Source organism: Antechinus flavipes, chromosome 1, assembly GCF_016432865.1.
Source record: "Antechinus flavipes isolate AdamAnt ecotype Samford, QLD, Australia chromosome 1, AdamAnt_v2, whole genome shotgun sequence".
In the NCBI taxonomy this organism is placed as follows: Eukaryota; Metazoa; Chordata; class Mammalia; order Dasyuromorphia; family Dasyuridae; genus Antechinus; species Antechinus flavipes.
This window is the reverse complement of record NC_067398.1, coordinates 633,087,902-633,159,990: the sequence shown is the minus strand read 5'-3', so window position 1 is coordinate 633,159,990 and position 72,089 is coordinate 633,087,902.

Genomic DNA, 72,089 nt, shown 5'->3' with positions numbered 1-72,089 from the left:
TTCCAAAGAGAGCAAAGGAAAGCATAAATCTCCCATACATCTCTCAAATATATAGTCAATCATCCACTACTGACTTTCTGGCTTCAGGAAAGTCAGTTTCTGAGCCAAGATAACAAGATTGTCCCAGTTTCCCTGCATTTGGGAATAAATTGTTTGAAATTCTGTGTCCCTTCCTTAAGTAATCCCTGGTAGACAAAACTGACTTTAGCTGAGTTCTTTCCCCTTCTCTTCCTACCCAGCACAGACATACATGCTGACACTCATCCTGATTCTTCCTCTACTTTCTTCATTTCTTTCATGTCCTTGAACAGATTCTTTCTTTGAGGATAAAAGGCGTGCAAGTAGCCCTCCTACAGCAGCATAGCTTCCCACCTTACGGCCAGGCTTTAATCAAAAGACAAGTTCTCAATCTGGAATCTTTTCCTTCACCTAATTGGGTTGAACCAGCATCTGCCTCCTTTTCCAGAGTGGTAAGGTGAGCAAGAATTTTCAAGCAGAGTTACAGCATAAGCATGGATGCCCATGCTAGGTTTGAAAGGTACACAGGCCTGTGAGATTCCTTGTACTTCTACTTCTGATCCATAGAGGCTGGGGAGGGAGTGAGAGTGAATGAGAGCTCTATGTATTAAAGTTCTTCAGTGTTAAATCATATATTTTACATTGTTGGGGATTCTATCTTCTTTTTCTGTGGCTTTGGTATGAATCCCTCAATATCTATCAAATAATCCTTTTTTTTTCCCAGGGGGATTGGAGGGCTTTAGAGAGTTGAGAGAAATTGAGAAATCAAACTTTTGTTCACCAAATGCATCTCCCATAAATCCTCCCTTCTCCAAAATAAACATCTCAGTTCCTGCAATTAATCTGTATATGATACAATTTCTTATCTTTTTGCTACCTTGATCCCTTTCTTAGAAAAACAATACATTTATTTCCATAGATACTTTCTAAAATAAGTCACAAGAATTAATACAAAACTTCACTTGTGCTCTGATCAGTAGCCAAAACTTGTGATTATATCCTTAGTGCTTTCTTTGTTTAGGATTAGCATCTTAAAGTGAATTACCACAGTTTGACAATTAGAGAAGTCAACAATAGTAGCTGATATTTTATATCACAATATAATTTTACAAAGAGTTACATTTCACTTGATCTTTAGAAAAACTGTGATTATTCATTATCTGATGCTTAGCATAGTGCCTAGCACATAATAAATGCTTTATAAATGATTTTGATTGATGGATTATCTCCATTTCACATAAGGAAAATGAAGGTCAAAAGGTTAAGTGATTTTTCTATTGTGACATAGGAGAAAGGAATATTGAAAACAGGATTTGAAATTAGGAATCTTATGATTTCAAGTCCATTAATAACCACAACATGATCATGGCCTCTTTTTTCCATTTATACATTTCTCTTGATCTTCAGTAAGCATTTCTGCTAGAGCTTGACCTGTGTTATTAAGATAATGAAATTCTACATTCAAATTTCTTCAACTCCCACCAGGTCCCTAAATCCTCTAGCTAAAAATTTCAAGATCTTTTATATAAGCTTAATGGAATTTTATCAATAGTCAGAACAACTCAATCAAAGGATAAAATTTCCTTGAGGGATAAAGACTATCTACATATCACCCATGGATTTGGATGAAATTTCCAAATCAATAGAAAAAAATAAAAATCCAGATTACTTCATCTTTCATGAAATCATTGATAAGGCCCTTAACAGAAAATCTTCTCATTTTCATCCTACATAACTTTTTTTTTCAGTAGCTGTCCTTTACTCTTAATATATTCTACCTTGCATTGTAGTTATTTGTAGACATTTCATTTTCATTCAGCAGAACATGAGATTTTTGCAGACAATGACTAGGTCATTTTTCATACCAATATTTCAAGAGTGTTTAATAAGACATTTGGTGCCTTAAAGATGAATTGTATTGGATTGGTTTATATATTATAAAATGGACTGGGTGATCTAAAGCCTAAACCATGAGTATTTTAAAAAAGGAGAAGGGAAAGAAAAAAAAAAGCATAAATAAGAAATGGGGAGAGAGAGAGCCAGAGACAGTAAGAGAAAAAGATGGAGACAGAGAGAGCATTTAGAAGTTAGGAAGCTCACCAGAAAGTAAAATAGAGAGATACATGACAAAACACTTAAAAGCATCTCCCTCCTTCCTCCTTCCAAAAATTCACACAGTACCACAAGGAATATCCATTAAGATAATTAAAATAAAAATAATGATAAAATAATACATAAAAAGAAAAATTAGAAGAATAAAAATAATTCCAAATGAAAACTTTACGATATTTCATAGACAAATATAACAAATCCCTGTTAGAAATAGACCTCAAAATATCCCATAGAAGCCAACCAATAAACTGTAATGGAACTGAATCATTATCATAGACTTTATTATTGCCCAAAACTCCCCAGACACAACATTGATCCATGGAAACTTAATATTATTAATAGATATCAGTATACAAAATATTCATAAACTTCAAGATATATGAAAACAAAAACTTCCAAGTTATTAAAATCTAACTGAGGAGATCACATAGGAAGAAAATGAGACATGTATTATCCTCTTAACCTGTCTACTATTGGGAATGTACTGAAGAGACTTACTATCTACCTACAGAGAATGATTTACATCTTAGTAGTCAAAAAGCAAATATTAAGCATGTATTATATGCCAGGTACAATGTCAAGCCCTAGCGATACAAAGAAAAATAAAATAATCATTGTTCTCAAGGAATTCACAATCTAATGAAAGAGACAATATGTAAACATTTATTTTAGAAGCAAGATATAGAAATGAAAGCTCAACAGTAATGTCAAAAGAAAGGTTGCAGCATGAAGGGGGATGAAAAAAGGTTTCTTGTAGAATACTAAATTTCAGCTAAGACTTGAAGGAAGTCAGGAAATCAAGGAGTCAGAGGCAAGGAGAGAGAACAGTCAGGACAATAGGAAGTTTCTGAAAAAGCTAAATTAGAAGATAGAATGTCACATTCAAAGAATGTGGACTATGTAAATAGATTATGGACTACATGGATGGAGAGTAAAGTTAAGACTTCCTGAAATCAGCAATAGGGAGTCAGTGGTCTTAATTACTTAAAGGATTGACATGATCAGAATTATGCCTTAGAAAGGTCACTTTAATAGCTAACTAGAAGATAGAACTGAGTAGGGAAAGACTTGAGTCAGGGAAACAAACCAGAGGGTTATTAAATAATCCAGGCATAATGTGATAAAAGACTAATACAATGTATTTCTGTTTCAATTTCTTTTATAATAAAGTGGGTATAACAATAGCACTTACCTCATACATTTGCCATAAGAATTGAGTAAAAAAATTGTAAAGTACTTAGTACAGTGCCTGACACAAAGTAGGAGCTTAATAAATGCTTGTTCCCTTCTCTAGTTCTTTAATTTAAACTATACAATGTTTCATTCAGTTGTAAAAGTCCAGAGAAAATTAACATAAAAGAGTAATAGTAGATCAAACTCTTTCAAGACCATTTCTATCTGTATTTCAACAAATAATAATAATAGTCTTCTATGTACAATATTAATAGCATTATTTATGGTTAGTATAATAATAGTCTTCTATCTAATAATTAATAATAATAGTATTCTAGTCTTCTATAGCTAACATTTATATAGTACTTGCTATATGCTTATTATTGCGCTAAGCACTTTACTCATTTATCTCATTTGATGCTCACAATAACCCAAAGATATGAATGCTATTATAATAATATATGAAAAGAATAAGATTACTTATGCTATTTGACCTAGAGAATCCACTATTAGGTAACTGCCCCAAGAATATAAAAGAAGAAAGCCCCCATGAAAGCCAAATATTTACAGAAACACTTTTTTTGGTGAAAACAACTGAAAATTGGGGTAAAAATTCATTGACATAATTGCTTACCAAGTTGTAATATATCAATGTAAGGAAATATTACTATATCATAAGAAAAGAAGAATAGAGAAATATATAGAAAGACCTACAGAAATAATGCTGAGTGAAGTTAGCAGAGATGAAAAATATATCCAGACTACAAAAATGTAAATGAAAAACATGTCATCTACAGAACAATAAAAAGTAAATGTTTTAATATTCTAATGAATAAACATGGTCCCAGAGAAAAGATAATAGGAAGATTCATTCATTTCACTCTTTTGCAAAAGTCCATGTGTGTGAAACATTGCATATATTTTAAGACTATATTAATGTGTTTATTTCTTTGTTAATTTTTTTCTTTAAAAAGGAGATGGCTCTCTTGGAAGTAGGAAGAGAGGAATACTGGGAAATTTTTTTTATTATGTAAATTCAAAAGATCTCAATAAAATTTATTTTAGAGAGGAAAGCTGTCAAAGGAGGTAACTAAAATTCTAGCTTCTCTGTAAAATTAGAAAATGGTGAGATCTAGTAAGATCTATAATTCTTGCTGCAAATGCTTAACAATAGCAGATGAAATCCTAGAAAAATACTATCTTCCTATCAGAAGCCAACCAGAACTGACCTTTCTTAGAAAGGCATTACAAATCTGTTAGGAAAAGGACACTCATTATCAATTATCATGAAGCTTTCATACCTTGATCATCAAAAAAACAAAACAAAACAAAATAAAAAACCCTCTACAAGAATACCGTGTATTTAAAAAGGAACAAAAAAATATTTTAAAAAGCTAAATAGCCAGGGAGATCTTACCTGGTAGCTAGAATTATATATCAGAAGGTTGCTGTCTTTCATAAAACTGACATACAACCAATCCTCATACTGAAACTCAGACCTCAAAATTTCCTGGAGAATCAACCACTTGGCATTTTACAGGCTGAAATATAGTCTTCATAATTATGCAAACATTAGTTTGACCCAATTCTGAGAATAATATTTTTAAAAGGTATCACCACATCAAACAGTCATAATATACAAACTACATGGAAGTTTTAAAGCTTTCAAAATATAAAAACTTAACAGAAGAAATCTAAATCACAAAGGAACAGAATGATGTACAGATCATCCTTGTGCTATTGTTATCTTGAAGATAATTCATTTAAGTTTATAGGATGTCATTTTTTTCAGTTCTATGCACCTGTTCAATAGTCATTAGAATATCAAAAATAATAATATAATAAGATGGTAATGATTTATTCCAAGAACATTTCTATCTAAACAAAAAGGAGAAAGAAATGAAATTATTATTTATAATTAAACAGTCATAAAATTTAAAGAATTTTTATTGAATACTTGCATACTAAATACTCAAAATATTCAAACTTTATGAAGTTTTCAAAATGTAGAAATCTGGCAAAATAAATTTTTGCTATGCCATACTCCTTATCCTATGCATTACTGAAATTTTCAGAAAGACTTTTACTGAATCTCTAGAAGATTCTCTAGAAGAATCTGTAGAATCTACAATCCAATACTTTTATTCAATTGCAAAAAAGAGAGTCATTTTATCTGCTTGTACAATGCTCCATAAAATATAAGAATAAATTTAAAATTACAAGATAGTGACTCACCTCAGGTTCATTTCTAGCTGAAATTGATACTAAAAATACAAAGAATGATATAACATCCCTTCAAATTTGTATAGTAGTTTAAAGTTTACAAAGTTCTATAACATATTCCTCTGAACAATTCTGAGGAGTAGGAAAGGTAAGTAGTATTATTGTTATTTATATCTTTATAAGTCTGAGCAAGTCACAAAATTATTTAATGTGAAGAATTGTAAATGACCTCATAAAGACATAGTTCAACTTTTCCCATGACAACAATCTCTTCTACTATGTATCCAAGAAGGGATCCTGCAGCTTTTGCTTAAAGACTTCCAAGGAGGAGAAACCCGCTATCACTCAGGGCTATCATTTGCTATTTTTGGAACAATTGTTAATAAGTGTTTCAAATTCAAGTCAAAACCTGCCTCTGTAAATCATACCATTACTCTTAGCTCTGCCCTCTGAAAATGAGTAGCATAAGTCTAATCTCTCATTCAAATACTTCAAAGCAACTGTCATACCTCTTCTCCATGCTAAATTTCTCCAGTTCTCTCAAACAAACCTCCTAAGTCATTATCTCAAGGTCTTTCACTATTCTAGTTGCTTTTCTCTGGACAATAACTATCTTATCAATAGATGATTCCTAGATCCTGTCAACAGATAGGATTCATAGAATTCATAGAATGTGAAACCCAAACTAGTTTTATAAGGGCAGAGCATAGCATCAATGGCTCCTAACTTGTCCCTCTTAATAAGATGCGATGCTTTCCTAATTTTTTATATCATATTGTTGATTCATTCCAAGTGTACAGCCTACTAAAGGTACCTGATCTCATTCAAGTGTTCTGTGATCTAGTAATACCTACTAATTTTGCACTATTCAAATTTTTTAAGCAAACATAAAACTTTACATACTTTCCTATTAAATTTCACCATATTAGATTTAGAATGGCATTCTAATGTGTTGGTTTGGAAGGATGGATCTCTGAACTAATTTCCAAATTTACAGATAAGGAAATTGACATTCAACAAGATGAAATTATTGGTCAAAGGCTAAGAAACCAAAAATTGGTAGAGCCAGTATTGAAATGCAAATTTTCTAAATCCATCTTTCAGACAGTAAGCATTTAGTACACAAAGCGAGACAGAAAGACAGAGAAGAGAAACAGAGGGAAGGGGGTGGGAGGGAGGGAGAGAGAGAGGGAGAAAGAGAAAAGGCAAAGAGAGAAAGATAGTCACAGACAGAGAGGGAGAGAGGAAGGGAGGGAGGAAGAAAGAGAGAGACAGAGAGAAATAAAGAGAAACAGAAAGAGAGAGAGAAAGAGACAGAGACAGAGAAGGAGAGAGAGTAAGAGAAAGAAAAAGAGACACAGAGAGAGGGAGTGAAGGAGGGAGAGAGAGAAATGGAGGGAGGAAGAGAAGAAGAGAGGTAATAATGTTTAAGGAACATGAAACAGACTTGTCCAGATCAAAGGCTTCATAGATGTATCTAAGTTTTTAAGTCCAGCCTGATCATCTATCTACCATACTGCTGCATTTTATTCATGCCATGGGTTCAAATTTCATTCTTGAAATTTAAAAGTTGCATGCAACCTTAGGCAACTTATTCAACTTCTCCAATTCTCAGCTTTTTATCTGAGAATGGGGATAACAATACCTGTAGGGCCCATCTCAAAGGGCTATTATGAAATTTACTTGAGAAAATATATAGCAAACACTTTGCAAACATTATTATATAAATACCAGTTTTATCTTCTTATTTTTCTTGTTAATTATTCTCTATTAGCTTTGGAAGTCCTTATGGCCTTTTATTATTCATGGAATCTATAGATCTCTGGGCAAGTCATTTAACAAGGTTGTCATTCCACTGTTAGCTGGAGTCCTCTTCCTCACTGTCCCCTTCTCGTAGAGTTTATTCAACTGGAGCTGTTCTTTTTGGTCCAGAGTGGGAAAGTATAACATTTACATTACTAGTCAAGTGAGATCTCACACCGTGTAACTTTTGAGACATAATGCAAAATTAGATGAGATCATGGGATCATGAGTCTAAACTAGTCATCTCTGGATCTAATTCTCTAGATCTCAAACTAGAAAAAATATCTAGTCCAATTGTACTGATTTTATAAAACTCTGAAGTTTTTTGTTAGTTCAGTCATTTTCAATCATATCCAACTCTTCATAAGATCATTTGGAGGATTCTTGGCAAAGATATTAGAAAGATTTCCATTGTCTTCTCATTTTTATAAATAAGAAAACTAAGGAAGCAGGGTTAAGTAACTTGGCCAGGATTATAACACAGCTAGTAAGTATCTGAGGCTGCATTTTAAACTCAGAAAGATGAATCTTTCTGACTTTAAGCCCAGAACTCTATCCATTCCACCATCTAGCTGCTTCACAAATCTTCAGAGGTTCACTTAGGATCAAAAAGTTTAAAGGACATACAGAAAGTTACACAAGTCATGTCAGACATGAGATCCAAATCAAGGGAATCTAACTCCAGTGTTCTCTTAATCTTACCCTTAATCCTGGCCCCCAAAACTATGGTCCAAAGAAGTAATTCTGGAAGAATGTAACCTGGCAACTTTCTCTGCTGGGACTAAAACCTTTATCTCTTCAGTAATGAAGCTTAAAAAGATACAGAAAAGAAAGTTCTCTCTACCAAAGACCTTGAAATCACCACATAGGTCGATATCAGAAAACAATACAATTTTTTTCATGAAAAAAATGATATTATAGAAGATATACTACTGTATGCTTTACAACTCTACATTAAAGACCATTATCTTGTTGTTGAAATCTGATAAGTATACAGATTTTCCTATAAAAATGAGAGTTCCAGGAGAATGGGAATTATTTTCTTTTTGTCTTCACATTTTCAGAATTTAACATATTACTTTTTACGTAAATAAATGTATCAATTCTTTTTCATTCACTCAACCATTTGTTCGTTCATTTGTTCATTCTCTCTTTCCATTAAACCACTCTCTTTTCTCTAAGATTCTGCCCTATTTTCAAATGGATAACCATTTCCATAGTATAATCAGTCTTCCTGTAAAATATTCCCTTTACTCATATTTCTTGTTATGGAAGAAGATGAGACAGGATGTGTGGCTCTCTTTTAGTATTACCTTCTTAATTGAAAGAGCTAAAAGGTAACAAGGTATCAATCTTCAAAGACAACATTGCTACATATTGATATATACACTGTAAGCCTCCTGACTGCTAGGTCTTGATGTATATAGCTGACATTTGTATTGATTCACTGATTCACTCAAAAAATAATTATTGAATACCGGCATGAATAATTCTCACCCATTTGTCATAGCCCTGCTTTCTAGAGCCAAGTAGAATAAGGATAATCCCTCTTCCGTATGATATTCTTTCAAATATTCAAAAATGATTTTATTACTGGCTGTTTTCCAGATCAAATATTCCCTAGTAACTTTGACTCGTTTTCTGATTATCAACTTATTCCTTATCAGTTTATCAGCTTATTCCTTAGTTTGACTGCCATTAACACACTTAGGAGATGATAATATTTTTGTTTGTTACTTCAGCATCCAAAATGGAACACAATATTCTAGATTTGCTCTGCCTAGGAGAAAGCCTAATGTCTGCCATACTTAATCCTGCATTTTAATTAAAAGTTCAAGACTACATGAAGGTTTGTTTAATTTTGTCTTGTGTTGCTATGTTATATAGTATTATCATTATACAATTAGTATCAACATTCTCATCATCAGGAGGAAGAAATGGGTTGGAAATGAAAAGGATAAGAAGAATAAGGATGAGAAGAACTGGAAAATATATTGATACGGTGCAGTTTTTACTTAGTATTTTGCTATCAATTGTGAAGTAGGCCAAATTATCTCCTTATTATAGATGAGTAAATTGAGGTTCAAAAACTGTATAATTTATCCAGTATCATAAAACTGTTTTCAAGAGAGGAGCCCATCTATTCTGACTCCAGGCCCAATGCCTCCCTTTCCAATCTTTACTGAGCTTCCATTCATTAAAATCTTCAGAGTTGGCTTTTCTTTTAATAAATGACCATATGGCTGTAATTTTCCTTCTCCTGGACTTGTAAAATCAATGTTTTAAAACGGAATGGGATTTTACATTTTCCTATCAAGCTTCATCTCATTTGATTCCTCTTGTTACTACAATTTGTCAAGATCTTTATGGATCTTGCCATCGAACATTTTGGCGCTCTCACAGATTCATGTTATCTACAAATCTAATGAGCAGAATATCTCTTTGTTCATCCCAGTCGGTAATAAAATTTCGAACATTACAGGGCCAAGGACAGACAACTGAGGCATTGATTAGCCATATCCTTGCAACTTGCTGTCAGAACATGCATCAGTCAATCTACAAGTATTAATTAAGCATATAAGTGCCAGGATTATGCTAATCACCAGGGATTCAAAGAAAGGCAAAAAACATGTCCCCTTTAATCAAGAAGAATAAATTCTAAGGGAAGATAGCATATAAATACAATATGCAAGTATATTTACTTAATCTTTTTAAAATACATATATATTTATAATATATAAAAAAATTCAAGGTATTTTTTAGAGGAAGGGCACTCACAATCAAGAAAACCATGAAAACTTTCAAGTGATATGTATAAGAAAAAAGTTCATGACCAAACAAGTAATGGAAAATAAAATGAAAATTTTGATAATATAAAATTAAAAAAAAATTCCACAAACAAATCTGATGAAGCAAAGATTAAAAGATAAAACAATTAATTAGGGGTGGGAAATATTCTTAGCATGTTTCTCTGATAAACATCTCATTTCTAAGATATGCAAGGAATTAATGCAAACTTACTAGAAAAAGCTACATTCCCTTATTGAAAAATGGCCTAAGGACATAAGTAGGGCTGTGTACAAAGGAAGAAACCCAGGCTGTCTAGAGATATTTTTTTTAAAAAATCCGTAATTGCTACTTAAAAATGCAAATTAAAGCAATTTTGGTATGCCATTTCATACCTATCAGTTTAACAAAGATGAAAGGGAAAAAAGGGAAAATTATAAATGTCAGAAATACTTATGATCCTTATACTGAGTGGACAATGTACTCTAACTTAAAGTGATTACAAAACATTATTACTGCCAAGTTTACTTCTTGTGAACTTGGTCTAGTCATCTGAACACAGTCTTCCTTTGCTTGAAATACACAGTGTCTTTGAGGCTAGGTTGATTAAAGGCTGAGCTATAACATATCAGTCACTCTTCACTACTATGTTGACTTCTACATCATCTCAGATTCTGCTATTGATTCCAATTGCTGGAATTCAGTTTCTTCAATCTTTTCAGACAAAAAGAATCTGGGCATCCTTGGCAGACTCAATACTGTACTTATAGTAAGGAAGATCTTTGAATTCAGATCCACCCTCAGAGACTGGCTGACTCTGGGACAAGTTACCAAATTCTACCTCAGTTTTTTTCAGCTGCAAAATGGAGATGTATTTCCCTTGCAGGCTTGCTAAGAGAACCTAACAAGAATATTTGTAAAGCTTTGAACACAGTGTCTGGCACATAGTAGGTGTTATATAAGTGCTTATTCCCTTCCTCTTTCAAACTCACAAGATTATAATCTATTTTGCTTCATTACTAAAACTCAGGGGGGAAAGCATCATGTGTTCATGCCTGTGTATCAGCCCTAGTAGGAGACAGAGAGAACCTGAGGTACCTCTGCTGCCTGCCTGCTCCCCCATCTCCCAATTCTTTCTCCTCCTAGATGGAAGGCTCTAGGATCACAGAATTTGAGTTCCTCCATGGGAGCATTTTGTATGTACACCTGGCTCCAGTTCACCGCTCAGTGAAAGGTTTTTCTCTACTATGCAGCAAAGGGAAATAAAATAGAAACAGAATATCTGCCTGAGCTCTGAAGTATAGATCAAGGGCTTCTATTTCACTTGTTCCTACACAGGCTGACCAGGCCTCAGGAGGATTGGCAACAGGCAAATGGACACACTTGATACACTGGGCCACATTGATCCTACCTGATCCTAACCTCCTGCTCTCTGTTGTCCATTTTCTGCTCCCTTTTCTAATGAAATTTCTTGAGAAAGTTATATCGACTTGTTGCCTCTGCATCTTTTTCTTCTGACTCTCTTCTAAACCTTTTGTAATCTGATTTCTGAGTCCATCATTCAACTGCAACTATTCTCTCCAAAGTTCCCAGTGATCACTCAATTGCCAAATCTAATGGCCTTTTCTCAGCCTTCATCCTTCTTGTCCTGTCTGAAACCTTTGACACTGTTGATTGCCTCTCCTTCTAGATACTCCCCGCTGTCTGATAAGTTTTCAAGACACCACTTTCTCCCAGTTCTTCTATCTGTTCAGCTATTCCTTCTCAGTCTTCTTTACTAATTCTTTATACAGACCAACTTACTGTAGGTGTCCCCAGGGCTCTGGACTGGAGCCCCTTTCTCATCTCCCCCATATCTTCTCATTGATTCAATTTTCATTTCCAAGCAGATGATTCCTAGATTTTATGCTACTATAGTCTCTCTGTTGAGTTCCAGCCATGGATTACCATCTGTCTCTTAGATAGCTAGCAGTGAGTATATTGTAGGCATCGCAAAATCAATTTATATAAAATATAGCTCATTGTTCACATTCACACCCAACAAATGAAAATTCCCTTTATTTCTGCTATTGTTAAAGACCTCACAATGTTCCTACTTACCCATCTTCAATTACTCATTCTCATTTACTGTACATAGTCAAGTCTTTGTGCAATCTTGTTATTTCTTTCATTTTATTATAGTTTTTATTTACAAAACATATGCATGGATAATCTTTTGACATTGATACTTGTAAAACCTTCTGTTCCAAATTTTCCTCTTCTTTTCCCTACCTCCTCCCCTAGATAGCAGGTAGTCCATTATATGTTAAATATGTTAAAATATATGTTAAATCCAATATATGTACACATATTTATACAGTTACCTTGCTACAAAAGAAAAATCGGATCTAGAAAAAAAAAAAACCTGAGAAGGAAAACAAAAATGCAAGCAAATAACAATAGAAAGAATGAAAATGCTATGTTGTGGTCCACACTCAGTTCCCATAGTTCTCTCTTTGAGTGTGCTCTTTTCATTACTGAACAATTGGAACTATCTGAATCATCTCATTATTGAAGAGAGCCATGCCTATCAGAATTGATCATCATATAGTCTTTTTGTTGCCTTGTATAATGATCTCCTGGTTCAGCTCATTTCACTCAGCATCAGTTCATGTAAGTCTCTCCAAGCCTCTCTGAAATCATCCTGCTGGTTATTTCGTACAGAATGATAATATTCCATAACATTCATATACCATACTTTATTCAGCCATTCTCCAATTGATGGCCATCCATTCAGTTTCCAGTTTCAAAAAGTGCTGCCACAAATACCTTGTTATTTCTTTCAAAATTTCCCTCATATCTCTCAAAATATTCAAAATCTCCTAAACATTTTAAAATTTCTCTCATATGTCTCCTTTTCTCAGGTCACAGGCTGCCTTCACCTCTCACTTGAGTATTCCAAAAACCTGATAATTTTTCTCTCTGCCTGAAATCTTTCTCAGCTTCAACCCAATCTCCACTCAGTTGCCAAGCATAGATCTGACTTTGACAGCATCCTGGACAATAAACTCTAGTGGCTCCCCAGTACCTTGAGGATTACTTATAAAATCAACTATTTGACATTTTAAACCCTTCATAACTTGCCCCCTTACTGCTTCTCTAGTTATCTTAAACCTACTCCTTTCCATGCACACTATGAGCTAAGTATATAGGCTTACTTACAGTTCCACAAGCAAAATGCATTATATGTTCTTTCCATGCTTTTATAGTAGCTTTCTGCCAAGTATGGAATGGTCTGTCCCATTATTTCCCTATCTTGAGGGAAGTAAGACTCAGATCAAGTATTATATTCTGTAGAAGTCTTTTCTTAGTTTACCCCATGTTCCAGTTCATTCCTGTCTCAGAATATTTTCCATCCCCTCTGTATATATCTTAAATATATTTAATTAGTTTATGTTGTCTCCCATATCAGAAAGTATGCTTCTTCGGGTAAAGGAGTATTTTTGCCTTTCTTTGTATCCCCAGAGTTTAATATAGTGGCTGACATATAGAAGGTATTTAATCAATGCTCATTGATTGATTGACTCAATATCCATCAACCATAATCAATATCTGCAAAGTATACTTTTTACATTTCCTTTACCATCCCAATTAACCTACTCTAGATATTTGTTGGCTTTTATATGATCATTCTAAAATGTATTACTCAGACCTCTAGATTTGTTCTAATCAGGGCATAGAACAGTAGGACCATCACCTCCCACCTCCTTAGCCTTGCATGGTATGCTCCCCTTCAATGAAGTCTCAGATAATATTACATTTCTAGGTTATCTTATCATACTTTTGATTCTATTAAGGATATAATTCATTAAAATCTAGCTTCAACTAAATTCCAAACCCAAATTCAAACATTTCCCAAATCCTCCTAATTATACTTCACCTATTCCACATTCTTTCATCTTGTTCATTGTTATCTTATCATACTTTTGATTCTATTAAGGATATAGTTCATTAAAATCTAGCTTCAACTAAATTCCAAACCCAAATTCAAACATTTCCCAAATCCTCCTAATTATACTTCATTTATTCCATATTCTTTCATCTTGTTCATTGTACCATAGGAGATTTTGTGGAGTCCTTTGCTGAAATCCAGATACACTATTTCTAATATTCTCTCAATTTACTAATTTCAAAATTCTGTAATAAAAAGACAATGAAATTGGTCTGGCATGACTTGTGCTTAATGAGCCCATAGTCATTCCTTCTGATCAATGCTTATCTTCCTAAATGTTCACAAACCATAGCTTTAATAATGTATTCTATCATTTTGCCAGGAATGGAAATCAATTTCTCTCACCCGTAGTATAAATAATTTTCTATCTTCTACTTTTTTTTCCAATAAGGGCACTTACATATCTTTAGTCCTGCTCTCTTTGACACTGACCAATGTAGGAGATTAGTAGTCCCATTGTAAGATAAATAATGGCATTCACAATATCACCCTTTTAGTAAAAGTTTATTGGCACAAATAACTGGGGATTTCCCCTTACTATGAAGAAATTTCTTTCTAATTTGGCTTAGATCACTGGGGTCTTGGCCTCCATGTCAGTGTCAAAGTGCTTTAATTTATAGTGAGTTTAATACCTTTAAAAACAAATTCCCCATCTTCCGGAAATCATTCCCAGAATATCTGTTATGAGATTAATGGCATTAATAATGTTATGTAATAATATATTAATATTTTATATTTACTAATCTTTCCACCCAATGTTATTCCTTTAAATCAGATCTTTCAACTATTAACTATCTACTACCTAGCACTAGAGTTCAAAAAGGAATAAGACTGGAATCTTGCCCAAAGGATAATGCCTTGTATGTAATAGGTATTTAGTAAATGTTTGCTGAATTTGTTGATTATTTAGTTAACAGGAAGAATAATGTAAGGACACCCATGGCTATGATAAAAGTAGAAGTTGAAGAATATGGGAAAAAGTCTAATAAAATAATGTGAATAATCCAAGGATGATTAGATCATTTCTAACCAAAAGTTCTGAGAAGTTTTTGTAAAGGAAGTAGCATCTGGGTTAAACATTAGAAGAAAGAAAGAATTTGAAGAAACAAAAATAAGAAATGATACATTGCAATCTATTTAGGAATGGAAAGGAGAGAGGGCAGGGGGAGGTCATAGAGGAGAAAACATTTTAGTCTGACTAAAAAGAAGAATGGGCAAATGGGAGTACAAACATTTCTTGCTTTACATAAATTTGCATTAAACAAATTCTACTTTACATAAAGAATTCTGAAAAAAATATGCAATAAAAAAACCACTACTATATCAATTTCCTGTAAAATATTGTGCTCTCTCTTCACTATTGTCCTTCAGCTGCCCTTCCCACTCCACCCCAACAATAACAACAAAAAACCCTCCAAAAGAAAGGAGAATGCAGGCAGAAGAGACCATCACCACTCTTGGATTGGGGACTTGCATTGATATTTCTGTGCTTAGAGAGGAAATCTTTGCCCCCGCTCTTCCCCCCTCTTGCCTACATGTCCAGCCTCCACATGTCTGTCTTCCATTTTTACCCATCTGTCCCAGATACCAGGAATTCTTCCTCCTGCTCTAGCTTCTCTGTCTATCCAATCTATGTGTCCTTAACCCATATGCCAACTCTTCCCACCTTGGGTCAGGCTCTTTTCCTGGTCCCTACATTCCTCATGGCTCAGATTCACATTATGTAAAAATTGTTACACACAGAAGATGTGGATGGTCCACTCACATAAAAAGAGAACTGTTTGTATTTTGATATGAGGCGTGAAATGTAGGCAAAAGCCAACTTGTGGTTAGCTTTGAAAGCCAGGATAAGGAGCATGAACTTTATTCAGTAGAAACGAAAGCCCCTAAAAGTTCTTATTTTTTCTTCTTTTGTTTTCAGAAGTGGAGTGATATGCACTTTTATCATTAGGAACATGATTCTGGAAGTTGCATGGATGAAAGGGGGAGAAAAATTTGGAGACAGGAAAACCTAATAAGAAATAAGAAAATAATAATAATTAAAAAAAAAAAAAACTTTGAGAAGATAATAGTCCTAGAAAGGAATAAAAAAGGGCATAAAAAGGTGAAGAAATAAAAGTGATTGAAGAGAGGTTAAGAGAAGAAATGAAAGGTAGAATTAATCAGAACAAATAAATAATTCAAAATATCAGAGTTAGAAGGGACATTAGTGGCCAAGTCAAAATTTACTCAACTGTTGAAGCAGCCTTTGATAAGGAGAAACTCACTACCATGGGGGATACTCCATTAAATATCTGGGCACAGTTCATTTATCTATCTTTCTATTTATTCATTTACTAGATATATTTATTTAAAATTTCCCCAATTATATTTAAAACAATTTTTTACATTTGTTTTTAAAACTTTGAGTTCCAGATTTTCTCCCTTGTCCTCAGTCCCCATTAAGAAACCATATGTGAAGTATACAAAACATTTCCATAAAAATCATGTCTTGAAAAAAATAAAGTTTCCTCCCCTAAAAAAACCCAAACAAATCTTAAGAAAAATACAATAAAATGACAAAGAGAGAAAGAGAGAGCATGCTCCAATCTGAATTCAGACATGATCAGATACAATTATTTTGCTTCTCTGGGTAGGGATAGGATTTTTCATCATTAAGTCTTTTAGAGTAGTTGTGGATCACTATACTGCTGAGAATAGCAAAGCCATTCACAAATAATCATCCCACAACATGGCCATTACTTTACATACATTACATTTCACTTTACTTGAGTTCATGGAGGATTTTTCATGTTTTTCCGAAACTATCCTCCTCATCAGTTTTCATAGAACAATAATATTCCATCATATTGCATAACAAAATTTATTCCTCAGTTCCTCAATTGATGGGCAACCCACATTTTCCATTTTTTTCCTCCCTGAAAAGATAGCTACTATAATTTTTTTTATACTTACAGGTCCTTTTCCTTTTTTTTTTTTTAATCTCTTTTGAGATTCATTCATAGTAGCAGTATTTGTTCATGATTTTATAGGCTTTTGGGCATAGTTCATAAATTTTGATCTATCAATTAGGGCATGGCTCTCATTTTTTAAAAAAATAAATTTCACTCAGTTTCCTCTGTTAAGAAATAAGGCCTTCTCAGAGAAACTTGCTTCAAAATTATTTTTACAATTAGTGTTTTCTGTATTTCCCCCTATTGTATTCTTTCTCTTCTTTCACCCTGTCCCTCCTCAAAAGTGTTTTACTACTGACTAGTCTCTCCCCCAATATGCTTTCTCTTCTATTACCCCTCCCCACTTCCTGTTACCATTTCTCTCCTAATTTCCCTGAGGGTAAGATAGATTTCTACACTCAAATTAAGTATGTATACTAGTTCTTCTTTGAGCCAGTTCTGATGAGAGTAAAGCTCACTCATTCATCCCATCCTTCCCCTCTTCCCCTTCACTGGAAAAGATTTTTCTGATTTCTTTTTTATGGCAGATAATTTACATCATTCCACCTCTCCCTTTCCCTTTCTCCCAATATATTCCTCTTTCATTCCTTAATTTCATTATTTATATATCATCCCTTCATACTCAACTCACAACTGTGCCCTCTGTCCATACACACACACACATCTATATGTGTGTGTGTGTATATATATATATATGTATATATATATATATTTATCCTTCTAACTATCGTCATAATGAGAAAGTTCTGGGTTACAAGTATCATTCTCCCATATAGGAATGTAAATAGATAAAGTTTATGAAATCCCTTATAATATCACTTTTCTGATTACCTCGTTATGCTTGTCGTGAGTCCTGTATTTGAAAATCAAACTTTCTATTCAGTTCTGGTCTTTTCTTCACAAATGCTTGAAAATCCTCTATTTCATTGAATTTCCATGCTCAGTTTTGCTGGCTAGATTATTCTTTGTTGTAATCCTAGCTCCATTACTCTCTGGAATATAATATTCCAGGCCCTCTGGTCCTTTAATATAGAAGCTGCTAAATCTTGTGTTATTCTGACTGTAGTTATACCATACTTGAATTGTTTCTTTTTGGATGCTTAAAATATTTCCTCCTTGACCTGGAATTTGGCTATAATATTCTTGGGAGTTTTCACTTTGGGATCTCTTTCAGGAGGTGATCAATGGATTTTTAAAATTTCCATTATAACTTCTGGTACATAGGATAGTTTTCCTGGATAATTTTTTGAAAAATGATGCCAGGCTCTTTTTTTAATCATGACTTTCAGGTAGACAAATAATTTAAAAATTATTTCTCCCGGATCTATTTTCCAGGTCAGTTGTTTTTCTAATGAGATATTTCACATTTTCACTATGTTTTCTTTCTTTCTTTTTTTTTTTTTTTTTGATTTTGCTTTATCTTGATTTCTCAAAAAAGTCGTTAACTTCCATTTGCTCAATTCTATTTTTAAGGAATTATTTTCTTCAGGGACCTTTTGTACCTTTTTTTCTATTTGGCCAACTTTGCCTTTGAAGGCATTTTTTCCTCATTAGCTTTCTGTATTTCCTTTTGCATCATTCTCAATTCACTTTCCAATTCTTCTTCATCTCTTTTATTTGATTTTCAAACTCCCTTTTGGGCTCTTCCATGGCCTGAGCCCTATACATATTTTTTGGTAGGTTTTGGATGTAAGAGCTTTGATTTTATTATTGTCTTCTGAATTTGTTTTGACCTTTCTTGTCATCATAGTAACTTCTTAAGGTCAAAAACTTTTTCTGTTGTCTGCTCATTTTCCCAGCCTATTACTTGGCTTTTAATTCTCTGTTAAAATATGGCTCTGTTTCTAGGGTAGAGGGTCCACTATGCAAAGATTAAGGGGTTTTAAGCAACTGTTTTAAGAGATACTTCTAGAAACCTGAACACAAGCACTCTTTTCTGATTGTTGGAGTTGAAGTGTTATCATCCACTGAGTTATAAGATTTAGTATGCTAAAACAAGAGTCCTGCTTGACTGGTGCCTGGCCAGGGCTGGGGCTGCACTGGTGTGGTCTGTGCTGAGATTGCACTGGTGTGGTCTGTGCTGGGATTACATGCTGGATTCCCACCTTATTGCCACAGACCTTTTCGGCTAACCTTCTAAGTCCTCTTTGCTATCTCTGGGCTGAGAGGTTTAGAAATCTCCAGGGCTGCTGTTGATTGAGAGGTCCATATCCAAGTTCCTGCTTTGTTGATGCTGTTACTGAAGACCTTTTCTTTTGCCTTTCTAAGTAATCTTTGGTGTCTCTGGACTGAGAGATCTGAAAGCCACCAGTACTTCTGATGAATCAAAGGTCCCTAGATCTATTCTTGCTTTGTAGGCATGGGGCTAGGGCTGGATTAAGGCTAGGATGGAGGCTGGCTGCTGGCCCTGGTATCATTGACCTTTTCTGCTGACTTTCTAAGTTGTCTTTCACTGAAAAATATTCTATTCCATCTTTTGGGGTGTTCTGAAGCTCTAAACTTTGTTTAGAATTATTACTTAAAGGAATTTGAAAGGGTTTGGGGCAGAGATCAGTGAATTCCTGCCTTTACTCTGCCATCTTGGCTCCATCTCACCTGAGTTTTTTTTTATTAGGAAGTTTTATTTTCTTTCATCAAACCAAAAGTTTCCTCTTTACAATTCCAACCAATTCTTTCTAGTTTTTGTACTAGGGTAAAATTCTCTTCTACATGAAGATATCTATCATATTCTTTCTGGAGTCTTGTTTTTTCCATGATTTTGGTTCTCTCAAACATTCTTCAGCAACATGAACTTGAAATCCGTCACCATCTTGGTTAGCCTCTTCTGGACATTGTTTATCTTGTCAAAGTCATCTTTAAATTTTGTGACCCAGACCTGAATCCATTATTTTATATTTGATTTAATTAGGCTGTAATTTAATAGTATTATTTCTTCCTCATTCCTGGAAGCTTGCTTTTTTCTTATTGCCCAAGAATTCATTTGGTTTGTTGTATTGTTAACTCCTTGTTAACTAAAACATGGGATAGTCAATTAAAAGTCCTGAATTATGTTCAGCTAATTAAAGCAATGACTTTCCAATGTTGTACTTATAAAGTTGATTTCTTGATCCCAAACATGTCTTTATATTTATCCATAATAAATTCTATCTTACTATATTTAGCCAGTGATCTAGCCTGCCAATATCTTTTTTTTCCCCAATTTTGACTCGCTTCCAATTATGTTTCACAGCTTTGTATCATCTGCAATTTAATGACTATGTCTTTATGTAATTCATAGTTCAACATGTTAAACGCAGAGAACTAAACACAGATGCATGTCTGGGAGCGCTCTACCCAAAGTTCACTCTTCAATTTGACATCAAATAATCAATAAGTTTACTTAACAGATAGATAAAGAAAACATCATAGATATAGTTTACCAGTTTACTCTTTGGGTCTAGCCATTCATTCATATTTAATTATAATCATATCTCTGCCATTTTTATAAAGAAATATAATTAAATAATTTATAGAATAATTTGCTAAAATCTGGGAAGTCATCTCTATGGAATTCTTCTTGTCTGTCATCAAAAAGAAAAAGGCAGTTTGACTATTATGATCTGCTCTTGGTGAAGCCATGCTAGTTCTTTGCGATCATTGCCTCCTTTGGTATGTTTATTAACCATTACTTAATTACACATTTTAGGGTTTATCCATGAATCATAGTCAAACTTCCGATTTTAAATTAATTAAATTTTTGGACTCTGCTCACTTCTCTCTCTCTTTTTTAAATCAGAAAAGCATTTGTCCTTTTTCTAAGCCTATGATATATATATATATATATATATATATATATATATATATATATATATATATACATATATAGTATATTTTCCATGACCTCTCAAAGAATACTGATGATATTGACAATAATGGCATATTTCTATTACCTTTTTTCTATGTCAGATTTCTATAAAACCCAACTTTGATAAAATATAGGTTCATTTGAGAATTCCATTCAATACACTTTTGTTCAAGATAGTAAAGTAAATTTAACACTGGGTATGTATTGATAGCCTTCTTTGTTTACTAAATAATGTTAAGATCACTCAGGAAGATGATGATGAGAAAAGACAGAAAAACAGATTAGTATGAACTATTGAGATAAAATGGATGCTTTGCTACAGTGACTCCAGGGATTTTGAACACTGAAATAAGCCACAAGGCAAAGGTTCAATGGGCATTTTCAAGAATTTAGCTTATCACTGACCTTTTAACACAAAAATCATCATCACCCAAATCCTTTGATCTTCTCCCTGTCCAAGATCTCAAATAGCTTTGCAGGACAGTCTGATGCACAAGTTCCTGGTACCAAAGACACATCAAATACAAAGACAGACAAACATGACATTAAATAGAAATTCATTCAGTGCCAGCTACTGCACTGGAATAAAGAAGGTTTTCCTTCTCTTTCATGAATTCTGAACTCTTTAGTAAACTGATATGTCTTTTTTCAAACAATATTTTTAAATGTATAAAATAAAATACATTATTACAATGATAATCAATTATATTGAAATAGAGATCTATTTTTTTTCCCTATTGAAGATCAGAGATTATCTAAAAATCTCTGTCAATCTACTGGATGACCATGGACCCCAAGTAAAGAATCCTTGCACCATTTCCTTCCTTTGTGCACATGTTCTACAAATATACTATTATAAACTAGTCTGGAATGCCGGCCTAACACATTATTTTTTGCTTATTTTCTCTGTTTCTATTAAGTTGACTCTATTTGAGAGAAAGACTAGTGCAATTTTCAAGTCTATAGCCCATAGCTACTTGTCAGTACCAAAGTTGAGCTGTCTTGCCTTCTCCTCCACCCTCTTTGCAAATTAATAGTCAATCATTCCATCAAGTAGATATTTACTGAATACCTGTTATGTGCCCCCTTTTTAATGGAGCTAAAGGTTTTATTGGCAAGATAAAATTCCAGCTGAATAACCTTAATGGATAAAGTAAAAACAACTCAGAGGAATGAGAATGAGAGATAAATTGTCTAAAAACTGATGTTATTTCTCTGAGATTAAACTTAGTCTTAAGTAGCATTTTCCTTTGAGGAAAAGGGTTGCTATTTTCATTTCTATGTAATTTTGTTACTATTACTATCTTCCTCCTATGTTTTGTCATATTTGTTTCTCATTCTTTAAATAAAAAACCTTTGTAAAAATCCTAATCTTTTTGGAACTAGTCAATCTTCTTTTTAAGATTGTGGAATCCCAGTTGGCTTCTATACAAAGAGTATTTAAAAGCCTTCAGGAAAAGAGAGCTTGTTTAAATTGTTGGAGTGTGTGTGTGTGTGTGTGTGTGTGTGTGTGTGTGTGTGTGTGTGTGTCTATTTCATGCCTTAAGCAAAAGCCTACCGTGTAGGCTGTCTAAGTGTACTGGAGCACCACTGGAGAAGAATTTTTGGTTTTCATAAAGATACTTATGGGGCTCTGTAAGAAGTTCCCTAAATTGTAAAGAATCCCTATTTCCCCATGTTTTGTGTTTCTCATGGAACAGAATGTCCATCTCCATCAAAAGCTCATGATTCAGCCACACACAAGCAAGATGCAATGATTTCAGAATAGGGAACTGCATCGTGCTGGCCAAGAAGAACTGGTTATCATATATGGATATATTAGAAAGGAAGGTTTTTTTCCTTTCCAATGTCCTCAAAAGTTCAAACACCTTTTTTAGAACTTGAAGGAAAATGCATATTCTTCTGTACATACATGTATTATGAATATATACACACATGTATTACACTTATAAGTGTAAAGGTCTGGAACTCTGAGTTGATGTACTGAGGTTGGACAATCAAGCACTTAAGGCTAATTACCAATTGGACAATACTCTATTAGCATATGCTTGGAAAATGGCCCTTCCTACTATTCTGTTCTGGTTCAATCTTTTGGTGTATACAGAGAATTGTGGGAAGGATTAGGGGGTGAAGTAAGACAAGCCAGAGTCACTTTGGTAGTAGATGAGGAAAAAGGAGGTCGTGGAGATCCTGCGTCCTTCCAATTCACTTCTACCCCTAAAGACCAAGAATAAAGACCAAGAACTTTTGCTTATCCTGACTCTGGTTGATTCTAAGGCATCCAGGATGCTAACTCAGTCTTCACATATAAGTATAAATGCATGTGTACAGAATTACATTTGTGTTTATCTATTAGCAGGTAAGTGGCATTCTGAATAGGTCACTGAGCCTGGAATCTGGAAGATCCAAGTTCGCTTTCAGCCTTAGATTAAGCAGATCATTTAGCCTTCATTTGCCTCAGTTATTCATCTACTAAAATGGGATAATAACAACACCTCCCTCCTATAGTTGTTGTGAGAATCAAATAAGATAATAATGATAAATCACTTACTACAATGCCTGGCACATAATAAGCACTATATAAATAATAGCTATTATTATCATCATTATTGTTCTTAGGAATATGTGTATATGTATGTGTGTGTATGTGTGTGTGTGTGTGTGTGTGTGTGTGTGTGTGTGTCCCCTAAAGAGAGTCAGGATTTAAGATCACCAAGAAGTTGCAAACAGACAAATTTAATTCTCTTGATATCTAGATACACTTATTAACAAATAAAATTTTTCAAAACTGGAATGGAATACTTTGAGAAGGAGCAGGTTTCCCTTTACTGACAAATTTTTAGTCAAAGGCTGGTAAGGATTTGTCATCATTGTTGCAGAAGGAATTCCTGTTTAGGTGAGTATTGCACTATTTCACTTATGAGGTTTTTCTAAATAAGATTCCATAACACTGAGAGTTTTACAGGAAGATTCCTATCAATGTAGGAAGAAAGGCATAATCAATTTTTATTTATCCTGTTGCAGCTGTTATGCATTTGGGGGAGGGCAAATATAAGGAGAGAGAAGGAGATCAAAACTGTTTTCCAATATGTGAAGAACTTGTCTTATAGTTGAGATACTAGAATTATTCTGCTTGACTTCAGAGAAAAGAACTAGTGCCACTAGGGGAAATTACAGTAAAGTCTAGATGGAATCAATAAAAGGGAAAAAAAAGTTCCCTCAGATATTCAGTGATGGAACAGGCTGAATCATTAGAAGCTTTCTGTTGCTGATTATATTCAAAGAAAGATTGGCTGGCATGTCAGGGATATTGTAGGAGAGATGTAAACTTGGACCAGATCTCTTACAACTCTAAAAATATGATTGGATGATTCTCATCCCAAAACTTGGTTTTGAAGAAATAACCGCTATCTAATGTTCACTGAAATTATGGTTGTGTGCTGGCATGACAATGGGAAGACAGGGAAGATTATAGTCTAATTGGCCACAGAATAAATCTTACTCCTTCCATATATAATTTCCATCACCCTATCTAGATGGCTGAAATCCCTATTATTCCTTAATTACTCCATTGGTTTAAAAACATAAAAATGGGAAAGTATAGTTTTAAATATAACCATCTCTGAGTGCTGCATATTAATCTATTGTCAGTGCTTACTATAATATTTTGAATAGTATCTGAAACTATCAAAGCCTTTGCTTTCTTGAGTTCTCAAGAAATGGAGCAAGGAATGGGGACAGGAAGGAGAGGAAGACCACACTTTTCCAGAATGGTGATTAGTTAAAATCACACTGGGATTATGGCAATAACATTTGGAAGGGATCCAAGGGATCTTCTAATTTAATCCTCACCCCACTTCAACCATTGAACCATTTGAAACCAGAGAGTTCAACTGGTTCACACCAAAACACATATCTAATAAGTAGCAGAACTGGAATTTGAAACCTCAGTTCTCTGATTCAAGAAACTTTCTCTCTTCTACAAGATAGAAATTCCTGATGCCTATAGTCTTCTTCTAATGCATTTGCTTCAAGTCTACTGTCAAAATATACTAAAAATCCTCTAATATTGGCTCTAATATTTATTACAGCACAATCTATAAAGTGTAATTACTTGGATTGATTGCCTTAGATTCCATGCTTTGGGAAACTATGTATTGCTGGGACTTGGACAGTAACTCAGAAGAGTACCTAGTATAGGAAAAGCAGATGGGTCTGAAAGCTATAGGTTTCTGAAGCCTTTCTATGTATGTTCAGCCCATTATTATTCTCAGATGTACTACTTGCTCAGATAGTTACTATTATGCTGACATGGTAGGGGGCAGGGAAGAGGAAAGCTTTTCTCTAGTCCAGCAAAATTCCTCACTGTCATAAGGTTGAACCAAATTATCTGCTACCTTTCTTATTTCTCTAAATTCTACGATTCGAAAGCCAAGACATGGAGTTCTTACCTTTCCATGAATAAGGTTCATGGTTGCCATTTTATGACATTGTTTCCTCTTCAAGGCTGACCTTGATTTTCATCTTAACCTTTTTTCACTAGAATATTAATGTTTTGAGGGATGGGAAAAAGGAATGCAAGATACAGCAGAGAAATGCCTTTTGAGTATATTTTCTTTTTTTCATTCATTCATTTAAGGCTCTTCACAACTGGCACTATCCTACATTTTTACTATTATTTGAAACCTCTCTGCTAGCACATACTCAGAATTGAATTACTCTTCAGTCTTTGAATAATTCTTTTATTTTTTGCTTCTTATGCCTTAACTCATACTGTTTTCCTATAGCAGGGATTCCTTCCTTCCCTCTTCTCACCAGCTGAATTCCCAGAGCCGCATTTGATTCAAGATAGATCTAATCTTTGGAAAGCTCTTACAAGCCAATTTTCTATTTCTTTCCTAATCCCTTGGATTATGAAATAATACTATCAAATGAGTACTTACTCAGAAAAGAGTTGGCCTGACTTCTATAGCTGACTAGGTGGCAGGGTAAATAGTGCACTGGACTTGAGATCAGAAAAGGTTCATCTTTAAAATCAGTCCTCAAATATTTGCTAGTTGTGTGACCCTCATAAAGTCATTTAATCCTGTTTGCCTCAGTTCTTCAACTGCAGAATGAGATGGATGACAAACCACCTCCAGTATTTCTGCCAAGAAAACCCCAAATGGGATCATGAAGAGTAGGAGATGACTGAAACAACTAAACAACAAACAAATAAAAAAAAAAGGAATTTGTAGGAATGAAGAAAGGGAAGGATCCAAATTATAATCTGAAAGAATAAAAAAAATTTAGTTGAGTTGAGTTGAATATGACATACAATAAAACTAAGTGAAAAGGCTGGAAAGAAGGAATCAGAAGTTCAAAAGTTGTTTGAAGCTGAAAATATAAGCATATGCAAGAAGATAATAGAGATGGGGAATAATATGTGTGGGAGGCAATATTGATTTGACTGCTACAACTTTTTCACACACGATAACCTTCTTTTATGGGAGCTAGTGCTGGCTATAACCCCTCCCTACTCCATCAGGATTGCTTGAGTACCAAATGGCAGAAGACAATGAGTAATTACTTAAAAAAAAAAAAAAAAAAAAACTTGAATAGTGAAGCTGGAAGTGGAGGATTGATTGGCATTCACTCAAACATGTTATTCCATCCCACTTAAAAGTAAATAATAAGACACCCAATTAATCAATCTCAATCTTACTCTTTAGATTGAGGTCTAAAAAAGATAACATTTCACAGAGAGAAGTGTTCATCTAGACTAAGGAAACTTGTCCATACCCTTAAGAGCCATTTATAAATTATCAAGCAAGTTGAGAAAGACATTATAGAAATTGAAGTGAATATAGTTTTCCACCCAAATCTCCTAAAATGCAACCACCTGGAGGGAAGAGGGAAGAAAGAAGAGGGTCTTGGACTTGGTTCTCTGTACTCCCATCTATTTAGCCAGAGGAGTTCTCAAGAATGTTAGACTTTCAATCTTTCCATTGATGTACTAGCAAAATCTCAGAGTAGCTGAAAGCAATTGCTACATAGGGAACCAGAAACAAATTAGATATACATTCATAGTTCCACAAGGATACAGCAAAGAAACTACATTGTATCTAAGGGGAACTTAGTAAGCACTCTTATAGGTAAAAGAAAAGGACTTTCAGAAACTAGGAGCTCTGAGATACTTAGGTTTTCTAGGATTGAATGCATTTCCTCTTAGATTATCTTGGAATTGTGTGTCACAGGCCTTTGAGGACATTTTGAATTCACTATTCTTAGTTTACAATCTTAGTAAATACTCCCTTTCTAAAAGCTAATTAAGACTGAGTGACTAATGGATTCTGAACTAATAATCTTGGTGAAAGGAAAAGGAAGCATGTGGGAACTTGAGCCAATTAAATTAAATAATCACTTCCACATTTTAGGGGTACCCTTAGAACCTTGAGGGAAGTATGTAGCCTTGTTTCAGGACCTCCCCTTGGGGAGTGGAATTTGGGATAAAAGGGAATATGGGCTAAAAAGCATTAATCTTAAATATTCCTCAATTAAAATGTTCCTCAAAATTTCAATTTCATTTCAATGCTTCATTTCAATGTATTTGAAGACTATGCCAGTGAAGCATTCTATGGAAAGGTCTAATAAAAAGATTCTGTAGGCCAGTGCCTATTAGGACCTTAACTCCTTTTTAGGATTAGCCCTTCAGTCAATGGTGTAATTCCCCACTTGCCATGCCTTAATGGCAACTTTCTCTCTAATGGTGCCTTTGGATCCCTATTAATTGCTAAAATCCCCTTTTCTTTGCTGAAAACCTTTTGGATTCAGCCCACTCTTATCAGCCTAATAAAAATATTTGATTTGGAGTGTAAAAAAGATCTTGCATCTATCCTCTGACAACTAGCCCAGCTAGATGCAGAAAAGTTTGTCACCAGAAGTTCAACCACCAGGTGATGACTATTTTTGATGGCAGGAACTCAAGAAAACTACCTACCAGATTTTGGTAGTTGCAAATTCTATATCCTCAAAGGATATACTTCCACTTATAGAAAAATATGTATATACCCGTGCCCCTGGGTATTAGAGATCTATTCATTTCTCTTCCATATGAAGACTGTTCATTTTCTCAGGGCTGGATTCTCCATACCGCTCAGAAATGCATTAGCAAGTACTCAGTCAATTTTGGAGTTACATTGTAACCTCACATACATAGTGATTGATGCGATTTAGGTTGCTTCTTGGCTTCCTTCCTTTGCCTCGCAGATGAGCACACACTGATAGAACTGTAGGGCAGAGGGACACACACATTGACCAGATAAGTAGCCAAAAAAGCTACAGGCATTCACACACACACACACACACACACACACACACACACACACACCACACTTACACAAGCAGAAAGGGAAACCCTGGTCAACTACAAAGAGAGAGAGTTAGGAAATAAAATACCTGAGTCAAAGTAGAAAAAGGTAATGTGCAACTTCTCTTTACTTATCCAGTTTGACCCTTTTCCTATGTAGATATGCTTTTAGTCTCTGCTTGATTATTTCCAATAATTTTTCCACCTTTAAAGAAAGACTATGAAATAAAAGATTCTTGGATTCCTAATTGAGAAGGAAAGTGGGAAAAAAATTCTGGTATATTCTTTGGAGTTTTCTCTGTCAAAGCAATTAGCTATGTACCTTATTGTTTCTTATGAACATTTAGGATACAAATTAAGAGAAAATGAATGAATATCCCATGTTCTCCAATTTTTTCAATCATTGATACCCTTACTCCCATTCAAGATTGTAGTGTCTTTTTTTTCAATTGTAAATGCATTCAAAAAATGACTGACATATAGAAATGATAATTGATCAAGAAAGATTTATGAACTTTCACATATCTGAAACATGAAAGTCCTCCAGGTGTCAAGATGGTGAAGTGAGGAAAGAACACTCAGAAGCCATCCAAATTCCCCTCCAAACAGCTAGAAAACTACCTCAGAGTTGATCTAGGAGCAAGAAAATATCTTACCAATACAGCAAGAAAGGCCTGTTGCACTGTAATGCAAAAAGAATAAGATCTGACAACAGCAGGAACTGCCAAGCCTCACAGCAGGGGGCCTGCAACAAGGCTCCAAGGCTGAAGCAATCCACAATCAAGCCCTGCCATAATACAAACCAGCAGAACCTTAGACAAGTGAGCATTCTGTGCAGCATAGTATGACCCACCCCCATAAACTGTACCACAGCACAAGCCACCATTGAGACTTTGGCCCATTGCTTACCAGTAGTGAAGCCCCCACCAGAGCTGGTAATAAGAGGATCCCACCCCAGGGGTAGACCCCTGGTCTACCAGAAAAGGGACCTGGTTTCCATAGTAAACCACCAGCAGGGTCCCACTCCTTAGACAGATCAACAACAAAATTACTCCTCTAGCCTGCTGAGAAGCTCTGTTTCTATAGCAACCCAGCAGCAAGACCCCACCCCTGGGAGCAACAGGATCTCTCCTCCCAAAGCCAGCCATCAGATAGACTCTGTTACTATAATAACCCAGCAGCAAGGCCCCAACTCTGAACCAAGACAACAACTAAATCCCATACCCAGGGAAGTTCAGCAGGGAAGTCTCACTCCTGCCCCCAGTGCAAGCTAGAAGGGAAACCTGTCTATCTGACAGAGAAAGCAAGCAGCTAAGCCTTGAAACTCAGCCAAAGCCGGCAGTAAGATCCAGAGCCCCAGCACAAAAACTTGAGGTGATGCAGGGTCTAATTGTCACATAAAAACGCCAAATCACCAAAAAGGCAGAAAACAAAAGAACAAGCAAAACTAAAAAAGAGAGCTTGAGAGGATCAAGGCACAAATCTTAGAAGAGGACCATAGTGTCAAAATGAGTACCTGTGAAGTCTCAAAATATAGATAGATAGATAGATAGATAGATAGATAGATAGATAGATAGATAGATAGATGATAGATAGATAGATGTAAATTTGGTCTCAGGCCCAAAAAAGAATTCCTGAAAGAACTTTAAAAGAACTTTATAGAACAAATTAGAGAAATAGAAGAAAAAATAGATGCAAGAAATGAGAGTAATGCAAGAACATTATCTTTTTAAAAGGAGTCAAAAGCATGGGAAAAGGAAATTTACTAAGGAAAATAACTCCTTAAAAAGTAGAATTGGCTATGAAGAAAAAGAAATACAAAAGTGTGCTGAAGAAAACAATTCCTTAAAAATTAGAAATGGACAAGTGGAAACTGATGACTCTGAAATATCAAAATATGTTCAAACAAAATCAAAAGTAGTAAAAAAAAAAAGCATATGTGAAAGTTCTCATTGAAAAAATAACTGAGTCAAAAAATAGATGGAGAGATAATATATGAATTATTAGACTACCTGAAAGTCTAGATTTTAAAATAACCCTACATAATATTTCTTTTTAAAATTTTTTATTTTATTAAAAAAACAGAATAAAAGAAAAACAAAAGAAATACAAAACAAAATAAAACAAAAAAAGAGAATATTGTCATGTACTCATCAGATAATATCAGAGAGGATTCAAAGTATATAACAATAAATTACCAGTTCAAGAAAATAAAGTGTATGTGTGTGTGTGTGTATGTATATGTATGTATTTATATTAAAAGAAGCTATATTCATCTGTATCCATTTTTTCTTCCTTATAAATTATTCTTTTGTTCTCTGCTGCACACCTTTTTTACTTTATTCTTTTTTCCCCTTTCATCACCACCTCCCACCCCAAGCAGGCTATAGTTAAGAAAGCATATTCCTCCCACCTATGGATCTCTTCCTCATCTTTTCCTCTCACATTTTGCTTCCCATTCTGCCCATCCCTCCCTCTTTATTTCTTTTTTTTTTTATTAAAGCTTTTTATTTTTCAAAACATATGCATAGATAATTCTGCAAAATTAGCCCTCCTTTATTTCTTTGTAGATTTTGGAGGATGCTATATCCTTCATGGTATATATGTAGTGTTGCTTATTTAACTCATTAGTTTTCAGAACTAAAAGCCATCCACCACCCTCTAATGCCTCTATGTCTATTCTTTCTCTGCACCTCATTTGTACAACATAATTATTATTTTTACCTTAACTCTGCCAATCTTTCTTTTAAGCTATCTTGTTGTTGATGTGAATCTTAAGCATATGGTATTCATTTCTCATGTAAAAAAAAAGAAACAATTTGTCCATGTTAAGTTTCTTGAAATTAATCTTTGAAATTGGCTCTTATATATTAAATTGTCTATTGAGTTTGGATTTGGTTGACTGTTGGAATCCTTACTAACTGCTAAGTAATTAGAGTTGATCTAATCTTACAAGAAGTTGTTTTTGGCCAGAACCTGAAACAAGGTACTAAGTAGAACTAATCAAGACAAGGCTTGTGTTCCCACCTTTACTCATTGGACTCCACAAGTATGCTAGCTTCACAAAGTACACTTTCTAACTTCAAGAGAGTTCACACCTCCCTTAAAGTCATTGGGCCAGAGAGCACTATGGGAGAAAACCCATAATCCCATTCTCTCAGAAGAGGCAGATAAAAAGCCAGCGATGAAGGATCTATGGCAGAACATATATTTTCCTCTTGGCTGGCTGATCGCGCTAGACTCGAGAGAAACGACTCTGCTGCAGAGAACACTTTTGGGATTTCAGTGGAGCTACGCCAGAAGCCCTCTCTCCGAGGCAAGGCAGAATATTTTCCACTTGGCTGGCTGGTGGCAGAAGTGTTCTTCGGAGAGTGAAGATGCTACAAGTCGAGATTTCAGCGGAATGACATGAAGAGTTGGAGCTGGCTGGAGGCTGAAGAAAGCAGAGGGAGAGGCTGAAGGACCAGACCTTTGGATTTAAAGACATTTGGAGAGAGCTCTTGGAAGAGATAGGCCTCTAAGCTAACCGGGCTAACTTTTATCACCTGGCTGCGTTTTAAGAAGAAAAAGCTCACCACATTTTGGCGCCCAACGTGGGGCTGTTCTTCATACCCTGTGGCAAAACCGTCCATTCATATCTTTTATAAGGCTCAGCTAAATTGACACTGGGCACCGAAAAGGCAAATCTCTTCATATCCTCCTTATCCAGAGGAATGGAATAGAAACAATCCTTGATGTCTATAACCCAAAGAGGCCATTCTCTAGGAAGCTGAGTAGGAGATGGAAGTCCAGGCTGAAGAGTTCCCATAGTTTCCATCTGTTCGTTCACTTTTCTTAAATCAGTGAGCATCCTCCATTTTCCTGATTTCTTTTTTACAACGAACACTGGTGAATTCCAAGGACTTAGAGAAGGTTGTAAATGCCCTTGTTCAAGCTGCTCCTGTACTATATCTAATAAGGCCTGAATTTTATCGCTACTTAAGGGCCACTGTTCTATCCACACTGGTGTATCAGTTTTCCATTGGATAGGAATAGGTGAAAGTGTTGGCAGGCCTTCAACAGCAGCCCTGCTTAAAAAACCGAAGTACTCATTTTTAACCCCAATTGTTGTAAAACGTCTCTTCCCCACAGATTGATGGGGATTTTTTCAACTATAAAAGGAGTAAAAACTCCTGTTTTGCCTTCAAAAGTCCATCTCATAGGGGCAGCACTAACTTCAGCTGCTATTGATCCTCCTACTCCAGACATATAGGTATCTGCTTTAATCTTTGGCCAGTGACTGGGCCAACTGGCACCTCTAATAACTGTACGATCCGCACCTGTGTCTACCAATCCTTCCAATGGTAGGCCATTTATATAGATTGTGAGCATAGGTCGGTCAGCCGTTACTGCTGCTGTCCAGTATATTTCTGATTTTTGTGGTCTGGAGTCAGAACCTGGGTGACTATCACGAGGCTGCTTATTAGGATTCTGTATGAGTAACCCTGATGCTACTACGTCTCCTGGGTGATAAGTCACACATTGACTACCTGTATTAGTGACTGGGATATTATCTACACATTCCCCAGTTTCCCACATCAGTGTGTGGATGGACACTGTTTTGTACATACAAGAAGGTGAAATGGTCAAGCCTACTGTGCCTGGAGGTAAGGGATCCATAGGCTGGAGAGGAACAGATTTCACCTCTCCAGGGGGTATCTCAGTTGTCCCAGCTGCATACAGCTCTATTCTCCCCAATTGTAATTCCCTTCTGCCATCAGGTTGCTTCCTGGCTGGTTGACTGTGTAATCCCCTTCTCCCATCATATGGCTTTCTGGTTGATTGGTCATGTCTGGGTACTGGACTTCTAGGCACTCTCTGGGTGCACCATTGGCTGCCATCATGCCCCAAGTGTTTTTTGCCTTGGGCCCTGGGGCTGGGCCCCTCATCCCGTTTCCCTGAATCTGTCTGCATTCTGAGGCCCAATGGAAGCCTCTGTTGCATTTTGGACATGGGGTTTGGGGTCTTGTTCTCCCACCTTGTCTTCCCATTCTATCTCTATACCAACATTGAGCTTTCAGATGTCCTACTTTTCCACACTGAAAGCATCTACGAGTCTCTCTGGAAGTCCCTTGCCAAGAGGGATTCTGTCTTCTCATGTTTGGATTTTGGGAAGTCTGCATCATAGCCTGGCTATAAAAGGCACCTGTGTCCACTGTGGCACAGTATCTTATGAGTTCCTCTAAAGGAGCATCCTTGCGCAGTCCTAGTATAATTCTTCTGCAAACCTCATTAGCATTTTCCTTAGCAAGTTGCCTTATCAAGATGTCTGTTATTGCATTTTCTCCATTTGTTCTTATGATAGCTGTCTGCAAGCGTCCCACAAAGTCAGCGAAGGGTTCATTTGGCCCTTGTGTTATTTTTGTGAAGGCCCCCCCTTTGTCGTCTTTATTGTGAAGAGAAGCCCACGCTTTGATAGCATTATCAGCAATTTGCTGATATGCTGCTACAGAATAACCAATTTGTGCTGCGACATCTGCATAAGGACCTGTACCTGTTAGTAGGTCACAGGTGATTGCAGTATGAACTCCACTTTGAATATTTTGTTGGGCTTGTATCCTACAGAGCTCACTATATTCAGAAAGCCACAAGTAGTTCTGTCCAGGTTCTAGGCATATTTTTGCTATCGATTTCCAATCATTAGGGGTCAAGATTTCAAAAGACAAATTTTGCAATAGCATCTTAACATAAGCTGATGTAGCCCCATAAAGAGTGCAAGCTTTTTTCAGGTCTTTGAGGATTTCTATATCAAAAGGTGAGTATCTTCTACTTTCTTGACCTGAAGAATTAAACTGTTGAATTATAGGAAAAATGTGGTGTTGAAATTCTAATACATTTTTCCCTTCTTCTCTGGCCTTAATTAGTCCCTTTTGCAATCTACTCAAAGGAGCAGTTGGATGCTGGGGGGGAGGTGCTGGATGCCGGGGGGGAGGTGCTGGATGCCGGAGGGGAGGTGCTGGATGCTGGGGAGGAGGTGCTGGATGCTGGGGGGAAGGTGCTGGATGCCGGGGGGGAGGTGCTGGATGCTGGGGAGGAGGTGCTGGATGCTGGGGGGAAGGTGCTAGATGCTGGGGGGGAGGTGCTGGTGCTGTCACTGCCCCCCCCACTACCCCTTTTCCCTCCATCCCGGAGGGTGGAGTTGATGAAGGAAAGTCAATTACCTGCTCTTCAGGTGGGGCTGAGGCTGCCTCAGATTCACCCCACCCTTGAGTCTCACTTAAGTCTTCCTGCCCTGTGGGGATATGGCCATTAATCTGTTCTTTGTCTTCCTCCTTTATCTCAGGCTTCCCCCTTTGGATATCCTGGTATTTTAAGGCCATCTGTATTGTATTGTATAAATAGAACACTGCAATGGAAACTGAACGAGGACCGTTTTCATTGTTATATGCAGACATCTGTTGACCAACCAATGCCCAGTTTTTTAGAGAGATTTGCTTTTCCTCTAAGAACCAAGGGGAGGTGCGTTTTAATGTAGCCAGAAGTCTAGCTGTCTGTCCCCAAGTAACAAGTAGCCCTTGATCTTCTATCAGCTTAAGCAGGCTTTCTATAGCACCACTCTTGGGTGGGTCTGGGGTTGGGGTGGGGGATGGAGAATCTTTACCTAGGATCTGTCCCATTTCAGCCAAAAAAGGTCCTAAAAATCTGCAAGTTTGTTGAATGTCCATTTTTTTCTCATTCAATATCATAAATAATTTTGCTGGACATAGTATTTTGGTCATGGACTAGTTTTTTTGATTGTTGGTAGATATGATTCCAGTACCTGCAATCTTTTTTGTAGCTGCTAATAACTTCTGTACAATTCTAATTGTATTCCAGTATATTTGAATTGCTTTTTTTTCTGTAATCTCTTTGATCTGGGGGTTTCAAAGTTTGACAATAATATTCCTATTTGTTTTCCACAAAGTATCTCATTGAGGTGGTGATTAGTGGATTTTTCTATTTCTACTTTCTCCTTGTGTTCTATCAATTCAGGACAATTTTCTTGAATTATTGTGCCAAGGTTCTTGTTTTAGTCATAATTATTCTTATTTTTTCTTCTTCTTGATCTGTTCTTCAGATCTGTTATTTTTCTTATGTTTCACATTCTGATCTTTTTTTTATTCTTTATAATGTATTTTGTTATTTCTTAGTCTCTCATAGCTTCACTAGTTTCTCCTTGTCCAATTCTAATTTTGAAATAGTTGTTTTCATCTTTGAGACTCTGTATCTCCTTTTCTGTTTGGTTAAGTTTTTTAAAATTGTCTTCTTGAGGTTTTTTGGATAGTTTTTATTTATTTTTTTAGCTTTTCTTTAATGTTTCTAATTTGATTTTTAAATTCTTTTGCGAGTTCTTCTATAAATTCTCTCTGGGCAGGGAGCCATTGTTACTCTTTGGGTAAAAAGAAATTTTTTTTACTTCAGTGTCTTCCTCTGAAGATGAACCTCAGAATTCATTTTGCCCATGATGGAATTCTTTCTTCTTAAATTCTTTTAATAAGAGGTATTATTTACACTAATATGTGTAAATACCTTTTATCCTGGGTGAGGGAGATGATGCCTCTATCTTCACTTCAGCTCTCACCTCTGACCTGGAATCCCAAAACAAGAGCTCCATCCTCCAGCAAGTTCCCTCAGCCAGCAGTGTCCCTGCACCACTACTTCTGTACTTTACCTGTGCTAGTTCCTTCTCTCCCAGGGCCAAGTCTTTGCAGCACAGTTGGGTCTGGTGTTCCTAATTGGCCAAGTATTTTTTTTTTTAATTTTATTCTTTATAATGTATATAATATAATATATAATGTTTATAATATAACTGAATGACTTAGCTATTCTTAGCAATACAATGATCTAAGACAATCTCTATGGACTCACAATGAAATACCCTATTTGTTTCCAATTTGAATACCAACTGAATCATGTTGTTTTTTACTTTCAATTTTTAATGTGAGCCTTCTCATATAAAATGACTAATATGGATTTTTTTTTACAGAATTGTACATATATTAACTATATATGATTGCTTACCTTCTTTTTTTTATTTAATAATAACTTTATATTGACAGAATCCATGCCAGGGTAATTTTTTTACATTATCCCTTGCACTCACTTCTGTTCCGATTTTTCCCCTCCCTCCCTCCACCCCCTCCCCTAGATGGCAAGCAGTCCTATATATATTAGATATGTTGCAGTATATCCTAGATACAATATATGTTTGCAGAACTGAACAGTTCTCTTGTTGTACAGGGAGAATTGGATTCAGAAGGTTAAAAATAACCCGGGAAGAAAATCAAAGATGCAAATAGTTCACATTCGTTTCCCAGTGTTCTTTCTTTGGGTGTAGCTGCTTCTGTCCATCATTTATCAATTGAAACTCAGTTAGGTCTCTTTGTCAAAGAAATCCACTTCCATCAGAATACATCCTCATACAATATTGTTATCAAACTGTATAATGATCTCCTGGTTCTGCTCATTTCACTTAGCATCAGTTCATGTAAGTCTCTCCAAGCCTCTTTGTATTCATCCTGCTGGTCATTTCTTACAGAACAATAATATTCCATAACATTCATATACCACAATTTACCCAGCCATTCTCCAATTGATGAGTATCCATTCAATTTCCAGTTTCTAGCCACTACAAAAAGGGCTGCCACAAACATTTTGGCACATACAGGTTCCTTTCCCTTCTTTAGTATCTCTTTGGGGTATAAGCCCAGTAGTGATTGCTTACCTTCTGAGAAAGGGGGGAGGGCCAGGAGAAAGAGAGGGATAGAATTTAAAACTTAAAACTATAAAATAATTTTTTTTATTTAAAAAAAGAAACATGGAATATTTGGGAAGATATTTAATTAAATAAGGAGATCTTCCAGTACCTTGATATTGTATCTCATGAACAGCTGTAGAAAAAATAAAGATAAATTAAATTTTTTGCTTTTAGAGTTTCATCTCATTCCATTAGAAATAATTGGAAATAAAGGAATCATTGCTCTAGAGTTTTTCTAACTCTGTCCACACAAGTTTTCTGCAAGTATTCTACTAGTAAATGTGATTTCTTTCTTGACCCCAATGATCCCTGAACATTGAGAAAAGATGAATCAATAGCCTACCCCTTGAAAATCCTTTCTATCTCTAATGTTCCCCTTTCCCCTGAGAAATTTCTGTTCCTTACTGATCTCCCTGAGCCACTGGGACTTTCAAGATTTACCTTTGACCCGGGTCTCCATGAAACAAGGTCAGAAGGTTCACAGTAACTTTAAGTGGTGTTCTTTGAGGATTCACATCTCCCTAAGCACTTCTGTCTTCAGTGATGAGCTGCGGTCTGCTGTCAAGATGCATGAAGCACTCATACTGTAGCGGGAATAAAAGAAGAAAAGACCCAATGTGCATTTTAGGTCTTGCTTCAATTTCCCACATACTATATGGGAATGACATAAGAGACACATGACACAAGATGACAGAATGACCCAGGATGGAAGCATGAACTCCAGGGAGAGCATGGCTCCTGCATAAGATAATAGAACCCATAGTCTCTCTCCTTCCTTTGGACTAATTTTGTACTTAGCTGGAAGCTTCATATGCTTTATACTTCCTATAAATGGTGTTCAACTTCCCCCTTGCTTGATCCTAAACTATAAGAGAGGAAACGTCTTTGGTCAGGACCTTGGGGAGAAGCTCAGGCTCACAATCAATATGGATCACATTGTTTGAATCAGTATTCCTGTAGCCATCAGAGGACAGAGTAGTCTGGTAACAAGAACCCCAGAAAGGTTGCCCACTACAAGTGGACCAGAGAAACAATCCCCTTATTCTGTACAATCTTATAATACTAAGGGATAAACATAAAGTGTGTGTTGTTTTACATAGGTCAGGACTTGTAATTTCATCATTGTAAGGGATTCCAAGTATGATAGCTTCCCTAATTGATTTAATCTCTGACCTTAGAAGTTTCCTGGGACATTGCTCCCAGTCACATTGTTATATGTATCAGAAACAGGATTTAAAGCCAAATCTTCTTCACTCCAGCTCTGCCCCCTTGACCATTTGTTTCACAGATAACAAATATTGTGGGAGTTCAGAATGAAAAGACAATTGAAGTCATCAGAGTTTCATGAAGAAGATGGGAACTGAATTTATATTTCCAATCTGTTTTATTTGAGCGGAAGTTAATCCTTGGCAAAAATTATTTGCCTAATTATTACCAATTTGGTCTAATTGTTACCAAAATCTGGGAGAAAAATATATAATATTTATTTTAGACAAAGATATTACAAATAGATAGTCTCTGTCCTTAAAGAATGCTGCCATATGAATACATTTTATGTCTCAATGACAGCTATTTAATAAAAACAGCTAACATTTATATAGGGCTTTAAAGTATGCAAAGTTACTTATATTCATTATCTTATTTTGTCCTTACAACAATTTTGTCATGTAAGTGTGGTTATTTTCCCCATTTTCTAGATGGGAAAACTGAGGCACAGAAAGTAATTGATTTGTTTTTAAACTCACATATTCATGTGACTCCATGATCAACATTCTATCATCTATGCAAACCAGCAGCACATAATAATAATATTAATAATAATAATAGTCAGCATTTATATGTTGCTTTATAATACTATATCATTTTTATCCTTACATAAGATGCTCCCCATTTTGTGGGTGAGGAGAGTCACACAATTAATATGTGTCTGAGGCAAATTTTAACTGAGATCTTTATGACTCAGTTTCAGCACTCTTTCCACAATTTTTTTCCCAACATAACACTATAAAATAGGTCATGTAAGTATTATCATCTCCCTTAGGGATAGAAAAATTGGGGCTCAAAGAAGTTGTTAGTTCCCTAGTCACATCGTAAAATTCTGAATGCTTTGGAAGAGTATGGGATATTTGATTAAAATCCAAATCATGAACAATGTGTGCATATCTCTTAAGAAGGAACTCATATCCCCTTTGCCTTACTTCAAAAGCATGAATTTCTAATGGGAGATTTTGAGGCTTTGGAGCAGACTGGTGAGAAAGAGATTTGGGGGTAGGCAACCTGTCAAATCACAAAAATGAGTACCTATAAAAAAAAAGCTCCTCACCTTCAAATGTATCTCAAGGATTTCCAAATGCAATTTCCAAGTACAAGACTTTTCTCAAAACTTTTTCAGCTTTAATTGGAATGATACTTATCCTGTCCCTTTCCTTTACCACCGTCTACACAGGAATCAAGCCAATTCAAACCAATAAACATTTATTAAGTGTTTATCACTATCAGGGACTGTGCTAAATACGAGGGATATAATTTTCTTTAAAAAAAAAAAAAAGCCGATGACCTCATGGAGCTTATTAGTTAATGAAGAGAAAGCATACAAAAAAGGCAGGAAGGGAGAGGGAAAAGAGAACAAACCCTACCTGACTAAGGAGGATCTTAAGGGGACATTTTTTTTCCTGGAATTGAAACAAGAAAGAGCAGAGGGAAGTGGATAGAAAAGTCCAAGTTTTACTCTCTATAAAGGAAGGCTTTGAGTAGAGCTTGATACTTACTCATGTTAATCAAGGCCTAAATCAACAGCATCAGACATGATGAGTTTAATCTGGGAGGGTCATCTTGTCTCATGAGGTTTCATGAAACCTCAGCAAATTGTTTATTTACTCAGCAAAAGTTATCTATTCCTCTTTTTGGTTCCCTACCAGGTATAACCCAGGTCTTGGCAGATTATAATTGAAAGAGGTTGTTGATTGAATTGACTGAGACTTCCTAGATTTGGCAAGTGGAAGCAGAGACACCAGAGAAGGTGTTTTAAGGACTAGTAGGAATATCAGAGATGAGCTATAGATAATCTTTGATCAAGAATCCTACTGACACCCTTCTCTTTTCTACTTCTTACCCTGGGAACTATTAATCAGATGAAACACTGCCATAGCTTCTAAAAAGACTGTTAACTAAAAGTTAACTTCCTCTTTGTTCTCTTGCTCAACTTGTGACTTCCCAGTGGAAAATATCCTCCCTTCACCACTGGTCAATATTTCCTTATGTGTGATAAGACCTATTACAATGCAGTTTATTAAGAGATAGATTGATTAGTTATTGCATTTGTATGCCCTGTGCTTACTACAATACCAAGTATGTAGGAAGTAGTTAATATTCTTTTATTTTATTAGTTCATGATAAGGAGAGAGAGAGAGGTCATGAAAGTACTATTATCTCTACTTTATAGATAAGATGCAGTAGCATAGTCTTAAATGAAAGCAGAATCAAAATCAGGAAGTCTAAGTATTAATGGCCAGAAGCTACCTCAGAGGCCAACTAATTAAAATCCCTTCATTTTAGAGAGGAGAAAAAGGTCACCACCTTTTTCAAATTGAAAATTATTATAGATAGGTAAGAAGGTGAATGATTTACATAGGGTTTTAACCATCAAAGGCAGTATTTGAACTCTCTTCTAATTCCAGGTGGCAGCTAAGTGCTCCAGTAGATAAAGCACTAGTCAGGAAAATTTGAGTTCAAATATGGTCTCAGACATTTACTAGCTGTGTGACTCTGGGCAAGTCACTTAACCCTCATTTGCCTCAGTTTCCTTACCTGGAAAATTAGATTAAAGAAGGAAATGGCAAGGAAATAGGGAGCCAAAAAGAGGATACTTTGCCAAGTATCTTTGCCAAGAAAAACTCAGTTGGGTTCATGAAGAATTGTACATGACTAAATAACAAACTTCTAATCCCAGAAATAGTACTTTTCCCCTATGATACCTCGCTGCTGCTGGTGACCTTAGAATGTACCTTCTTTGAGACCAAGGACTTACTTTTCCTTTTTGTCCTTCTTTCTCCAGCTCCTAACACAGTATTAATAGAACACAGCAGTAATACTTAATAAATTATTGTTATGTCAAGATTTGTACTCATCATCTGACCTTAAATTCAGCATTATTTCCAGCTCATTTGCACTATCAGACTTGCCTGTTTCTGCTGTTGCTGGATTTCCCATATCTCCAGGAGTTGGACTCAGTCTTACAAGTTGAAGCCTTGCCATAAAAAGTTGTGATATTTATCGCTATCCCCCGCCCCAGACTATTGTAGAAACTCCTCCATTCCCTTGTCTCATCCAGTCTTTGTTCATTGAAAAACACTCTCTCTTTTAATTCTGCAGAATCTTTCCCTTTGGTTTCACATTTTTAAGGCTGTTTTCATCTCCAGATTCTGTACAAATCAAATTTTCTCATCATATTAGCCAGATACAGGTCATCACCTTTTTCAAATTGAAAATTATTACAGATAGGCCCCACACCATTTCCCCCTGCCTAGATGCTGATGAAAATAGAGATGTTTTCTTTGTCAGCCTTCTCATCTTTCTGTGCTCCCTAGATAGATAACTGGTACGTTGGCTGGAATGTTTTCTTTAGTTTCTCCTGGGCAACCTTATTTCACACAAGGGTTTTCATTCAATGGGATTCAAAGTACTGGATGGAGGTAAATAAATTCAAGGCAGGAGATAATAGAGAGAAATGATGGAATGAAAACAAGCCCACCATAGCAGACGGATGGGTGGGTGCAGCAGGGTTAGAGTGTGCTTGCTCAGACATTCTGCTAGATGATTAGGGACCCAAAGGGAAATGAGAAAAGGATGAGAAATTCAGAGGAGATAGGAGCTGCAGAGAATGGGAGCATTGATAATAATCCACACCATATTCCCAGTACAAAAATAATATTATCATAGTACAATAAGGCAGTCAGAAAATCTGGAATTAAGTCCTCACTCTGGCATTTACTAGGCGTACCAACTTTCTTCTGTGGGCAACATGTCTATATGTAATGCTTTCAATATTGTGGCAACTTTTAGTAAACCCAGCATAAAATTTTAAAACAAACAAACAAAAAACAATCCCAAGGTTGGACTGCTATTACAGTAAATATCCTTACCATCTTCCCCATGTTTAACCATCATATCCCAAACTCTATTTTTTCAAAGCATTCTGTTTCTCCAATGATTGGGGCACGTGCTGGGAGATCAACACTGTTTAGGGCTGTTTAGTACTCAGGAGGTTCATTCTATATTGCAACTTTAATAGCTTATATAGCAATAATGTAAAAGAAAAATCCAGAGCTCTACTGGAAAAAAAAAAAAAACAAACAGGGGCTGGTTTTAGGGAGCTTAGATCATCAGGGTGTACCAATCTTGTCTCCCTTCACATTGCCAAACTCAGTATCCCAGTGGCAATGCAACATGTTACAAACCAGGTACACGATGGTTCCTAGTACAAGGATTAGATTCAGTGAGATCCTGCCCAAGAGATAGACAGCAAAACAAAACAAATAAAAAAGAAAGGAAATGCTATGAAAATAGCAAGGATATATGCACACATTAAAAAAAAATCAGAATTTAAGAATAATTTGAAAAAACTAACCACATTTTTGCATCAATTGATGTCCACAGTTCTTTTAATAAGAGAACCTAATGCATTGTTGAATACATCTTTTAAATTCCACAATTCTCCAAGGCAACCCATCCAGACTGGTAACCACAGCAGCACACATGAGAATGAGGAATACATTTGCTCTAAAGAGCTAATGAAGAATTCATTAAATCTAAAGAACTGTACCTTCAATGGGAAGCAAAGTTGCCTAGGATTCCCTGCATCACCAAAGGTAGGTATTAATTCATTTAATTGAGTAGTAAAGGTAGTAGTCCTCTTTCATGAATTTATAACTTTTTTAGACTATCTCTAAAAAACAATTTTAATATTTTTTTAATTTTAATTTTACCAATGTTCTCCTTTGAGACTCCATATTCTATAAGTATGATTAAATGTTGTACATTGTACTTTGAATTTCTTGGATCATATGGCTTCATCAGCCTCATAAATCTCAAAACTTCAGAGTCTGTGTGTTCACTATACTATCAGCCTGTATTCACTTCTATTCAACTTTGACCCACTGCTCTAAACTTTATTCTGTAATCAGTCTATTTGTATCATGGAACATGGCAATTTGGCAAAGCCTATGTGTGGATTAATGTTTTTATATACATAAAATAAAATATGTAGGATTACAAAGGGAACCAATTATTTTGAATTAAATGTGTAATTTTCCCATTCAAATTCATATAGCTGCTGAAATCTATCCATAAACTCCATAGACTCAAAGTTAATTAAGATTTTTTTGTTTTACTCTGCATACCCTTTGATCCAGCAGTGTCTTTACTGAGTCCTAATACCAAAAAGATCATAAAAGAAGGAAAAGGATCCACATATGCAAAAATATGTATTGTGGCTAGGAATTAGAAATTGAATGTATTTCCCTCAGTTGGGGAATGACTGGTAAGTTATGGTTTTTTTTAATGCAATGGAATATTATTGTTCTATAAGAAATGGTGAGCAGGTTGATTTCATAAAATCTTGGAAAAACTTACATGGACTGTTGCTAAGTGAAATGAGCAGAAACAAAAGAATATTATACACAGCAACAAGATTATGAGATGATCAACTGTGATGGACTGGGCTCTTCTCAGCAATAAGGCAACTAGAGGAAATTTCAATAGAGTTGTATTAGAAAGAGCCATCCACATCCAAAAAGAGAACTATGTGGATCAAAGCATAGTATTTTCACTTTTTGTTATTGTTGTTGTTGTTGTTTGCTTGCTTGTTTGTTTTTTTTTTCTTTTGATCTGATTTTTCTTATGCAGTGATGCAAATATGGAACTATGTTTAGAAGAATTGCACATGTTTAACCTACATTGAATTGCTTGCTATCTTAGGAAGAGGGCAAAAGGGTACAGAGGAAGAAAAATTAAAACCCCAGGTTTTGCAAAGGTCAATATTGAAAACTATCTTTGCATGTATTTGGAAAAATAAAATACTATTTAAAAATATTTCTTGTTCAATTCTGATGGGCATGGCTCTCTTCAACAATGAGATGATTCAAACCAATTCCAATTGTTCATTGATGAAGAGAGCCATCTACACCCAGAGAGAGGACTGTGGGAACTGATTATGGTTTACAACATAGTATTTTCACTCTTGTTGTTGTTGTTTGCTTGCATTTTATTTTGCTTCTTTTTTTTCTTGTGAGGCACGATAATTGTATAAATATGTATGCATATATTGGATTTAACATATTTCTACTATGTTTAATATATATTGAACTACTTGCCATCTAGGGGAGGAAGTGTCGGAAGGGGGGAAATTGGAACACAGGGTTTTACAAGGGCTAATGTAGAAGAATTTTCCATGCATATGTTTTGAAAAATAAAAAGTTTTATAAAATAGCATTTCTTATTTTAGAGTCATATAAAGTAAGTCTAAAGCCCGTTAGGAACTGAACACAATACCCCAGATGTGGTAAGGCCAGGAAATAGGACATTGGACTACCTTTCCCCTAGTCCTGAATACTATGCCTCTGTGTCTTGGTTGTTATATCTCAGTGATGATCCATAGGCAGCTTATAGTTTACAAGGCACAAAGCTCTTTTTTTTTTCAGATTAAACTGCTCCCTTGAAGTTATGATATTGATTTTTGAATCCAAGTAATCATTAACATTAATCCCCATTAAATTCCACCTTAATAGTCTTGGTTTAAAGTTCTATGTCACTGAGTTCTTTTGAGATCATGTCATCCAAAATATTTGCAAGCACAACTGGCTTTATATCAGGTTCAAATTTGATAAGCATGTCATCTCTATCTTTACCCAGATCACTGAGAAAACATTAAACAGCACTGGGCTGTGCACAGATCCTCAGGAAACTTCATTAGAAACCTTGCAGTTGAAAAGCTTCTGTAGCAAAAGACCTATTTTGAAATCTCTTCTCTGATGAAATCTCTACCCCTGCCTCTGCCAAGGCACTTAACCTTCACTAGTCTCAATGTCCTCATTTATTAAATGAGAGTGCTAGATGAGATGTCTTCCATCTCTAGATCTAAGGTACAATGATAGGCTAGGATGGTATAGGATAAGGGGCTGGACAGAAGGATAAGGTAGGGTAGGCTAGGCTAGCCTAGGACTACGATAGGACGGGAAAGAATAAAATACCACTATGTCCTGGCTCTCTGCCTTCTCAATCTCCTTTGCTAGATCCTCCTATAGATCATATTCTGTAACCATAGGTATTTCTCAGTTCTGTCTCCAAACCTCTTTTTTCTTCTTTATACTCCTTCACTTGTTGATTTCATAAATTTCCATAGATTCAATTATTATCTCTATGCTTATGATTCTTCCTATTCTACCCCGATCTTTCTGCTGACCTTCCAATTGAAATTGCCTTCAAACATCTCAAACTAGACTTCCAGTAGACATCTTAAACTTAGCATTTCTAAATGTGAACTTGATATCTTTGCCCCTAAAGCCTGCCCCTCTCCAAACCTCTTTATTATTATCAAAAGTACCCCCATCCTCCCAGGCTTAAAACCTAGGTGTAACCTCACTATCTCACCTCTTCTCTCCCATATCTAATCTGTTGCCAAGACCTGTCAATTTGAAACATTTCTAAAATATGCCCCCTTCTTTCCTCTGGCTGCTACCATTCTGGTATAAGTCTCATTTACCTCATTATTTCACCTTTAAACTATTGCTGTTCATAACTTGTTCTTTCTTAGCTTTCCAGTGTTTGTATACTTTTCACCACTGTGAAACAACTTTCCCCCTCTTTCCATCATTCACTTTGCAATCCAGTGACACTGGCTTCCTTGATACTCCTAACACAAGACATTCCATCTCCATTGGAGGCTTAAGGGACACACGAGGATATAAGTAAATTGAAATTTAAAGAATTTTATCTGCTTTCAGGCAGAATGGTCACCATCTAACTCATGGAGTAGGCAAAGTGAGCAACAACATAGTGTTTTCAACAGACCTGGATCTGATATCAAATTCTAACAATAAGAATCCAATCTTGGGTGAGAAATTTCCTCTCTGTGGGTCTTAGTTTACTCACCTGTAAATTGAAAGGAGCTGAAAGGGATATCTGAGGCCATATGGTCCAAATCCCTCATTTTTATGTATGAGGAAACTAAAGCCTATATAGGTTAAGTGAGCTGTCCAAGATCTCACAGAGTTAGGGACAAAATTTGGACCCAGATTCTCTGACTTGAGAGCCAAGGCTCTTTCTCCTGAACCAAACTTCCTACAGGGTCTCCAGTGTCCCTTTTAGTGTTTGCATTCTGTGAATCAATGACAAACAATTGTGACTTTATCATTGACATTTAAAATAGTCAATTATTTCCCCTCTCAAATGGAAAATATAGTCTGGAAGCTGTGCTTTTCCAGTGGCATCTCTTCTTCCAAACCAGCCTATTTATGCAGAGAATAAGGGACATAGTCCACATCTGCCAGCACTTCAATGTCCGCTTAGCAGAATAACTTATTCACACATTGTCAATTCATTCATCTATTAGCCTAGCTTTCCCGGCTGTGAGTTTCCATAGCCAAATTTCAGGCTATTCAGAAAGTCACAGCTGCCTCCTGAACCATGCACACAGATCCCATCACCCCTCTCCTGAGTGGCTACCCTAGAATTAAAGGATCACTGAATGTCAAAGACAAAAATGACCTTAGAACACAGCTTGTTAGAAAATAGAATGTGCGAGCTGAGAAGGACCTTGGGACAGGAAATGTTAGAACAGAAAGCACAGCATGTCAAAGCATTTTATATCTTTAGTATCTAAAATTTTACAACACAGGCCATGGCATGTAAGCATCAGAAGGGATGTTAGAACACAGGCTATAGAATTGAGAGGGAACTTAGAAAATGCCCTAGGACATTCCAGCCAGATGCATAAACTTCCTTCCTGTTAACCCACTGAAAAATTCACATATTTTCCCTCAGTGATTCCGAATGACAATGTGGAAAACCTGAATAAGTACAGCTATTCTCTGCCTGCTTGTGGCTATGTATGGTTCATCACTGAGTAGAGTTCCCCCTGGTTTACAGCTGAGCTAGAAAAACTGATTGTGTGAGGTCCTTTTGCAGAATCAAGAAGAGAAAACTTCTTGTTTGGAGCACTTGAAGGCAATTATCAAGAAGAGAAGGTGTATCTCTAAATAGAATGGACAAGTCCCATCCTTCTTTCCCATCATGATGGGGCTGAATCTCCTTATGTACTCACTCTTCATGAAAAGCATTGATTCAATTATTTGGGCTTGTACTAGAAAAGCCAACCTGTCTTGTTTCTCCTTTCATATCCCCTTTCCTTGTAAACATCGAAACTAGAGAATTGCCAATGAAGGTAATAAAGTTTGGGTCTACTAGAGCTAGAGGTAGCAGTAGTAAAGGCAGGATTGGGCTTGCAATCCAGAAAGCATTGAAAGCTGAGGAAAATACCCTCAGAAAAATGATTCCTCTTGAAGTTTGATTCGATTCATTTCAGTGGAATTGAAATGCAAAGTGGCTGACAACCTTGCAAAGAAATTTTATTCCAGTAATAGTAAGAGTAATGAGAAATGACTGGATTCTATTTTAATCTATGATTCTTTGTTACTTGACATTCCCTTTTCTGTGTGGGAATAAACTACCTGCTCTGTTCCTGATTGTGTGTGCCCATGTGCACTCAAATCTTGCTCAAGTTTCTTTTATACATCAGGACTTCAGATTCCTAATTTTTTAAATGTAAAATTTTGAGTAAGTAATAGAGCTTCATGCAGAGATTTTAGACATTATTTTCTCAAAACTTTTCACTTTAAAAATTAGGAATCTGAGGTCCAGAGGCTTAGAGACTCCTGTACAAGATCACAAAATCTCTCTCTCTCTCTCTCTCTCTCTCTCTCTCTCTCTCTCTCTCTTTTATATGTGTGTGTATGTAATTATCAAGCTCCTTGAGGGAAGGGATATTTGTGTTTGTATGCTCAATACCTAGTAAGATGCCTGATCACATAGTAGAGACTTAATAAATGCTTGATTGTTTTATTGACATTGAGCTAGGAGCATTTTGAGATCTAGAATTCAGTCTTCTTATTCCTACCTTCAAGACTCTTTCCACTACTCAACAAAGTGCAGGTCATTTGGTCCTAAATATAAGCTTAATATGATACCAAGGGCAACTGACTATCCATTCATCCACCCTGAATCTGTCATTGTTTCGAAACATCAAATAGGCAAGGATTTATCAAGCAAAGCTTTGTTTTAAATTTGTCATAGACCATTTGAAAGACTTATCTGATCTCCTCTTCCATATTTTTCTCGCCAACCAACTTATTGTCAACATACCAGGAAACATTCTGGAGGAATTTCTACCCAAGGTCTTGCTCCTTTATTACTATTCAGGAAATCATCATCTGAGAGTATATGAAAATCAATTATTAATTTTTTAGCATGAGCATTTACAATCTGGAAATTTGTAAATGATGCAAATCAAAGCTTGGTTTATTATTTTTTTGATTATCTAGACTTAAGAAGCCTATGGAGAAAATATAAAGAATGTAGAGTAAAGTTAAAATGTGTTCTGCATACATATTTTGTTCAGAGAGCTAGTTGTTAACCATACTGATGCTTCCATCCACACTTAACTCCCTTGTCTTTACCTTTTCTTCTCCAGAACATATTCAGATTATGTCTCCCTCTGCATATAAATAGATGTCATTGAGAGTTCCTATAGTTAAAAATTAATTCCACCACCAACTTGGTAAAGATAAAACCTGAATGTAGGTAGACTGTCATTTAATTCAGGCTTTTCCAGCCTGGTAAGAGCTATCGAAGGCCGAGCTCGGTTGGTTTGGCTTTTTGAGGGACCAGGGTCACCCTGCCCGGATGGAGCAGCAAAAGAGCACTTTGGTAGAGAATTCTGGTCCCAAAGCCATATTCACTGGTGGCCAGAGAATTTCACTTTGAAATTACTTCCGAGGCCAAACATGTACCATGTTCTGAAGAAATTAGCTGCCTGAACTAGGGTCCCGTTAATGAACTACTGCAGTACCTCAGCACATTATCCTGGTGATCTGGGTGGCAGGTATCCCAAGGCATGCAACAATCCTGTCCCTGTGAAGCTTCATTACTTTTTCCCAAAGCAATAATATGCTAGGTTTTTTTGGATGGCATCAGCATTTCCTTTCTACATTCATCAAAGGCCTGGCCCATGTGACAACTCAATTACTGTGATTTATTTTAATTGAGCATCTATGGTCCACTCCAGCTTTGCCAAAGCATCTGGGTATCTCAGTTTTAAATTCACCCTAGTCATTTCCCCAACTGGAGGCAAGGGTTCAGGGGTTGGGGTACAAACTGAACCCATGCACCTGTGCTTCTGGGAGGGAAGGCTTTCTAGTTCATAAAGAACTTACATAAAACATAAAAGATTTTTCTTCCTTTGGCTTTTAATAATATTTTGCACTTCCCTTATATATTTCTAATACTATACTCATAAGATTAGTTAAGTCATCCATTCATTATATTGTCTATATCAAGTATCTTCTATGTAATATGTACTCTGGTATGTTGGAAGGCAGAAGGGAGATAAACAAATGAATATAATGTGATTCCCTAATCTCAGGAAACTTAGAGTATAGAATAAAAGGCTAGAGCTGAAAATGACCTCAGCATCCCCTTCATTTTACAGAGAATTGCGAGCCAGGGAAGGTAAATGGCTCTCCTAAGGTCGCAAAAGTAGTACATATTAGATGCAGAATTTGAATTCAAGTCCTTGAACTATAGAGTAGCTGTACTGAATTATAATAACTATATTAACAATTAAAAATAATGATGGCTGACATTAGCATAGGATTTCCAGGTTTGCAAAAGCACCTTAAATTTGTAATATGATATTGTAAAGTAGATATTATAGGTTCTATTTTCTCCATTTTGTAGATTCTGAAACTGGGTTTTGTACAGGTTGTCTTGTTCTTGACTTCAAGTCCAATCCTCTTTCTACGAAATTAAGCTGATATTCAGGGGGTGGGGTACAAACTGAACCCATGCACCTGTGCTTCTGGGAGGGAAGGCTTGAAATGTTTATATTTATAATGAGTATTATGGTTTCTAATCCTTCAAGTTAAGCAGTATAATAATCATTGCCCCATGGTGCTGATGAGGGAAGTGAACTACATAAAGAACTGAAGTAACCAGCACAGGGTTGAATGCTCTTGAATCTAGTGGCCTTTTAATATTTTGTAAGTAATAATTTCATCGTCACAGAAAAATGCAATAATGATATACATGAGAACTTTCTACTTCCTGTGATGATTATTTCTATAAATGCCCAATTTTTATTGAGAGTTGCTATATGCTCTTGAGGATACAACTGTGTCTTAGTTCTCTTCTAACTGCCTACAGCACAGTGCTTCTCAGAGTGCCTTACATGTAAAATACATTTTGTATTTGTTTATTCCAACTGAATCAGCGCCTAATTCAGGACTCCAGAAAGTCTTACTAAAATATATATCCCTTTGGGAAGTGTAATTTATGGTCATGTTGTTAGTCATTAAGCTCTTAGCATCAAAATGACTCAGAAGAATTTCCTTTCTCTAATAGATTCTTGTGGAAATAGAATACATGAAGGATAGAGAAATTCTTATAAGTAAGGGGAGACACCTAGCTAGGGAGAAGGGATAGGGGCAGTGTAGAGAGTGGATTGAGTACTTTGAAATTGTCCAGTATTAGAAATCTTAGGGAACAAAGGCAGAACATGAGAGAACTTGGGAGGAAGTAGCCGTCAGATTCATCAAATCTTTGGATGGTAGACTACATAGCTGTTTTTCAACTTGAAATCTGGAAAAGGCCAGGGAAAATCTAATTTACTAGCTAGGTTATAACATGGAATTCAATGACTCCAGAGACTAGTAGGAAAGGAAATGGTAAGTTTATTGAAAGTCAGCTAGGGATGCCATTCATTGGAAAGTGATTTTCCAAAGTACAATTTAGTTTGCCTTTTATAAGACCTTTTTATTTCTATAAGACTCATCTCATGGCAACAAATATATAACCAATAGGTAGCAAAGCATGATATATAGAAACCAATTAAAGTAAGGACATTCATAATAAAGCGGTCCATAAAGGTATCTATCCTTGGACCAATAAGATATTTTATTTTTATTCTCTACAGAATCGTGGAGACCATCTATCCCAATCCCTTCATTTTAAGATAAAGAAATTGAGATACAGAAATGTTAAATCAAAGAGGAAATAAGAAAAGACACAGGATTTGAACTGAGATTCTCTAATACTAAAGTTTACCCTTTATTATACACCAAAAAACTTCCTCAGAGATCAGTGTGAGAATAGTTATTGAAGGGATGGAGAAGAACAAAACTTTTCTAACTTTATAACTTTTCTCCAGAGGCCAACTATAGTCAGGCAAACAATAGTTTATGATTGAAATATCTGAGAAATTAGTGATGGGAGTAATATCATTATTAACCATTCTTTATTTGAGTTAATGCTTGATGCTCTTCAAAGCCCTTTTACTGCTACAACTTCATCAGATAATCCAGAAATTATATGGAAAAAGACAATAATAGTAACTGGTATGTATATGATTCTATAGGGTTCACAAAACTATTTACATAGATTCTCTCATTCATTCTTCATAACAATCACATGAGAAAGTAAACAAGGTACAATTATACCTATACCTATGAATGGAAAAACTAAGATTCAGAGATATTAAGTATCTTACTGCATTGCCCAGCACCTCTTTTGCTTTCCCTGAATCTTAACTTTCTTATCTCAGAATCAGATTATGAAATTGATATTGATTTCCATACTTGTCCCTTACTAGCATCATCAAGTCACTTCCTTTGATTGCTATTCTTATAAAATCTTGTAGTATACTTGAAAAGTGTCAATGAAGAAAAGTGGATATAAATGTGAGTTTATCATTTAAAGTTCAGTTCAAGAGAAGATTTTTATGATAGAAGAGAGTCTAGACATAGGATTAAAGATTTAGAAATGGAATGGATCTCAAAGAGCGTATAGCTCAACCCTCTAATTATAAATGAAGAAATTGAGACCCAAAGAGGTTGAATTACTTTTTAAGGTCACATAAATATTAAGAAACTAAGTGGGATTGAACCCAGGCCTTTTTATTTCAAATCAATCACCAAAATCAACCAATTTACCTTAGAGATTAAAAAAAATTAATATCAGAGAGGGAAAGAATACCACTCAGGATTATCTATATTTTAAGTTAGAAATTTTATGGATCAAAACCCACAAAATGTAAGAAATTGTGAAATTCCAGGCCCAGCTAAAGGTGGTAAAATAAAAAGACTAAAGGAAATGTGCCAAGATTATCCTTTATCAGTCTATTCTATCTATAGGTAAAGCCATCCCTGGTCTAATTCTAGCTATCAGTTCTTTATTAAAGGTGTTCAGAATCTAAGATGAGTTTCTTAAAACTGGCTGAAATAGACACTATGATAAAAAAATAGACTATTGGACCAAGATCCAGAAAATCTTCATTCTATGCCTAATTCTGCCAATGGTGAGCTGAGTATCTTTGAGCAAATCACTTTATCCCTACTGAAGAAAAGAGCTGAAATCTGTGATATAGGAAGTAAGGGCAGGAAGGGTGAGCAATATGGACCAGAATTATAAAGGGTAATATCATGACACAATCTAAATCTGTGTGAGTCCCTTCTTTCTGGTACTCAGTTTTTTCTTAATCATAACTATATGATGGAGCAACTAGGTGGTATAGTGGATTGATTTAGAATCAGGGCTTAGAATCAAGAAAACTCAGCTTTGTGTGTTTGAATACAGCTTGAGACACTTACAGCATGACCCTAGGCAAGTCACTTAACCCTGTTTGCCTCAGTTCTGTAAAATAAACTAGAGAAGAAAATGGCAAACAACTCCAGTATCATTGCCAAGAAAACCATAAATAGACATCAACAACAACAAGATTATATCATTACATTTGGAATTATGTCAGACAATTCACAAGCCCTTTCTAGCTCTAGTATCCTATAAGCTGGTATCTTAGTTGGGTCAGAAAGAATGAATAGAATTTGGATATAGGAAAATACTCTAAGAAAAGCAAGAAGAAAAATGCAGCAATCCATGTATAACACAATAGTAATTCTGAGAGAACAAAAAAATAGAAATAATTGCACATTGATTAGGGCATGACTGACTAATATTTGCTATATGAATGTAACAGAATAGTATTGTGCCATAGGAAATAATTAAGATGAGGAACTCCGAGGAATATGACCAACTGTATAAACAGAGTCAATCAGGTAGTATTTATTAAGCACTTATGTGCCAGAGGGGAAAAAAGGTCCCTGCTCTCAAGAAGCTTATAGTCCATAGAGAATAGCAATTCATTAAGTCCAAATAAGATATAGACAGGATAGATTAGAGATAAACAACATCAAGGAGCCATTAAAACTAAGGAATATGGGGTGAAATAAGCAGACTCTCTCTCTCTCTCTCTCTCTCTCTCTCTCTCTCTCTCTCTCTCTATATATATATATATATATATATATATATATATATATATATATAAAATCTAAGTGATGCAAAGAATAAAACACTGGGTCTGAAGTCTGGAATACCAGTTTTTAAATCCCCCATCAGAAACTCACTAGGTGTATGATCCTGTGCAAGTCATTTAATCTCAGTTTCTTCAAATGAAAAAGGGGGGAAATAATGTCTCCTAATTCCCAGGGTTGTTATGAGGATCAAATGAGAAAATAGTTCCATTGTTTAGTAAAATCTGACTCATCATGACCTCATGGACCTTACACATAGCTAATGAGTGTCTGGGGCCATATTTGAAGGCAAGACTTCCTGGTCAGGTCCATAAATAGTTGCCTCCTAACTATGGCGCTATATGAATGCTAGCTATTATTATCATTATTATTTCCTGATATCATCACTAAGTGAATTGATTTTGTTTAATTTTCTTTGTTATTGGGTCACTGGAGAAGAGAGGAAAGTCTATTATGTAAAAACAAAACTGTATCAATAAAAGTAAAGGTTTTTTTTGTTTTGTTTTGTTTTGGTTTTGTTTTGCTTCTTTCTTTCTTTTTGTGTTTCTGTCTTAACACTCCATGGATAAGAAGCAATATTCTTCATATAGGTTAGGTTTCCACTGACTTTACCTTCCACCCTTATTTGATTTTCAGTCATTTTTCAGTCACGTCCAGTTCTTCGTGACCCCATTTGGAGATTAGAGTAGTTTGCCATTTCCTTCTCCAGTTCATTTTTCAAATTAAGAAACTGAGGCAAACAGGGTTAAGTGGCTTGCCCAGGGTCACTCAACTAGTGTCTGATGCCAGATTTGAACTTATGAAGATGAGTCTTCCTAACTTCGGGTCTGGCATTCACCTACCTGCCATATGCTTGACACTTGACACAGGGTTGAAAAACCATATTAAAGATTACAGGGCCTTTAGTTCAAATCCTATCACTGATGCTTTCTGAGCAGTCAAATCCTGGTCCCTTCCTAGCTCAGCCAGTTAAAGACCCTGTTACACAGCTCCTTGAATTCTATGCCCTTTACTTCTACCTCAGAGACCTTGGTAGTCATTCTAAAGAAAGCCATCAGGAAAACTGCTGAGTCTGTGGATGGCCAGGAGTTGAAGGGATGACTATTCACCAGGACCTGGCTAGAGAACAGTTCATTTCACAGAAATGCCACAGGCCAGCTGTCAGATGGGAAGAGTATTTTTTTTTTTTTATCAGCAGGAAACTGGGCCCTGGTCAAACCAGTGACCTCGAGGTAAAAAAGCTTCAGCCATGTGATCTATTAGCTAGGCTGGGAACCTTTGAAGCCAATGATTTTGCTCATAACTAGCTCCTCCAATTTTTCGAGTAATTTAGAGTGACTCTAAGACTGGTGCCATCTGTGGTAATGAATTTAACTGGTGGCAGCTTTATTTCCCAGTAGGGCACTCTATATTAGAAACTGGATGCTGAATTTTCTGTGTCTAGCCTTGGAACAAAGCAGGGGAAAGCAGCAGCTGGGATACTGGATAGCACAGAAGTGCTTTTCTTATGGGATGGAGATATTTCCTTTTCCATTCTGGAGTTTGGTATGGCCAGCAACATAAACATTCTTCAAGAGCTTTGCAATATTTCTGATTTTGTTGTCCTTATAACTGATTGCCAAGGGTCATGAAAGAATGAATAAATGCATGAATGAATCTTTTTCTAAACTCACATCTGTCCCAGAATGTGAGTTCTAGTTCAATAATAGGTATAAATCATATTAAATATTAATATTTGCAAAGTGCTTTACAAATATCTCATTTTGACCTCATGGCAATCTTATGAGATTGGCTATTATTTCCCTTATTTTATAAATGAGGAAGTTGAGGCAGAGAGAGTTTAAGGGACTTTCCCAAGCCTGCAACTAGTAAATTTCTCATATCAGATGTAGTCTGATCTTCTTGATTTCAGATCCAGATTGTGCCACCCAATTTCTTCTACTAGAATCATAGAATTTAATCTATAAGGCATTTTCAAACAAAGTATAAAGTCTTCTTTTTACACATGATGGAGAAAAGACCTGGATAAGGGAAAAAGATGTTCTTAACAATAAAATTAGATTGATTTTAACATATACTTTAACATATTTAACATGTATGGGACTACCTGCCTTCTAGGGGAGGAAGTGGAGGGAAGGAGGGGAAAAGTTGAAACAAGTATTTATAAGGGTCAGTGTGGAAAAATTACCGATGCATATGTCTTGTATATAAAAAGCTATAATTAAAAAAAAATAAAATCAGTACTTACATATAAGTCCTATCTCCAATATTTTATAGCTTTATATCCACAAACAAATTCAAGTTCTTTGGGTTTCAATTTCCCTTTTTGTTTATTAGGAATAATTTTACTTGTACTATCCACTGGGTAGATTTAATTCAATTCAGCTAAGTATTTAAATGCCTAGAGATAGTTTACATAAGTGAAGACTTACCCTTGGAGCAAGTAAGTTAAAGTCCCCTGGCTTACACATACTGTCTGTGTGACAGTTATGACTAAGTCACACTGACACCCCAAAGAACTCTTAAGACTATAAACTGAAAAGCAAATATTGATTAATACTAGTCAATGAAGTCTTTCGAGTTCTCTAAACTAATAAAATCACATTTACTTAATGATGATGATTTCAACGATGATGATGAGGAGGAAGTTGAGGAAGATCATGATGATATCATGATCAAATATAATACCCTGTGCTGTATGGTGGGCACAAAACAAAACAAAACAAAAGAATCCCTTTCATTAAGGAGCTTTGTTGTGATCTTAGTGGAACTCTACTTCACATTTATATGAAATGTTACAAAAATGTGAAGTATTTATAGTGGTAAAGTTGGTACTTTAATCCTGGTTCGCAGGCTGGAGATATAACCCTTGGCAGTAGCTTAGCTTTACGAAACTTTAAATACAATGAAATATACAGACCAAGTGGTCTGTATCTATTCTATTTATTAGATAAGATAATACAGTGTTGGACTTAAAGTCATGAAGACTGGAGTTCAGATCCTGTTTCAACACTAGTTGTGTAACTCTAGATGAGTCACTTAAAGTCTATATACCTCCATTTCCTTAACTGAAAAATGAGGATAATAATCATAATCCCTTTGTGAAGCTCAAAATCTCTAAATGTTTTACAAAACTTAAATGCTATCTGTTATTGTACCTACTCAAATCTAGTTATTTGTAAGGCTAGACCTGGAACCCAAGTCTCAAAGGATTTTGAAAAACTAATGCAAAGTGAAGTGGGCAAAAACCTTGAGAATAATTTACACACACACACACACACACACACACACACACACACACACACCCCTAAAATCCATCTACAGATACCTTAGGGGTCTTATTTTAAATAGATCTTTATTTTTTCCAGTTTTAAACTTGAACTTCCCAGATTAGTCCTGGGCTAAGCCTACCCCATTAAGTCATGATAAAAATAGTAATAGCAATAGCATAAGGTTATGGAAATAAACTTCTGTGTACAACCTGAAGAAAGTGATAAGAAGGACCAGCTAGGTAGATCAGGGAAGGCTTTTTGAAAAAAAAAAATTCATTTAAGTTGGTGTTTAAAAAATGATTATTGACGATCCTATAGAACATTTATGGGAGATAAAGAATGGACTGTTAATAGAAGCTCAGAGGACACACAGGGAAATAATGCTCTATTGGTTTGAAACACTGCATTGATGAAAATTTGGAAGGCTTTGAAGGCTAGATAATGGAGTTTCAACTTGACTAGGTAGTCAGAAAGGTTCCTTGTTGACTTTTGAGCAAAGAAGTGGTCTAAACCAGGCTATGAATTAGAAAAACAAATCTGGCAGAGGATTTATGTGAAGAATGACTTGGAAGAGGAGAGAATAGAGGTGGGCAGACCCATTAGGTCTCTCATTAGAGAACCTGATTGTCTTTTGTCCATATTTGGAACAAATGCTTCTATTTCCAGGGCAAAAGAAATATTACTATGAGTCTCAGTCACATAGCAAACATGACTATAAAATTAAAAAAAAAAAAACAAAGCCACATAAATATACAATCATTTTATTTCTGGCAGAGTACTGAAAACTCATTATATCTGAACTTAGCTAAACAAGAATTCACAGGCTCTACATGTTTGGCTTGTAATTAAAACCACTTCCCACCCCCACTCCCATCTGAAGTTAAGTGGAAAAAACAAAACAAAACAAAACAAAATACTATTCTGTATATTGTTCTCAAAACAGCATTCTTTCTAAATGAGTTGAGAAATTTCCACTGCAGCTTCTTCTCCCTTCATTAATACTGGGTATATTTCAAATTTATTTTACTATGACTTAATTAGCTATTTGCGAAAAATGAAAGTTATCAGAAAGGCTTGGGGTAGAAAATTTTCTCTGTCACTTTCATTTGCTATCTAATAACATATCTTAATCATAAAAGCTGCACAACTCTATCACTGTCCTGGTCAAGAGTTCTAAATTCTACACAACTGCAGCTTTGACTCCATAGTACCTCAAAGCATTTCACAAAGTGGGGAAAATATAATGAATCAATAATCATTAAGGTGTGAAGAAAGAAAATAATTTTAAAATTGGAAAAGAATTTATACTTTGTATTTTTCAAATTAGAACAGTAAAACTTGGAGTTGACTTGTATCTTGACTACCTATGGTTTGGGACAGTGTCAGAGCAGAATAATGTAATAGTGTTGCAAACAATCCAAGGACTTCGATTTCTCTTACTTATCTCTGCTCCTTATTCTGGATAACCAATGTAAATCACTTCTCTGGGTCTTAGTTTGCTCACCTGTAAAAGGAGTCAGTTTGACACTAGAACAAGGGAATGAGCAGATTCTCCAGGAAAGGAGGTGCATGAGATTTCAGAAGGGAGAATTTAAATGCAGTATCACAGTTCCAAATCAAGAGCTTCTTCCCAGTAAAATTCATTCCTTGGACAAATGAACATTTTCCTAACTTAATTCAACCTATAGTTTATCAAGTCAACCAACTCACATTAAGAGCCTCCTAGGAACAATGGGCTATGTATGGTAAGGACTAAGGATACAGAGGAAGGCAATGATTGAATGAATAAACAAATGAACAAACACATAAATGAATAAATGAGTGCATGAATGAAAGGTTCCTGCCCTCAAGGAGCTCTCAGTCTAATGGGGGAAACAACATTCAAATAACTATGTACAAACAAGATATAAACAAGATAATCTGGGATTGGATTAAAAGAGAAGACACTAAGATTAAGGATGACTAAGAAAGTAAGTTATTCTTACATAAAGTTGAATTTTTAGCTACAACTTAATGGAAGCTGGGGAAAAACAGGAGTCAAAGATGAGGAGGGAAAATGTTCCATGCAATGGGAAAATGGGTCAAAGTTTTTAGTCAGGAGTCAAACTGTTTTGTGCTAAGAACAACAAGGAAATCAGTGTTGTTCATATTTTACTTTTTAATGAGTCTTTCATTATAATCAAGATGAAGCTCTTTCTGAGATAAGAACTGAAATTTCTAAGGCAGAAACAACTTCTTGCCCTTGAGGAAATCATGCAATCAGTTGAGAGATCATCCAATAAGAGTTAGAGGAAGAAGAAACAAATATCAATTTATCAATCACCAAACAACCAAACATTTAGTAGCTATTTATGTCTTGGACACTGTGCTTGGCAGTGGGGATACAAAGAAAAAATTGACAGTCCCTCTGTTCAAGGAACTCAAGGTCTACAAGATATAAAAACAAAACCACCTATAAGTATATAAATAAATTTTATATATCATGAAAAACTAGTATCTAGGAAATAGGAAAGAGCTCTATAGGAGATAACACGAGCTAAGCTTAGAAAAATTCTAGGGATTCTCAGATCCAACCATATCCACTAGCTATTATCTGATCTTTTTCTTTTTCTTTTTGACTGGATTTTTTGAGAAAGCCTGTTATAATAGGTGCTTTCATTTCCTTTCTCTCTTTCTTCTAACCCTTTGCAATCTAGCTTCAGCATCAATGCCTTAAGGAACAAGGGAAAAGGAATGAATGTTTGGGATTGGTGTTTGGTTCTCCAGTGCAGGGGAAGCACTCATGTAGCAGCAAAGCAGCCTTTGGATGAGAAATTTGTGGAAGAGAAGCTTTATAGGTACTCAGCTACAGTACAAACTTAATTTCCTACCAATGACTGAAGTGTTGTAGGGAGGATTGTGCCATTGAACTATTGGGGATAATGCTTATATATTTGTTTTTCCTTATCTCTGAAGTAAATATTCCTTTGTAAAAAAAAAAAAAATGACATAATAAAGTGGAGATAGTGGGAAATCTTGGAGAGGAAGCAACCACTGTACCTTAAACTCTCTTTCAAGGAAAGAAAAGGAAACTAAACCCAGTCAGGCATTCACCTTAGATTTTAAGAGAATGGATTTCAAATGTGTCAGAAAAAAATATAGATGAGTTCCTAAGAACTCAATTTGTACAAAAGTCAGCCCAGGAAGTTCTCAGGAATGAAATTCTGAAGACCTAAAAAGAAATGGAAGTGTCCTAGAAATATCAATATGGTTGCACAAAAACTTGATTCCCCAATAAATTGGTTTAGGTTGTTAAATTAATTTGTTACTTTTTTAAATTCAAATCCTGCTTACCCAATATGTCCCTGCTCTCTCCTCCAACCAAAGAGCTCTGACTCATTTAAGAGAGAGAGAGAGAGAGAGAGAGAGAAAGAGAGAGAGAGAGAGAGAGAGAGATAGAAAAGGAAGAAGGGGAGAAAGGAAATAATTTTGCAAAACTAATCAATTAATCAAGCCTGACACTAAATGCAGTATTCTATATTGACTGAGTCTCACATCTACAAAGAAAGGAAGGAAGTAGGTTCTCATATCTTTTCTTCATGGCCATTCTTGGTTATTGCAATTACAGAGCATTCAAGTTCAATTTTTGTTGTTGCTCTTTCCCATTTACATAGTTGTGGTCATTATGTATATTGATTTTCTGATACTGCCTACTTTACTTTGCATCAGTTCTTATATTCATCATCTCTGTTAGTACACTAATATTCCATCACATTGATGTATCACAATTAGTTTAGTCATTCCCAAATCATTGAGCATCAACTTTTTTTACTACTTCTTTACCACAAAAAGGGTGTTATGATAAATACTGTAATTTATATGTAACCTTTCTTTCGTTTACCACCTAAAAATTTTGCCTAGTAATAGGATTATTAGGTCAAAGGATATATATATTTTATTTTATAAATACATTTTTATATGCAATAATTTCCTTAATCAAATTACAAACTGTTTGAATCTTTCCCTAGCCCTTCCAATATTAACTCTTCTTGTCTTCTTTAGTTTTTGCTAAATACCTGAGTGTGTTGATACATACAAACTGTTGGGATTTACCTTTCCCTTATTAGTAATTCGAAACAATCTTTCCTGTGATTTGCCATTTTTTAGTACTATTGGTTCACATTCATTGATCACTTAACCATTGGTGGACATTTTTTATTTTTTCTTAATTCCCTATATATTTTAGATATCAGATATTTATTAAGAGATATTTGAGGCAAAGACTTTTTTTCAACAATGACTTTCTTTTTCTTCCTAGTTACATTGATTGTATTTATTCTAAAAATTTTCAATTTCATGCAATAGAAACCATAATTTATATTTTTGATAACCTTCATCTATTATTTGGTTTAGTAATTCTTTTTCTAACCATGATTTCTAACTATTCTAACTAAGATACACGATTTGGTTCTATTCTAATTTGCCTTTTTGAGTTTGTTGAGATATCCATTGAAGGATGCACTAAATTACCTTTAAAAATATGAATGAATACAAAATCCTGGCATGGTCCTGGTCCTATAAAAACAACATCACCTCCACTAAAATTCAGAATGAGTTGAGGCTAGCGAGGGAAAACTAAGAGAAATAAAAAGGCAATATTAGTTACAATGAAAAAAAAAGAAGACAATCAAAGAAATAAATGGAATTAAAATAACAGAAAAAGCAGAAATGATACATTCTTATTTTTATCTCTGCTTTCACTGCCAAGAAAAAATATCTTTCATGTTATTGAAAAAAACAAAAGTCACTAGCAGAGAATTGATGTCCAAAATAAGTAAGGAAACAATAAGAATATTTAGCATCCCTTTATATATTTATGTTACAAAGTCTAGGTGAATCACAAGAAGATGGAGAAAAATGGAATAGATGGTAATATAATTGGATAGATTTGGAATCGATTGAGACTTGCCAAACGTGTAGTTATTAATGTTTCAAAGTAAAATGAAAAGATGGTCTCTAGTAGAGGATCCATGGGAGTTGTCCTTGATCTTGTACCATTTGATATTTATCAATAACTTGAATAAAAGCAGAGATATCATGCTTTAAAAATCAATAGGTTTCACAAAACTAAGATAATTACCAAAATGGTAAGCCATGTTCCAAAAGACCTCAAAAGGGCTGTTGAGACCAAAACAATTTGGCTTCTGGATCAAATCATAGAGGATAGAATTTCATAATAATAAATATTTAAGCAGACATCTGTGTTCAAGAAATGATTTTCACGACAAGACAATGAAGGCATGGATAATGAAAATGTAAATTGCAGTTTGTGTGTAGGGAAAAAGTCTGATAGTGGGCTATAAGTTTAATATCAATTAATATATGGCCATTCCCCCCAAAATTTAATGCATTCTTAAGTTATCAATGAGCATTTTGTGTCTATATTGTTTAAAGAATTAGTTCTATAAAGAAGGAAGAAAGGCAAATAGTTCATACTATTTCTTTTCTCCTTTCTTTAATCTGCTTTACATTAAAGTTTGTTGACTTACTTATGTTACTTTAGACCTTAATCTAATCCTATTTTGATACTTTAAAAAAATCCCACACATCTGAGATTCTTAATCAATTTAACATTTTAATTCCCTTCAAAAAAAAAAAAAAAAACAACAACAACCCTATTAAATCTATTGTGCAAGGTACTGTGCTAAGTACTAGAGATATAAATATCCAAAAATTGATGTTATAGGACTGAAACATTAATAACAATAATGATAAATACATCAGATTAATTTCTCTACAGGAACTTAATCAACTGTGCTTCACAATTCATTAATGATTTCTCTACTGCAGTATCATTCTTCCTTGTCCCAAACAAACAGCTGGCATTTATTTAGGGTCTGCCATGTGCCAGCTATGTATTAGGTACCATGGAGGTTGTATAGAATATTTCATGAAATTTTTGTCCTTGGAAAGCTTATGTTCTAGTTAGAGAGCCAACACATAAAAATAATATGTATAATAAAGCCTTCAATGACAGAGTATGAAAAATTATAGCAAAAACAGTGCAATGTGAGTCTTGAGCTATACTTTGCAACAACAAAGTAGAGAAATTAGCAAAAGGAAATTCCAACAAGTTTCATCTCCTTTAAATTCTCGGTGGTACTGGGGAGCAATTACTACAACTACAATCTATTAGTCAATCATCAACTAATGGTCAAAGTTTCACACTATCCTTGGCCCACAAACATTTCTTCATCACTTACCATTCTTCAATTTTCAACTTCAGACTCAATTTTTTGTCTTCTATCTCTTGTGCCTTTTATCCTTTTAAATGACTTAAATCAGACCTTCTTGGTTCTCATTGACTCATCTTCCACTTACAAAGTAACAATTTACCAAATTTTTCAAAAAACATAATATAAAAAAATCTTTTTTGAATTACACCTGTCTCCAACTATTTCCAGTGTTTTATATGATTTTTTTAAATATGTATGTAAATTGTAAAAGTTAGGCAAATGACCTGAAATCATAATGTCCTGCAGCTCTAAAGCAGGCTTGGTATTCCATCTCATTTTTTACTCTTGAAATTATTATTCTTTACACTATAGCTATTTTTTCAGTTTTTAATAAATAAAAGTGCTTTTGTTCCTTCTTGCCCCTTTAAAACCATTAAATTCTTCACATACAAACAAGGTAAAATCCCCCATCTTGCACAAGGAAATTTACATCTTTATATTTATGCACCATTCACTTTTTATCCCAAACTGCTTTAAATCCCCATCTGAATGCTGTCTTTTTTCCTATACATATTTTAGCACTTTTTATTAAACCAAAATTCTATTCCTACCCCTTTCACTATCAAAACGTACATCATAATAGCAATGATATCTTATATTCTTTAGCAATTCATTTAAATCTTTTTTTTTTTTTACTTTGAACAAAATTACTTTTTTTTTTTTAACTACATTTTCAATACTTAACTGTTCCATAGGAAGCTAGTCATAAGGGCCCTTCCATCTTCATTATAAATAAAACCTTCTAGATGTATGGTTGTCCTGCACTTAGATAAGAGCTTCTTGAGAACTGAAATAGTCTTGTGTTTCTATGACCTCAATAGTTAACACAGTTCTTGGCACATTTTTACATTCAAATACTATGCTTACTCACAAAATCACTAGGAAAGAAGAATCTAAAGAGGTGAAACTTGGACTTCTCTTGATTACAAGGATTGTGAGCTCCATGAGAGCAGGAGCCATGGTCCTACCTATTTCTCAGAATTTCAGAGGGTCCAGTAAATGGCTTAACTTAAAGCATATATTTTGAATAAAGGAACCAATGATAGCTACAGAAATGACCTCCCTGGGACAGATGTAAGTCTGTTTCTCAGTAGCACAATATTATAAAACCCCAGATGCTTAATAAACATTTAACTCAGTTCTTCACCTCTGGCTCCACAGGGTGCAACAATCCAGCAAAATGTCATGAAAGAGGAACATTATCCTCCCCCAGCTGTTGCTGCAGGAGGGAATGGAAATAAGCCTGGAGATACATACATGCAAAGAGCATTAGACTTTAGAAATACTCACAAGTTTGGTCTAGGTTCCCTTCCATCTTTTGTTTAATGCCATCCTTCCCTGTTTTGGTACTCCCTCCTAGTCCAAGTGCCCAACGAACTCATACTTTTCTCACTCCCCCTTCCTCATGATCCAGAATGCTACCTTTCTCCCTGCCCCATCACAACTTACCTATTCTTTGTATCACTCCCTTTCAGCCAGCTGTCATATAGGGAATGAATCTAATAGCCAGCCTGGGGTATACTAGAAAAAAATTTTATATGGGGTCAAGAGAGCTAAACTGTAACTCCAACTTTAACGCTTAATGACTATGTGACAATAAACTTACTTAAACTCTCTAATTGGTAGTATTCTCATATCTAAAATAGAGATTTTATTTGTAATAGATAAATCTCAGGGTTTTGGGTAAGAACAAATTTTAAAAGTCCTGTAGAAGCATGAGCTATTATATCCTAACTGTCCACTAAAGAGTCAAAGTCTGGTGATCAGTGTACCATTTGCTGAGTAAATCTGGACCCAGTTAATAGTATTTCAAACCCCTTAAAGACCACAGTTGAGAGAGAGAATAGTGGCTTTGAAAATGAAGTAATTAATCTTACACACCTGGCAATTAACCTTCAGCTCTCTCTGTCTCCATAATTTACCAGGAGACCAGACGAACAGGACTTCTGACTTCAAATGTGTTTAGTGTATGACCCCATCCCACCCTTACTGCCCACTGGCATAGAACCTTTGCTATTGCTGTTGTTCTTGAAAATGTTATGTTGTTGTTGGAGTTTCTTTGGCTTTCTTTTTGTTTTTTGCCAATTCTTTTCTCAATCGCTTGCTCTGCTAAAGTTTGTCATAACTACCAAGTAATTCTAGCCAGTGCCTCCATGGGATAGCTAATACGATGAATGGCCAAATCAGGATTGCAAAGAATCTTGCCAGAATACTGGCCAAATTTAACAAGATGAAATGTAATAGGGATAAAAGTTTTATTGTTGTTTTTTAGTTGTATCTGATTGTTTTTGAGCCCATTAGCATTTTCTTGGCAAAGATACTGCAGTGGTTTACCATTTCCTTCTCCAGTTCATTTTACAGATGAGGAAACTGAGGCAAAAAGGGTAATAACTTGTCCAGGGTCACACAGATAGGAAATATCTGAGGCCACATTTGAAACAAGGAAGAAGAATCTTCCTGACTCAACAACTGGTACTCTATCTGATGCACCACTTAGTGACCCCCCCTTTTTTTTTTCAGTCTTATACTTCCATTCCAAAAAAAAAAAAATGAACTTCATAAATACAAGATGGGGGAAGATAGAATTCATCTGAAAAAAAATTTGGAGGTTTTAGTGAACTGCAAGCTCAGTAATAACATTCTGATACAGCAAGAAAGCTAATGTGATCTTAGGCTACCTTCAGCAAGCAATAACATTTAGGAGAAAGGGGATAATGATCCCATTTTATTTTGCTCTGCTTACATCACCTCTGTAATGCTACAACAAGTTTTAGATACCCATATAAAGTCATTATAATTTCACATGTATAATCTATATTGGACTGGCTAATATCACAAGGAGAAGGGAGAGAAGGGAAGGAGAAATGAATCAAATTCAAAAGTTCAAGGTCTTAATTCTGAAAAGAGCTATAGAGATAATCTTATTTGATCCCATTATTTTCTAGATGAAATTCTGAGCTCTGAAGAGATTGGATGATTTTTCCAAAACCATAGGACAAAGCCGGGATTCTAATTCAGATATTCTTTTTTTCATGAAAGCTTTTGATTTTCAAAACAGATGTATAATTTTCAGCATTCACCCTTGTAAAACCTTGTGTTCCAAATATGTTCCTCCCTTCCCCCCACCTCCTCCCCTAGATGGCAAGTAATCCAATATAGGTTAAAATATGTGCAATTCTTCCATACATATTTCCACAATTATCATGGTGCATAAGAAAAATCAGATCAAAAAGGAAAAATGAGGAAAAAAACCAAAATGCACATAAACAACAACAAAAGTAAAAATACTATTTTGTGTTCCCACAGAACTCTCTCTGAGTGCAGATGGCTCTATCATAAGTCCTTTGGAACTGGTCTTGGATCATCTTTGAAAAGAGCCACATCCATCAGAACTGATCATCATACAGTCTTGTTGTTGCTGTGTATAATGATCTTCTTGTTCTCCTCATTTCATTTAGCATCAGTTCATGTAAGTCTCTCCAGGTCTTTCTGAAATCATCCTGCTGGTCGTTTTTAATAGAACAATAATATTCCATTATATTCACATACTACAATTTATTCAGCCACTCTCCAGCTGACGGGCATCCACTCAGGTTCCAGTTCCTTGCCACAAACATTTTTGCACATGTGGGTCCTTTTCCCACTTCATGATCTATTTGGGATGCAAACTCAGTAGAAACACTGCAGAATCGAGGGTATACATAGTTGCACAGTATAATAGCCCTTTGGACAAAGTTCCATATTGCTCTCTAGAATGGTTGCTAACTCAGATATTCTGTTGGTCAATCCACAAGTTTCTCCATTATATTATAGCCATTCTTTCTCTGGAAAAACTCAACCTACTTCACATGAAACAAAAGTGAAACAATGGAATATTTTACATGATTACACTTGTATAATCTATATTGGATTACTTACTATCATAGGGAGAAGGGAGGGAAGGAAGAATGAACAGAACTCAATTTTTTTAAAAAAACAATAAATTATTTTACATATAATTAGGGAAAAAGAAAATATTAAAAAAGAAACTATTGAGAGACAAAGAACCTAGGCTCATATATCAGCCATATAGGGAAAAAGCCAGTACTCTTTCACCAGATGTTATTATCAAATGAGTCAAAACAAAAGCAGAAGTTTAAGCAAAAGAGAGAAAAAAAAAGACTTTTAAATGAGTACCCAGTACTACAACTATAATCAATAAAAGAGATTGTTGGAACCAATTGCAAACTACCTATACACGATCTATATTTTTTCTAAGTCACCAGCCATCACACATCAATATGGCTTTCCTAGGGTTTCTTCCATGCACAGAATTGCAATAACTAAGCACGTGTTGCATGTGTATGATGCATTCTGTGCATACTCATCAGGTCTGGGTCCCCTGTGCTGACCTTCTCCCCACACATGTACATTCTTACTCACGTGAGACTGATTTAAACATCATACTGGTGGCCCAATGAGAGGTAGCCCAATAAGAGGCAACATAGTGGAGTGGACAAAAAGCCAGACTTAGAGGAAGAAAATGTAGGTCCCAGACCATCCTTTGATTCATACAGACTAAATTACCCTGAGCCAATCTCTTAACTTCTCAGTACTCTGAGACAATTTGCCCAGACTATACATTTAGTATAGTTCTCGATCCACACTGTTGGATTTGGCTCCTGGGAAATCCCTAATGCTGATAAAATCACAAGTGTGGATACATGAAATAAAAATTTTTGGCTCTATAGAAATATTTATTCAATCTGCAAAATCTTTATCAAATATGCACTCTGTCCTTAAATTATAAAATTGCTATCATTGTTTTTATCTCTGGATATTTTGGGGGGCAATTCCCCCAAAACTATTCTTCTGGTAAACTGGTAGAAATATCATCTTATGAACTCTGAGCAAATGCCTCCTTTGGTGAATTCTGAGAATCACAGAGAATGTCTTAGCATCTTTTCTGTTGGTACCTTCCTGAAATTAAGAACTCTCTTAAGCTATCTGGAGTTAGTTTGTGACTCTGTAAAGCCTTTTATCCCCCTCCCCACGTAGCAGTTTAAAATCTGGCATTTGTCCTAAATTGTATCATATTTCCTTCTGATTGGAGTTTTGCTTTATTTCTTCACCTCTGCTGTGTAAGCGATGCCCTCCTAGAGCTCTGGGGCTTGGGTGCCATATAAATTAAAATTTAATATGTGTTATTATGATCACTATTATTATTATTACTGTTATTAATAACGTTCTTTTTGGCAGCACATGGAAGCTATTCCAGCGGTGACATTTGGCTCCAGGGATAATGGCTCCTTTTATGCACATGCTATAGACTCGATGCCTGCTGTTTTCATTGCAGAGAGAGCAATTTCTTGACATCAGGGGGGCCGTGGGAGCTGGGAAGCTCTCTTAGCTTTCACATGTTTTCCATAGCAAACTGTAGCTTTTCAGAGGTCCCAAAGAGTGAGGTGACTGTGGCTTCCTCATACAGAGCCTTCTATAGTTGAAAGTATTCTGGAAATCAAGAAATATGAGTTCTAGATCCACTGGACACATTATTCAGTGTTTCTGGATTTCAGATTCCCCATCTGTCCAATACAAAGGGTTAAAATACAGTGGCGGGGAAAAATCAATTCAAAGAATATTTTAAGTATCTACTCTATTCAAGGTAATGAGCTATGTACAAGGAATCTGTGCAGTCATACCAGTCTCACTTTTTTCTCCAGAGACATCTGGGTCTCCTGGCAAGATACAGATCATGATGACTGGAGATAGCCCCAGATGCAATGGCCTTTTTAAGCTAAGGTCTTTCCCAGCTCTCAATTTATCTGAAACAATATCCGTTCAATGATTAAGGGGAGGTAAAATTGAGACAAAAGTAGCAAATAAGGTGAAGTCACTTTTTCATGGTCATACAGCTACTGTTTGCAGTTGGATTTGACTTCAGGTCTTCCTAACTCCAGCCCTAATATGCTAATTACTACACCACCTCGGTACCCCTGAATCAAACCAGGTGTGAAAAACTACAATTATGAGTCTTAAGATAAAAACACGACTTCAAATTGGCCCTCAGACTAGTCTTTGGGACTCTGGGCTCTTTAGGACTCTAATATCTCTTCACCTCTTCCTTAGCACAATACCTAGCAAATCATAAGTACTGCTTGTTGATTGATTGCTTGGAAAAAAATCATCTGCCATTGGAACTAGGTATTGACCAACACCTAATACCCTGTACCCGGATAAAGGTCAAAATGGATTCATAATTTAAAGAGTGATACTATAATCAGATTAGAAGAACAAAGAATAGTCTCAGATTTGTGGAGAAGGAAGGAATTTGTGGCCAAAGAATAACTAGAGTACATTATAAAATGCAAAATGGATAATTTTGATTTTATCAAGTTAAAAAGGTTTTGTACAAACAAAACCAGTGCAGATGATTAAAAGGGAAGCAGAAAACTGGGGAAAACATTTTTATACTTAAGGGTTCTGATAAAAGATTCATTTCTAAAATAAAATTTCTAAATTCATTTCTAATAAAAAATTATAAAATTTATAAGAATACAAGCTATTTTCCAATTGATAAATGGTCAAAGGATATGAACAATTTTCAAATGAAGGAATTGAAACCATTTCTAGTCATGTGAAAAGGGGATCTAAATCACTATTGATCAGAGAAATGCAAATTAAGACAAATCTGACGTGCCACTATACACCTCTTAGATTGGCTAAGACAATAAGAAAAGATAATGATAAGTATTGGACGGGATGTGGGACTGAGACACTAATACATTGTTGGTGGAGTTGTGAACTGATTCAGTCATTCTGGAGAGCAATTTGGAACTATTCCCAAAGAGTTATCAAACTGTGTATACCCTTTGATCCAGCAGTCTCACTACTGGGCTTGTATCCCAAAGAGATCATAAAAAAGGGAAAAGCACCCACATGTGCAAAAATATTGGTAGCAGGCCTTTTTGTAGTGGCAAGGAACTGGAAACTGGCTGCATACCCATCAATTGGAGAATGACTGAATAAGTTACAGTATGTGTGTTTGTGTGTTTATAGATAGATAGATAGATAGATAGATAGATATGTTATGGAATATTATTATTCTATAAGAAACGATCAGCAGGATGATTTCAGAGGGGTCTGGAGAAACTTATATGAATTGATGCTAAGTGAAGTGAGTAGAAGCAGGAGATCATGGTACATGACAACAATGAAATTATATGATGATTTCTTCTGCTGGATGTAGCTCTTGTCAACAGTGAGGTTATTCAAGCCAATTTCAATGATCCTATGATGGAGAAAGCCATCTGCACCCAGAGACAGGATGGTGGGGATTGAGTATGGATCTCAAAATAGTGTTTTTTTAAATCTTTTTTGTTGTTTGTTTGCTTGTTTTTTCTTACTCATTTTTTTACTTTTTGATCTGATTTTTCTTGTGCAGCCTGATAATTATGGAAATATGTATAGAAAAATCATACATGTTTAATATAGATGGGATTACTTGCTCTCTAGGGGAGAGGGTGGGAGGAATGGAGGGAGGAAAAAAAATTTGAATACGAGGTTTTGCAGGGGTGAATGTTGAAAAGTATCTATACATGTATTTTGAAAATAAAAAGCTAAAAAAAATCTGTTATCTGAGAACTGACATTCTAATAAAGGAGATATATAAACAAGTATATACATACAAGATATATAGTAGAAGAAAAGCTTCAGGTTTCTTCATCTGTAAAATTAGGGAGTTAAACAGATAATGGCTAAAGTATCTTCCAGCTACAATAATCAATGAACCACTGATTCTGTGAATTCTATTAGCTCAAACTTTTTTCTTTCCACTGTTAGTAGAAGGAGGAGGGGAAAGGTGGTTGACAGGGAAAAGAAATGTGAAGAGAAACAAACATCTTGTCTACCCTAAGACAGGTCTGATCAAGAATCATCCTTTTCCATGGCCTTTAGCCATTTTGCACTGGTCATTAACATGGGAGCTGCTGACTGGTGTGAATGTGGGGAGAAGATATAATGGCCCTGAATCAGGAAAGATAAGAGGCTTTCTGGCAAGAATCAAGCCTGGGAGAGACAGGAAGCTCCAGGCAGAGCCAAGGAATGATGAAGGGAAAATGCTGTTGAAGCAGCAGTAAATAAATCATAGGCTAAAAAGGATATTTGGCTAAATGACCTCTCTACACTAGCTTTCTGTGGTCCAGAAAATGCCAAGTATTGTGAAAAGGGCTTGGGCTCAGGGAGTCTGCGCCCCTGAAAAATCCCGAGGGGGACATTGAAAGATAGTGTATTCAAGTAATTCAAGAGTTGTTGACATGATAGCCTCAGAAGAAGGCCTTAATTCTGTAGAGATGGATGGCAGCATCCTCATACCCTTTAGCCTTCTCTACCAAGGTCTGAGCTGCTTCTTAAAAGATCTTGCTCTAAACAGGCCCTTATTAAGGGCAGAAGGAGTGCCACTAAGCTGTTGAGGTTCTAATTAGGAAGAAGGAGAAATAACTGTAGCCTAGCTGACCCCAGTCTGGTTCAGGCTGGTCTCTGTTTTTAAATAAATTATGTTTTTCTCAAATGTAAAACCAATAATAGGATTAGAAACAACCCTAGAGAAAAGAATGTTAGCTCTGGAAGAGATCTTAACCCCCTTAAACGGCTAAAAACATAAAAAATATATAAAAAAGCAAAGTGAGGGTCAGGAAGGGACATAAAAAGGGCAATCTTATTTCTACCTTGTTTTTAGACAAATTATATGTAGTAGAAGTAAACAGTTTAATGTACAGTATTCTTCTTTGTTCTTCCTTGTGTTTTTTGGAATGTTTTTGATGATCATTATATTAATAGTAGGAAGGAAACATTTTTTGAAAATATTGAATGCTTAATCCTATAATGATAGAATCTGGGTT